Source organism: Hypanus sabinus, chromosome 26 (genome assembly GCF_030144855.1).
Source record: "Hypanus sabinus isolate sHypSab1 chromosome 26, sHypSab1.hap1, whole genome shotgun sequence".
In the NCBI taxonomy this organism is placed as follows: domain Eukaryota; kingdom Metazoa; phylum Chordata; class Chondrichthyes; order Myliobatiformes; family Dasyatidae; genus Hypanus; species Hypanus sabinus.
In genome coordinates, this window is record NC_082731.1 from 37044301 (window position 1) to 37104142 (window position 59842).

The window sequence follows — 59842 nt, forward strand, 5'->3', positions numbered from 1 at the left end:
GGATGTGCTCGCATTGGAGAGGGTCCAGAGGAGTTTCCACGAATGATCCTGGGAATGAATGAGTTAATGCATGAAGAGCATTGATTGACCACTGAAGCCTAGAAGAATGAGAGGGGATCTCATTGAAACCAAATATCGAACAGCCCAGATAGAGTGGATGAGGAGAGGAGGTTTCCAATAGTGGGCGAGTCTAGGACAAGGGGGCACAGCCTCAGAGTAGAAGGGCAGATGAGGAGGAAGTCTGTTTTCGCCAGAGGGAGGTGAATCTGTGGGATTCATTGCCACAGATGATTGTGGAGGCATTTGGGTATATTTAAAGCAGGGTGATCCGTCAGGGTGTCAAAGGTCACGGGGAGAAGGCAGAAGAACGGTGTTGAGAGGGAAAATAAAGCAGCCGTGATCAAACAGTAGAGTAGACCCGATCAACTGAATGGCCTAATTCCGTTTCTTTGTCTCATGGTCTTTTATTCAAACAAAAACCGGTCTTCAAAGTTCAAAGTAAATGTGTTATCAGAGTACATAAACAACCCCTGTCTTGCAGGCCTACTCAGTAAATCTACAGAATAATAACCATAACAAAACCAATGAAAGACCGCACCAACTGGGCCCTCGACCAGGGTGCAAAAGACAGCAAACTGTGCAAATACAAAAGGAAAGAAACCATAATAATTAATAAATAAGCAATAAATATCGAGACCGTGAGGTGAAGAGTGAGTCCATTGGTGGCCACCTCCTGATGTAGAATGTAAGACGTAATCAGTCTGATATTCAAAGGGCGGTTTAGCAAACAAACAGAGCATTGACCAGAGAGCACGGGAGATAAGGCTTAGAAAGTGGCATGACAATGAGACGCGAACACAAGACGATATGCGGGGACGCTGGAAACCCAGAGCAACGCACACAAAACGCTGGAGGAACTCAGCAGGTCAGGCAGCGTCCACGGAGATGAATAATCGATCAACGTTTCGGGCCGAGACCGTCATCAGGACTCGAAAGGAAGGGGGAGGAGTCTGAATAAGAAGGTGGAGGGAGGGGAGGAAGACGTACTAGGTGGTAGGTGATAGGTGAAACCGGGAGGAGGGGTGAGGTAAAGAGCTGGGAAGTTGATGGGTAAAAGAGATAAAGGGCTGGAGAAGGGGGAATGACAATGAGACGAAAGCACCGGCCAAATGTAAGACACCAGTTCAATAGCAAAGAAAGCCTAGCAGCATCTCTACTTTCTGCGAAGGCTGAGAAAAGTCCATCTCCCACCACCCCCCATCCTCATCACATTCTACAGGGGTTGTATTGAGAGCATCCTGAGCAGCTGTATCACTGCCCGGTTCGGAAATTGCACCATCCCGGGTCGCAAGACCCTGCAGCGGATAGTGAGGTCAGCTGCGAAGATTATCGGGGTCTCTCTTCCTGCTATCACGGACATTTACACCATACGCTGCACCCGCAAAGCAAACAGCATTATGAAGGACCTCACGCACCCCTCACACAAACTCTTCTCCCTCCTGCCGTCTGGCAAAAGGTCCTGAAGCATTCGGGCTCTCATGACCAGACTGTACAACAGTTTCTTTCCCCAAGCTATCAGACTCCTCAATACCGAGAGCCTGGACTGACATCTACATCATTTATTATTATTTTGTCATTTGTCCTCTACTGTGCCTATTGTCTTGTTTATTAATTATTGTACAGACCTGCACTGTTTTGTGCACTTTATGTAGTCCTGTGCAGGTCTGTAGTCTAGTGCAGTTTTTATGTTGTTTTATGTAGTCTAGTGTAGTCTTGTGCTGTCTCACATTGTCTAGTGTAGTTTTGTGTTGTTTCATGTAGCACCGGGGTCCTGGAGGAACGTTGTTTCGTTTTTACTATGTACTGGACCAGCAGTTTATGGTTGAACTTGACGGTGGGGTAGATTAATGGTCTGCATGAATCAGGGTCAGAGACCTTTGTGACTGAATGCATGACACCAGCCAGGTGGTCTTGTCCCTGAGTACATCAGACCTCATCGATGGTGCACGCGCTCTGCCCATCAATAATTGGGATCGTTGTGCAGCCGGAGAGTCAACCCTCACAACGCAGCGGTGTGGCGGTTAGCACAACACTGTGGAAGCGTATAGAAGTTTGGAATCCAATCCTGTCCTGCTCTGTAAGTAAGGTTGTACGTACCTTTTGGTGTCCACTTTGGTCTCCTCCGGGGGCTCTGGTTTCCTCCCACAGTCCAAAGATGTACCAGTTGGTAGGTTGTAAGCTGCCCTGTGATTAGGCTGGGGTTAAACTGGTGGGTTGCTAGGCAACGCGGCTCCAGGCGCCGCAAGGGCCTGTCCTGTGCTGAGTCTCGAAATATAAACCAATAATTAATACTGCGTACGTGTGACTGGGTTCTCAGAAGCTTTAGGACTCTCTGCTCGAAAAACTTTGTGCCAGAACAGATTCGAGAGTCAGTATTGTTTATTGTCACTCTTCAGCACACAAGTGAGCATGGGTTTCTGACACTCAGCGGGAGATAAGGTTTATAAACCGGCATGGCAATGAGACACAAACACAAGACGATATGCAGGTGCTGGAAATCCAAAGCAACACACACAAACTGCTGGAGGAGCTCAACAGGACAGGCAGCATCTCTGGAAATGAATAAACAGTTGATGTTTCGGGCTCAGACCCGTCGTCAGGACTGGAAAGGAAGGGGGAAGGAGACTTACCAGAATGTTACCTGGGTTTCAGCACCTGAGTTACAGAGAAAGGTTGAACAAGTTAGGTCTTTATTCTTTGGAGCGTAGAAAGTTGAGGGGGAACTTGATAGAGGTATTTAAAATTATGAGGGGGATAGACAGAGTTGACGTGGATAGGCTTTTTCCATTGAGAGTAGGGGAGATTCAAACAAGAGGACATGAGTTGAGAGTTAGAGGGCAAAAGTTTAGGGGTAACACAAGGGGGAACTTCTTTACTCAGAGAGTGGTAGCTGTGTGGAACGAGCTTCCAGTAGAAGTGGTAGAGGCAGGTTCGGTATTGTCATTTAAAGTAAAATTGGATAGGTATATGGACAGGAAAGCAATGGAGGGTTATGAGCTGAGTGCAGGTCGGTGGGACTAGGTGAGAGTAAGCGTTCGGCATGGACTAGAAGGGCTGAGATGGCCTGTTTCCGTGCTGTAATTGTTATACGGTTAATTCTGCAATCATTGGGCATTCGTGCTAGTGGACCAAGGACTTGTGACCGTGTGGAAGCTGGCGTGTAGTGGCCATTCCCATGTTAAATAAAGTAATCCACAGGCATCCTGCACCAGAAGCAAGTCAGCCTTGACCCCAGGGGTGCTTCTGAGAGATTGTTGCTTATCTCAAGATAAGAACAGGCCGAGATGGCCTGTTTCCGTGCTGTAATTGTTATATGGTTAAGTGTAAAGCAGATTGAAATTATTGTTCCTCTGGAAACGATGTAGCAAAAAAAACCAATAAGCATAAAAAACACAATAAATATGGCATAAAAGCAATCGTATAAAGCACAATGTATAATAACTGATATACATACACTCTGTGGCCTCTTTATTAGATTCACCCGCTTGTTTATGCAAATTAGCTAATCGCGTGGCAGCAACTCAATGCATTAAAGCATGTATGCATCAAGTCAAGTCACTTTTATTGTCATTTCGACCATAACTGCTGGTACAGTACATAGTAAAAATGAGATAGTTTTTCAGGACCATGAAACAATACAAAAAACTAGACTGTGGTGAACTACATATACCTGTCTGGACATGCCCCTCTGCTGACTGCTCCTGTGGCTCCTCCCACAGACCCCTGTATAAAGGCGATTGGAGGCACTGCTCCCCCCTCAGTCCCCAGGATGTTGTGTGGTGGTCTCTTGCTGCTGACGGTGCTTTCTTCCAGCTAATAAAAGCCTATCGCTCGCCTCACGTCTCCCAGAGTTATTGATGGTGCATCATAGACTGAACTACGTAAAAAAAACAAAGCTACACTAGACTACAGACCTACCCAGGACTGCATAAAGTGGACAAAACAGTGCAGGCATTACAATAAATAATAAACAGGACAATAGGGCAATGAGTTGGTGTCAGTCCAGGCTCTGGGTATTGAGGAGTCTGATGGCTTGGGGGAAGAAACTGTTACATAGTCTGGTCGTGAGAGCCCGAATGCTTCGGAGCCTTTTCCCAGACGGCAGGAGGGAGAAGAGTTTGTGTGAGCGGTGTGTGGGAGAGTCTCTTCAATCCACGGAAACCAGCCTGATGAGACTATAAGGCTTTAACTATATAGACTTTATCTATATAACCTACTGCTACCATATAACAACAGATTTCAAGACGTATGCTGGTGATATTAAACCCGATTCTGATTCGGATTTGAACCGGCTGCTTGGGGGGAGATGTGGGCGGCACGCTCCACCTTCACCCTCCGACCCCCCGGTCAGCACGTTGTCCATCTTTAAAGCAAAGGGGTCGATTAGTCAGGGCGTCAAAGGTTATGGGGAGAAGGCAGAGGAATGGGGTGGGGGGGGGGAATAATACATCAGCCATGGTCGAATGCCGGAACAGATACAAAGGGCCGAATGGCCTTGTCCTGTTCCTGTGTCTTATGGTTTTATCTCAGCGAGGATTTTAACCCAGTGATCACACTTTAATCTCCTGATTAACTCTGGCCATTTTAACACACACTTTAACCTCATCTGCTGAAAACAGTGAAGCAATTGTTCTATTAAACACCGTCTTTGTTCCAGTTTCTGATTATCTGGTAATGAAAGCGCGTGTTGTATTCACACCGAACGAACAATGTGTGTATCCTCCCCCGCAGCCCCCTCCCATGGAATTCATTGTAAACCTCCCTTTCAACGGGGAGTTTCCGCCGCACTGCCTCCTACCTCTCACACAGAGACAGACAGACACATACACAGACAGACACATACACAGAGACAGACACAGAGACAGACAGACAGACACATACACAGAGACAGACACAGGCAGACACACACAGAGACAGACACAGGCAGACACACACAGAGACAGACACATACACAGAGACAGACACAGGCAGACACACACAGAGACAGACAGACAGATACATACACAGAGACAGACACAGACACACACACACAGACAGTGAGACAGAGAGAGTGTGAGAGGGAGAGAAAGTGAGAAAGAGAGAGTGAGAATGTGAGTGAGAGTGTGGGAGTGAGAGAGTGAGAATGAGAGTGTGAGAATGAGAGTGAGAGAGTGAGAATGAGAGTGTGAGAGAGAGTGTGAGAATGAGAGGGAGAGAGTGAGAATGTGAGTGAGAGTGGGAGTGAGAGAGTGTGAGTGAGTATGGGAGTGAGAGTGAGAATGAGAGTGAGAGTGGGAGTGAGAGAGAGTGTGAGTATGGGAGTGAGAGTGAGAATGAGAGTGTGAGAGAGTGTGGGAGTGAGAGAGTATGACTGAGAGAGTGAGAATGAGAGTGTGAGAATGTGAGAGAGTGAGAATGAGAGTGAGAGAGAGTGAGAATGTGAGTGAGAGTGTGGGAGTGAGAGAGTGTGACAGAGAGTGAGATTGAGAGTATGAGAATGAGAGTGAGAGAGTGTGGGAGTGAGAGAGTGAGAATGAGAGTGTGGGAGTGAGAGAGTGAGAATGAGAGTGTGGGAGTGAGAGAGTGTGAGTGACAGAGTGAGTGAGAGAGAGTGAGAAAGAGAGTGAGAGGGAGAGAGAGTGAGAATGAGAGTGTGAGAGACAGAGTGAGAGAGAGAGAGTGAGAATGAGAGTGTGAGTGAGAGAGAGAGAGAGAGAGAGAGAGAGAGAGAGAGAGAGAGAGGGGGTCCGCCCCCTTTACGAACTCTGTCTGCACTTCTCCCTGCCTCAGCAACATTACTCGAGACCCCTCCCGCCCCGGATATCCTAACCCCCTCTCCCCGCCCCCCACGGGCAGAAGCCCGAAGGCGCGGACGGCCAAGGTCAAGGGCGGCCTCGGCCCCGCCGCGATCGGACTCCGAGTGTGATTAAAAGCGAGTTCGTGACCCCGCGCCTTCTCCGCAGCCGCAACACCGAGTTCGGTTACTGGGCACCCCCGGTGTACCGGGGGGGGGGTGACGAATGACCTGTCCGGCTGGCATACAGAGCTAAGTTTTTCACGCGATGATAATAAATCAATTTATTAACTCACACGTGCTCATGTACACACACAGAGACGCGCTCACATCTTGGCATCCCGAGTAAAACAAAACCCGAGAGCTGGAGGGACTCAGCCAGTCTGTGGGCGGGGAATCGAGTCGGCGACCCCTCCCTGCCAGAGCCCTGGGGCACATCAGCCACCACCGGGCCATGGGCCCTGCCCCTGCATCGGGAGATCTGCCCCCTCCCCCTCCACAGCACCCCACCCGGCCCGCCCCTGCCCCTGCCCCTGCCCCTGCCGGACGCTGTCTCTGCCCGCAGCGCGCGTGCACACGCGTCCAGGCGCGCGCACGACCCTGCAGCAGCGCGCAAAGCCTCCCTTCACAATAGACAAGAGCGGTCACATCAATAATACATTCCGACCATCAAATGATCTCCTTGTAGAACCATTTAAACCCGCTTTTAAAACGAGCCACTGTAATGAACACGCACTCTGAGGGGTTTTTTTTTGTTGAATCTCCGACGTGCTATGCAGTAATTTATCAGCCGTGAGGTGGATTAATAGAGAGAGAGAGAGGAGAGACGGGGGCCTTTTTGTGGGCAGAGTCGGTCTCGATTACATTCTGTAGACCGCTCTCCGTTTCCGTCACCTGTCCCCGGTGGCTGAGCCCAGCCCGGCGCCTCTGTTTAATAACCCTCGCCCCCCCCCCCTCCACTCAGCACCGGGTGCAAAGGATTTCAGAGGTAACGCGACCCGAATTTGACAAGAAGCAAGGCCACAGGGAACAGAGATCTAGACCCATCCCATTCTAACTGCAGAAATCCTGCCCGGTCCCCGCAGCTCAGCAGAAAAACAAGGGGCCGGCGGAGACTCGACCGCGGCGGTTTCAGGTGACACGGAAGGCGGAATATCCCTGGGTTCCGAAGACGGCGTTTGGGAGAGGCTCCCGGGTTGGTGCGGGGGGTGCCGACGGTCACTGCTTGCTTGGGGCATTTCGTTAAAAGCCCTCGTGCACACTCACCCTGTGCGGCGCCCGGTTCCCTCTGTCGCTCGGCGTTCGGAGAGAGGCGGAGCTTCGAGGCAAAGGGAAACACTAACCTGGTCTGTCATTCCGTCGGAAACCAGAAGCAGCGTCAGACCTGGTCCAAAACTCAATTCGACACCCACAAGCCATCTCAGATCCCTGTCACTCCATCAGACACCAGATACAACACTAGACCTGGTCCAAAACTCCACCAGACACCATAAACCATCTCAGATCCCTGTCACTCCATCAGACAACAGCCTGGTCCAAAACTCCACCAGACACCACAAACCGTCTCAGATCCCTGTCACTCCATCAGACAACAGCCTGGTCCAAAACTCCACCAGACACCACAAACCGTCTCAGATCCCTGTCACTCCATCAGACAACAGCCTGGTCCAAAACTCCACCAGACTCCACAAATCATCTCAGATCCCTGTCACTCCATCAGACAACAGCCTGGTCCAAAACTCCACCAGACACCATAAACCGTATCAGATCCCTGTCACTCCATCAGACAACAGCCTGGTCCAAAACTCCACCAGACTCCACAAATCATCTCAGATCCCTGTCACTCCATCAGACAACAGCCTGGTCCAAAACTCCACCAGACACCATAAACCGTATCAGATCCCTGTCACTCCATCAGACACCAGACACAGCACTAGACCTGGTCCAAAACCCCACCAGACATCACAACCCATCTGAGACCCCTGCTACACCATCAGACCTCATCCAAGTCTCCACCCAATACCACAAACTATCTCAGACCCCCATTACTCCTTTGGACACCAGAAACAGTGCCAGACCTGGTCCAAAACTTCACCAGACACCACAAACCATCTCAGACCCCTGTCACTCTGTCAGAAAACAGACTGGTCCAAAACTTCACAGACACCACAATCTATATCAGATTATTGATGCCATGTCAGATCATATCAATTAGTCAGACACTAAAAACACTCTTTGATGGCATCTGTCACAATAGAACAGGATCCTCAAATCTCTCTGCCACTCAAACCCGCACCAACATTGGTGATGTCATGGGCAATGAAGAGTGTTATCTAAGTTTGCAAGGGGATCCAGACCAACTCGCGAGGAAGACTGGAGAAAAGCAAATGGAGATGAACTTGGAAAGTGTGAGGTTTGTGTTTTGGGAAGGTAGACCAGTGTAGGATATACACAGTACGTGGGAGGACCCTGGAAAGTCTTGCAGAACACCATAGAAGTACATCATTCCCTGAAAGTGGGGCCACAGTGGACAGGGTGGTGAGGAAGGTATTTGGCACACTTGGATTCATTGGTAAGGGCTTCCAGTTCATCATTAAAGCAGTAAGACAGCAAACTCCTCACTTGGATAACACTATGCAGGGATGCTGAGGAAGCATGTGTGTGGGCTTGGGGGTATCTTTGTGATCCATATCTGTCCTGAAGAGTCTAGAGAGTCATACAACAGGGAAACAGGCCCTTTGGCCCAAACGCTAGTCAAGATTCCCATCCAAGTTAGTTTCATTTGCCTGTATTTCTCCCCCTTAATCTTTCCTATTGCTGTCCCTGTCCAAGTACCATGGTTTCCCAAGTTTTCCCAACCTTTTAAACTATAGGTTTCCAACCTTCCCCAACCTTTTAAACCATGGGTTCCCAACCTTTTAAACCATGAGTTCCCAACTTTTTCCAACCTGTTAAACCATGGGTTCCCAACCTTTTAAACCATGGGTTCCCAACCTTTTAAACCATGGGTTCCCAACCTTTTAAATCATGGTTTCCCAACCTTTCCCAACCTTTTAAACCATGAGTTCCCAACTTTTTCCAACCTGTTAAACCATAGGTTTCCAACCTTTCCCAATCTTTTGAACCATGAGTTCCCAACTTTTTCCAACCTGTTAAACCATGGGTTTCCTACCTTTCCCAACCTTTTAAACCATGAGTTCCCAACTTTTCACAACCTTTTAAACCATGGGTTCCCAACCTTTCCCAACGTTTTAATCCATGGGTTCCCAACTTTTCCCAACCTTTTAAACCATGGGTTCCCAACTTTTCCCAACCTTTCCTAACCTTTTAAACCATAGGTTTCCAACCTTTCCCAACCTTTTAATCCGTGGGTTCCCAACATTTCCCAATCTTTTAAACCATGGGTTCTTAACCTTTCCCAACCTTTTAAACCATTGGTTCCCTAGCTTTTCATGCCATGTGTCCTTAACCATCAACCGAGGGATCCGGGGACTCCAGTTTGGGAACTCCTGGTTGAAATGTTGTTAACAAATCTGCTTTTAACACTTGCTTTGGCAGTTCATTCCGTATATAGAATCAGAACCAGGTTCAATATGGCATGAAATGTGTTGTTTTGCAACAGCAGTACATTGTCATGATAAAAAAACTGTAAATTACAGTCTGTATGATACTGGGCAAAAGTCTTGGTTGTGTGTAAAAAAAATTCTGTAAAGCAAAGATGCTTTCATAAATAATGAAAAGATTCTAAATATCAAAAAGATTACTATAAAGAGTAGTAAACAGTAAAAAACAAGTAAATGTAATAAATATTTGGTGTGACTACCCTTGGCCTTTAAAACTGCATCAATTCTTTTAGATACACTGTCGAGCAGTTTTATAAGCAAATTGGCTGGCAGGTTGTTCCAGGCATCTTGGAGAACTTGCCACAGTTCTTCTGCAGACTTTGGCTGTCTCCCTTGCTTCTGTCTCTCTGAAAAAATTAGAGCCCTGTCTCTCTAATTTTTTGAGATCAGGGCTGTGTGAAGGCCATATCGTCTGAAACCAGATTTTAAAAAAAGCACTGTATATATCAAAAAATATACTGTGCAAAAGTCTTAGGCGCACATTTCTATTGCACAGTACTGCAGTAATTTTATGTATTGCACTGTACTGCTGCCACAAAAAAAACACAAATTTCATGACATATGTGAGTGATGATAAACCGGATTCTGATCTGGGTCTCTATTGTGGACTGAGAGTGGGAAGGGGGCAGGGAGAGGGGAATCGTAGTTGGGGAAAGGGGAAGGGAGAGGGAAGCACCAAAGAGACATTATGTAATGATCAATAAACCAATTGTTTGGAATCAAATGACCTTGCCTGGTGTCTCAGGGCTGAGTGCATGCACAGCACCCCCCACCCCCCACCACCCTGGCACTCCTTCTCTGCCACCTGTCCCACACCCCTCCTGCGGCATTCCACCTTTGCCATTCCCGGCATCCTTTTCTTCCACCAGATTTCCAAGCCCGCTCTCTGTTCCACGTTCATGGGTACAGGATTGTGCAAACAGAAAGGGGGAAAACTACTGATGTAGTGTTCATGGGTTCATTGTCCAATCAGAAATCTGATGGCGGAAGGGAAGAAGCTGTTCCCAAAATGTTGAGTGTGTGTCTTCAAGCTCCTGTACCTCCCCCCTGATGGTAACAATGAGAAGAGGGCATGTCCTGGGTGATGGGGGTCATTAATGGTGGATGCCACCTTTGTGGGGCCTTTTGAAGCTGTCCTTGATGCTGGGGGGGGGGGGTAATGCCCATGGTGGTGCTGATTGGCCTTACAATGTTCTGCAGCTTTTCCCAACACTGTGCAATGGACGCCCTCCCCAAACCAGACTGGGATGCAGCCAGTTTGAATATTCTCTGTATGATAAAATTGCCCTCATGTCTCTACTAACTCTCTCCCCTCTCACCTGAAACATTTGACCCTCTAGCTTTTGGTTCTTTACACTTGGTAAAAAGGACCCCATATTTACTCTCTTGATCTCCCTTATAATTTTTTGCTGGGTCGCCTCTCACTCGCCAACACTCCAATTAAAAGATCCCGACCTGCTCACCCTCTCTCCATAACCCAGTCTCTGGAAACACGATAATATCCTTATAAATCTCCTCCGTACTCTTCCTGGTCGATCGCAGGGGTTGGGGGGGGGGGGCAACATTGAACACAATACTTCAAATGCAACTCTTCAACATCAGGCAGCATAATGCAATCCCAATGCCCTGAGTGTGTCATGAGCCCTGGTGGCCACTGTTTTAGTTTAATCCTGTCAAGTTAATTGTGACTGGCACATTTTTTCCCGCATTCAATGATTAGTTAAAGGCGTCCCTAGGGGAGTTCTAGTGTGATATAGAGAATGATTTGTCTCGTGGTGGTGCCCAGCCCTCCAAGATGCTGATGGTTTCTGTCTCTTCGCGGGGATTCCGAAGAGACCTGGGTTGAGCCGGTCTGGTGAGGGCAAGGATGCCAGAAGCCTTCTTCACCAGCAGCTGAAGAAGACCTCGCCAATGGCGACGTCCCTCGGGCGGTTCACAAAAGTACTACTTTTACACATGACTCTGCGTGCGATCGGGCGCTTTGGACCCTCCGAGGGAGTCCGGCGAGGTTTTGAGAGGAGAGTGCGGCCTGGAGGTGGGCCGTAAGCCCGTGATCAACTCAGTTTCTGGCTGTTCTCTCCAATTAAAAGTGTAAAACTGCTGGAGGATGGAGCTGAAGTCTTGGTTTTGGGGGGAAGTGTTTAATCGACCTGCCTAGTGGATGGGACTCTGCAGTTTGTTATGTGTTTGTTTTCTGGTTACTGCTTTCTAATGCTATTTTGAGTGATCTTTTTTAAAACCGGGGTGGACTAGCTCTGCAGCCAATGCCAAACACAGCGCTAACTTGAAATGAACATTACTAAGCTGTTTCAATGTCTCTGTGGTTCGAGGTTTTGTATTGTGTGTGGTTTTTTTCCCTGCTCATTTTGCCACTTGCACGATTCGTTCTCGTTCTTGCGTGTTGGGTGTTTGAGGGTTTTTGAACGGGTTCCATGGTGCTTGTTTTGTGGGGAAGACTAATCTCAGGGCTGGATACTGCATACGTATCGTGATAATGAGTGTTCTTTGAATCTATCGACCCACTTTCAGGGTATCATGTACCCCTAAGTCTGTCTGTTCTCCAATGCTCCCCAGAGCCCTACCATTCATTGTAATTTGTAAAAACATGTATCAAGGTCTAGTTTAATTGTTCAACCATACACATGTATTCAGCTAAAAGAAACATTGTTCTCTGGGCCAAGTTGCAAAGCCCTGTATATAATCACCCACAGCTCATAGTTGCTATAGGGTCACAAAGCAATACTGAGTGGTGTGGCCTGATGGGATGTTGTCCTGGAGCCAAGGACAAGCACGCAGCAGTCTCTCATCTCCTGCTGGGTCAGCTGCAGACAAAGGCAATCCACCTTGTCTTCCAGGGAGCGAACACTGGAGGGCAGCACTGACAGGAGAGCCGGCCCCCAAACGCAGCACTGTGAGCCCTCCATGCCTCTGTTCCCTCCAACGTCACCTCCACTTCTGGGCGGCTGTAACTGCTAACGCCATGGCATGAGCTCCCAGTCTGCCCAACGACTGAGGCCAGGCAACTCCCTGCTGTCAGTATCATCAATAAACCAACATACATTTTTTTCCAAATTAAACTGCATTTGCCCCCACTTGGCCCTCTTACCCAGCTGATCAATATCTCTCTACATCCTGGTAACCAACTTGAGTCTTGATGCTACCATTTACAGCTTTACTGTTCTTTGGTAGTTTGGACATTCCTTAAGTACAGAACTTGTATTTACCACATCCCAAATAAAATGCCAATGTTACTTTTCAGTAACTGTCTGCAATGTGTCCATCATATAGCATGATATGACATGTATCTGTCTGCACCTTGGACGTGAGCAGCACGTATATTTTAGCATCTTAAGAGTTACACTAAATCAGTGAATCGGGCTTGCAGAATTTCACATTAACGATATCCAACAGGGTCTTGCAGTCACAAGAAAGGAGGCAAATGCTTGTAAGGTCGTGTGGGAGGGAAGGGTTCGACTGATCTTGGAGTTGGTTAAAGGGTCAGCACAACATTGTGGGCTGAAGGGCCTGTACTCTTTATTATTGAGCTCCACAACTCCAACCTCTGATACACCTTTCCAGCCTCTGTCTAGCTGATTGCTGACTGGTATTGGTACTGGGAATTGTTCAATATTGTCACATAGCGGTGGGTGGGGACGCATCTCTACCAAAGGAGGTGTGAGGAGCTCCTTCCCTCCGCTAGCCTGCAGGTCACCCTTGGGCAAGGTGTAGCACCTGCTCAGCCCCCAAACAGGGTCATGAGAAGCCATGGGAGCAGGTGGTGGGTGGTCGTACGAGCAGCCGGTGCAGATCACAAGTCCTGGTTATGCGACCACTGACACCAGGCAGACAATCTCTGAAGAGTATTGATAATGGCTGGGGGGGGGGGGGTCACCCATCTTGTAAAGACTCTGCCCAGAAGAAGGCAATGGCAAACCACTTTTGCAGAAAAATTTGCCAAGAACAATCACGGTCGTGGGAAAGACAATGATTGCCCATGCCAATATGTCGTGGCACATAATAAACGAACAAGGAGTTGTATTGCATGTAAACAGGCCTTTTGGCCAACTAGTCCATACTGCCCAATGTGCCTTCCCATGTCTCATTTGGCCCATAACCTTCTAACCTTTTCCTGTGCATGTTCCTATCTGTGTGTATTGGAGTATAAAAATATTATGGAGTATAAAAGTTGTATTATTTGCTGTGTAACCAAAACTATGTAGTCAGCTTGCTATGCATGTATCCACAATGAAATCCAAGGAATGTAGAAGACAATGGTGTGTTAAAGGTAGCTAAAGAGATGTAGTCAGCTTTGAAACTTGCTATTTGCTATGCATGTACTCAATTTAGCAGGAGAATGAAATATTAAGAAAGTTAATGAAAGGTAGCTAAGAGATGTAGATTAGAACATGATTAAGTCATGAAGTATTAAGAATGTAAACTTGCTATTTGCTAGAGAATGAAATCTTAGGAATGTAAAAGACATTGGTGTGTTAATGAGAGGTAGCTAAGAGATGTAGATTAGAACATGATTAAGTCAATGGGTCGTACATGTGGTACGTGTGAAACTGGACCAGGATTTTGCTATAAAAAATGCTGGGTCCGGGGATCGGTGGGCAATCAGCGACTAGCTCAATGATTGTCTCAGCTTTGATTTGCAAATTAAAGTTTAACCCTTCTTGAAGAATCTTCTGCGTCTCCTGGTCGTTTGTGGAGCACGAGAAACCATGACAAAATTGGCGACCGCGGCAGGACCGGAAAGAGACCTGCGGAAAGGAAACGGCAGATTGGGGACGCTTCCCAGTCCTCTAGGGACCCCCACAAAGCCAACAGAATTAAGGGTGCACCCAAACAAAAGGTAAGCGCTTTTTGCCACAATTTGGACTAAGAATTCTGTTGGCTTTGGGGAGGTCTTGGAGTCTCAGAAGTGTGGAACCACTGCCGAACGGTCTCTCCGGTCCAAAGAATCGGGCAGAATTGGGGGTTAACAGGAGGCTCAGAGGATTGATCAAGAACACTGCAGTGAGGGTAAGTACAAATAAGTTAATAAGAAGTTAAGTTAAGAAAAAGTCCACGTGGTGTTGGTAAATCCCTGTGGGTACCGCTTCGTATGAAACGAAGGGCTGAACGGGCAGGGAAAGGAAAATAGACTAGAATTAGAGTAGAAAATCCTTGTGGATTCCACCTAAGAGATAAGGGTCTGAATAGACGAGGTGCAAAGAGAAAGTTCTGTGGGTACCGCTCTGAATAGAGGTCTGCACAGGCAGAACAGAATAGGAAACAAGGACAGTCCAATATATAGTTTAAAGCGCTGGTAGATAGATGATAGACTAGGCATAGAATTAGAGTAAATAATATTATCCAGTAAACGAACTGTGAATCTCTGAAATACCTTAAAAAGAGAGAACAACATGACAGGTAAAGGAATGGCAGTAGAGATTCTGAGCAAAAAAATCCCGTTAATTAAATATGAGATCACAAAAACTTCAGAAAAATGGGAAAAAAGAACCAATAACCTGGTCACAAAGTGGCCAAGAGAAGGAACGTTTGATGTAAGCTTGTGTGAAGAAATGGAGGGACTAATTAAAAATTACAAACCAAAAGATAAATCTAAGAGGGCAAAAAAGAGAACGAGAAATAGAAGTGCTAAAACTCTTCAGAACGGAGGGAGAAAGGCTGAGGAGGACAGGTAGAATATGAATTACAAGCGAGGAAGACACTAAGGTGCTGGAGAAACAGCCTGTTAGAGGAGGGTACGGTGAGAAGCTGGCTTCAGCTCTGTAACCGGATGTGAAAGAAACAGAAAAACCCCCTCCCTATAATGAGGAAGGAACCCCTAAGCAGTGCCCCCTGCTGACGGGGACAGTAAACATGCAGGGAGAAGTCCAAGTTTGGGAAAACGAGGAGGGAAAAAACAATATGAGAAGGAAAAAGCGGCGATATGGAAGGAGATACAGGCAGAAAGGATAAAGGTGGAACAGGCAAAGAGAGAAATGAAAGAAGGGATTGAACGGATGAAATACTTGAGAGAGGAAAAGGAATATGAGGAGTATCGGTTATACCATAGAAATAAACAGACTAGAAAAGAAGGTGACTCATTGGAGGAGCAAGAGTTAAGTAGACAGAGAGAGGATGTGAGAATTTGTGGAGAAGAGGTAGGAGGCAGAAGCCCAGAAGAGCAGAAGGAGGCGGTAGGGGAGCGACTTGTGGAAGTAGAGAGAGAGCTAGATAAGTTACTGAGAGGGGATTGCCAGAAGAGATGCGAAAAATACTCCAGGGGCCAACCAAGTATTGAATCAAGACAGAAAGGAAGGACTCCACAAGGAGACCGAAGGAAGAAGAGGACCCCAGAGACATTTGTGTGGGAGGCTGTAAAGACATACCCTGAGACAGATGGGGAGTCAGGCGAGGAGGAGAGCCAGGGCAGGTGGGAAGAAGGAGGACGAATGATGCCGTTGTTAGTAAAAGGATCAGGACAAGTGCAGTATATCCCTTGTGGATCCCAGGACCTAGAAGGGCTGAAAAACACTCTGCCCAATCTACATGAAGGAGCAGGGAAATGGATTAGAGCCTTTGAAGAAGAAACGGCGGGACGATTATTGGCTATGGGAGATTTGAAGGCACTGTTGGTAAGGTTGATGGGAACCTCCGAATTTAATGAACTAATGGAAATGGCTGGTATAGTAAACTCGAACGACCCGAGAACTGATGGAGACGGGTTTGACAGAGTGAGGCAGAGGGTATGGCAGGCCCTCAGAAAGCTTTATCCACCCAAAGTGGACCCCAAAGCCTTAAAAGGGGATCCACTGGGAGACACTGAAAACCCAGCAGCCTACGTAGAAAACCAGTTGAAAAGATGGAGACTGGACAATGAGCAAGAGGTGGAAAATAGCTTATTTATCACCACACTGTTCCGACATAGCATTTTGGATGCAATGCCTCCACAAGTAAAATCCAAACTGGAGGAAGTGGTTGGGCTGACGTCAAAGACCCCACAAGAATTTAGAGACCACATAGTCCATGCAGCTGAGAAATACCGGAAAGACAAAGGTTGGCTGAGCAGCAGGAAGAGGTGCAAAGAAAGTTGATACAAATGCAGCTCGAAGACCTCAAAAAGAAGGAAAAAGAGAAAAACAAAAAGATGCTGCCAGCAGCCACCGGTCCGAGTACAGCCATCGAACTGGACAAAGCACTGCTATATGGAGGGGCCGATCATACTGTAAGACAAGGGCTGGAAAACCCCATGCCAATAATTGTCTTTGGAGGAGCCCTATCAGGAACAGACTAAATTCAAACAGCCCGGACAGGATTAGAAGTCCCAAGGAGGGGGACAGAGGAGCTATGGCAGGCATGGGCAAACTACGGCCCGCGGACCATATGCGGCCCGTTAAGCTTTTTAATCCGGCCCGCAGAACTTGATGAAATTATATTAATAAACCTTGTTAACGTTTTTTCCCCGCAATTCTGGCGTTTTCCCAACAGATGACGCACTCTATATACATTTGTGGCGACCCATTTCCTGGCACATCCGAACTGGCTCACAATTAGCCAGTGTTCCGGCTAAGGGAGATAGCCTGCGGGGATTTGCGAGCACAGAGCTTTGGAGCCTCTGCGCCACGGGGGGGCAGGTTGAGGGAGGCTTAAAAGTGAGGCTTGGGATTTCGAATAAAGTTTTTTTCTTCGACTGCAGTTACCGACTCCGTGTCGTAATTTTAGCGCTGCATGTAGCACACCGCTACACATTGACCTTTGTTGAGGTGCAGCGTATTACTCCACATTTACTCTTTGTTCGGCTCGACCTATTTGTGTGAACAGGCGTTCAGCGTCATGAACATCAACAAAGCCAGCCACAGATCCAAGTTAACTGACCAACACCTCAGATCCATCCTGAGAATCACCACAACAAAACTAAATCCAGACTTTGATGCGCTGGCTAAAAAGGGAGACCAACAACACTGTTCTCACTGAAATTTAATAAGTTTCTTCGTTGTGTTATGTAAAAAATGCATTTGAAAATATTTTTTTCAATAAGCCTTACATGTTACATGTCATTTCTGTTAAGTGATGGATATGAGTAGTGCGCAGGTGCACGTAAGTTCTCAAAATAAAAAATGCGCTCCTGATCAAATAACGCGCTCCGCATACTGGCGCGCTGTCACTGTTCTGTCTTTGTGCTGGTCGTTGTTGAGTTTTGGCACAGGGGACAATTGAATAAGAAGGAGCAGGACAAGTAGACCTGCATCTCCTACCGTTTTTGAAATAAAGACAGTCAGGAGGAGAGTGATGATGATAATATCTTGAAGGATAACAGAATTTTCAGTGCTTTAAAATAATAACTGTTACTATTTAAAAAAGCTGTATTTTATTCATTTAATTTTCAGTGTTTTAAAAGTCATTTCAATAAATGTCTAAATACCATGGGACTTCAAAGACAGATATTTTGTTGTAATGCATTTGTTCATTTTCAATTGAAATTAAAGCAAATGTTTTCTACATATCCCATGTTATTTTATTTTCTCTTATGAGGTGTATTACCAAAACACTCCGTCAATCTGCTCCTGGTCTGGCCCCCCTGTCAAATTTTAGAACCCTTTGTGGCCCACAAGTCAAAAAGTTTGCCCACCCCTGAGCTATGGGCAGAGGGGACCAGTGAGGAAACAGGGGGAAAGAGAGGTAGAGAGATTGTGCTGGGAATGTAATCAGCCAAGTCACATGAGAAGAGATTGTCCATTTACACTATGGCCTGACACACACCAGCAGGAACTGATAAGAAGGGATCTAAAGTTTAGCCAAGGACCAGCCCCACAGGCCCAAGCGGACCTGTGAACCCCTATGCGAGGTATTTGGGGTGCTCCGAGAACTCCAGTGGGAAGGGACATTACCCAATGATAATAAGGGTGGCAGACAAGAAGGTTTTTCATTTGTATGTATCCAACCGACAGGAGGGTTATGTCACAGCGGTTCTAACACAAGAGACAGGCACAGGAAAAGCAAAGCAGCCGATAGCATACTGCAGTACGAGACTAGATGAGGTGGCTCAGGGGTATCCACCCTGTTATCAGGGGTTGGCGGCGCTGTGCTATGCATATGAAAAGGCATCATCTGTAACCCTGGGCTATCCTGTGACTCTGTACACACACCACAAAGTAGCAGAATTGCTGGAAAGAGGGAAATTTGTGCTGATGCCAGCCAGGATAGCAGCGTATCAGATGCTATTGACATTTCCAGATATAACTATACAGAGATGCACTACCAGTAATATAGCCGATTTTGTCCCTTTGGGCTATGAAGGAGAACCCCATGATTGTGTAGGGAAGACAATGGCATTTGCCAAATTGAGATCAGATTTACGGTCAGAACCACTAGAGGATGCAGATAAAAAGGTTCTGTTCGTAGATGGCTCTTGTTATAGGGATTATGATGGAAATCATGCAGGGTTCTCAGTAGTACAGCAGGATCAGTCGAGCTATAAGATTATTAGGATGGAGTCCTGTCCTCGAACGTGTTCCGCCCAACTAGTGGAAATCAAAGCCCTGACAGCTGCGAGTGAAATGATGGAAGGTGAGAAAGTAGACATCTATACTGATTCGGCATATGCCCATGGAGTATGCCATTTGTTCGGGGCAGTGTGGAAGCAGAGAGGTTTTTAAAAAAGTAGTGGAGATCCCATACAACATTGTCAGCAAGTTCTAGACTTAATAAAAGCCACGATGAAACCTAAAGCATTGGCTATAGTAAAATGCCAGGCACATAAAAAGGGAAATGATGTAATAACAAAGGGAAATCAAGCTGCAGACGAGGCAGACAGAAAAGCGTCTGGGTGTACGTCAGCTGTCATTGCCCCCCCAGGTAAGCCGAACTCCAGAACCTGACGTAAAGGACCTAATTGAAATACAAGGTAAGGCAACTTTGGCAGAACAGACAATGTGGAGACGAAGGGGGGCCAAGCAGAACCCGGAAGGCCTGTGGAGCACGGAAGACGGTTTGTTGGTAGCGCCCACCCCTCTACTGACGATTCTGATTTCAGAAGCGCATGGGATTGACCATTGTGCAAGGGGGGAAGTGATAAAGAAAATAAAGGATGGTTTTTGGTCACCTTATTTACAGGCTTCAGTGGACTTTGTCTTGTCACAGTGCGAGGTATGCGCACAGAATAATGTTCGAAAGGGAATTACAACCCCAATAGGTCACATTCCCGCACCTGAAGGACCATTTAAACATCTAGTGATCGATTACATAGACATGATAAAGACAGTGAGAGGGAAAAGATACATGCTGGTAGTAATTGATCGATTTAGCAGATGGGTGGAGGCGATACCTTCAAGAGATCAAGGGGCAAAGACAGTGGTAAAATTTCTGACAAATGAAGTGATCCCAAGGTTTGGAATACCTACAGAAGTTAGCTCAGACAATAGCTCAGCTTTTATCCAGAAAGTGGTCAAACTGGTACAACAGGCGCTGAGGATAAAGCAAAAATTTGGATGTGTATACCACCCTCAGTCGCAGGGCATGGTAGAGAGAATTAATGGAACCCTGAAAGCCAAACTAAACAAAATTTGTGCAGACACTAAACTTAATTGGGTCGATGCTTTACCGTTAGCATTGATGGGTTACCGCATGCAAACTAATCGAATAGCATGCCTGACACCGCATGAGATTGCTGCAGGCTGGGAAGCTATCATACCTGTGATAGGGGTAAGCAAAAATGTTGAATGGATAAACTATATATACTATAATCAACAGAGATTCATCAACTACACTGATGATGCACTGGAGGCCTTAGGGCAACAGCTGGATGCAACTAGCAGGATAGCGTGGCAAAACAGACAGGTACTGGATTGGCTTTTGGCAGAAAAAGGGGGTGTGTGCGTAATGTTTGGAGAACAATGCTGCACTTCCATACAGAACAATACTAGCCCAGAAGGGTCTTTCACCCGAGCAATGAATAAATTAAAGAATCTGCGGACGGAGGTCAAACAGAATGCAGGATTTGAACATCCGTTCTTTGGTTAGAAAGTAGACTCGGAGGATGGGGAGCATGGCTGACTAAAATAGCAATAACTGTCAGTATCGTACAGTTGAGCTGTGTGGTTGTGCTGTGCTGTTTTCTTCTTGTTTCAAATCTCTTGTAGTGCGTGTTGCAACCACACAATTTCCGATGCTCGTGGCAATTACTGAAACAAGCTTAGTGGAGAAAGAAACACCGAAAATGTATCGTTACAGCCTACAACACCTGCAGGATGGACAAGAACAAAACGACAGTGGGGGAGGAGATTGTAAGGGCTTCTGAGTTTTTTTTTCCCTGTCTCAGGTACAAAGGGACAGGTTTTTTGGCTCAGCGGCCCAGGGTAACAGGGAGAGAATACTTTGAGATCTTGGCGCAGAAAATTATAGTTTAACCCGAGATTTGGAAATAAATGCTTGAGTTTATTGGGGCTTTTGTGTGCAGACTCTTAGTCTCTGGGTCTCAAAGGGGGGGATATATTGGAGTATAAAAGTTGTATTATTTGCTGTGTAACCAAAACTATGTAGTCAGCTTGCTATGCATGTATCCAAAATGAAATCCAAGGAATGTAGAAGACAATGGTGTGTTAAAGGTAGCTAAAAAGAAGTAGTCAGCTTTGAAACTTGCTATTTGCTATGCATGTACCCAATTTAGCAGGAGAATGTAATATTAAGAATGTTAATGAGAGGTAGCTAAGAGATGTAGATTAGAACATGATTAAGTCAATGGGACGTACGTGTGGTACGTGTGAAACTGGACCAGGATTTTGCTATAAAAAATGCTGTGTCCGAGGATCGGTGGGCAATCAGTGACTAGCTCAATGACTGTCTCAGCCTTGATTTGCAAATTAAAGTTTAACACTTCTTGAAGAATCTTCTGCACCTCCTGGTCATTTGTGGAGCACGAGAAACCATGACATGTGTCATTTGAACATGGTAATTGTACCCACATTAACCACTCCCTTTTATAACTTGTTCTACACATTCTCCACTGGAAAAACCTGCTTCGTGGCTGTGTCTTGTGAGGTGTGTGGCTTATTCTGACTGTTAAAGAGAAAGTCGCTTTGCTGTGATTAGTTAGTGTAGAAACTGCAGTTGCTTTTCACATTGGTTGGCTGCCTAGTGTGCAGTTTCATATGTCCTGGGTATTAGTATAACATATAACCATATAATAATTACGGCATGGAAACAGGCCATCTCGGCCCTTCTAGTCCATGCCTAATGCTTACTCTCTCCTAGTCCCACCGACCTGCACTCAGCCCATAACCCTCCATTCCTTTCCTGTCCATATACCTATTCTTTTTTTTTAAATGTCAATATCGAACCTGCCTCTACCACTTCTACTGGAAGCTCGTTCCACACAGCTACCACTCTGTGAGTAAAGAAGTTCCCCCTCACGTTGCCCCTAAACTTTTGCCCCTTAACTCTCAACTTGTGTCCTCTTGTTTGAATCTCCCCTACCCTCAATGGAAAAAGCCTATCCATGTCAACTCTATCTGTCCCCCTCATATTTTAAACACCTCTATCAAGTCCCCCCTCAACCTTCTATGCTCCAAAGAATAAAGACCTAACTTGTTCAACCTTTCTCTGTAAGTTAGGTGCTGGAACCCGGGTAACATTCTAGTAAATCTCCTCTGTACTCTCTCTATTTTGTTGACATCTTTCCTGTAATTCAGTGACCAGAACTGTACACTAGTTAATTAGTTATTATACTTATCAACATTGCTAAGTACGTTTTTAAATGTTGCTACTAATAAGAATTTCCCACTTGGGATTAATAAAGTAGTTATTATATAGAACGTGAGTGGGACGTTCTTCCTTGCATCCTTTAAGGCAAGAGGTGCACATGCCCATTGGAAAGGTATGTTCTGCACATGCTATCAACTAAGTATGTTTGTTGAAGTATCTATGTATTCAGCTTTGTAGCATCTATAACCTGGGGAGCATGAATGTTTGGTTGATTTATTTTTTACTGTTTGTAATGAAATGATTAATGTTCACTTGAATTCAGTGTTTTCTCTCTCTTGCCAGTCCCGAAAACCTGCTTCAGTGTTACGCAGTTCTGTTCAAACCTTGCCCACTGTAAACCCTAGAGCAGGGGTTTCCCAACCTTATTTGTATCATGGAGTCTGTGGACCATGGGTTCAGAACCCCTGCCCTGGAGTTTTAGACTCCCCTACCCCAGGGTATTCACGTGCTTACTGCAGATGTCCACGCCGCTCACAGCTTGGACTCAGCATTTTTCAACAGACACACAAGAGAAATGCACAAATCAACTTATCATTGAAGAGGATGAACGACCAATCACGCCAGGAAAAAGGCTGTGGCCACTGACCCTTATGATTTTATAATCCTCTAAAAGTTCAAAGTAGTTTATTATCAAAGTTCGTCTATGTCACCCTGCAAGTCATTTTATTGCAGGCATTCTCAACAGAACAGAGAAACACAATAGAATTAATGAAATGCTCTGCAGGAAGACTGACAAACAATCAGGATGCAAAAGACAAAGCTTGCAAAAAATAAACACAAATAATAATGAATAAATGAGTTGTAGAGTGAGTTCATAGCTTGTGGAATAAGGTTGGTGTTGGAGTGAAGTTATTCATACTGGTTCAGGATCTTGATGGTCCAGGGGTAAAGCCTTTTCCTGAACCTGGAGGTGTGGGACCTAAGGACTCTTTACCTCCCTCCTAAAGGCAGCAGCTAGAAGTGCACATGGCCAGGAGGGTGGGAGTCCTGAACGACTGATACTGCTTTCATGTGGCAGCACTTGTTGTGTTCAATGGTGGGGAAGGTCTTTCCTACAATGGACTGGGCTGTATCCCCTATTAATTACAGACATTTCCATTCACACCTATGCCCCAGGGACTGTAGCCCCAGCGGATAACCCCAGGCCCTTCACACCCAGAAGCATCTCTGTGAATCTTTTCTCTCCTTTCCCTTGCTTTCTAACACCCTTCCTACTGTATGGTGACCAGATGTGGAATTGCATACAATATGCTAAGTGTGATCTTACCAATGTGAGATGGCTAGGGGGTTGTGATTTGGATGCCAGAAGTGGATTTTAACAGAATTGAGGCTAGAATGACTACAGGGCACAGTGGCACCTTGATTTAATTTTTGTCATAGGAGTTGGCTAGAAAGAATTGGTCTACAAATCAGTGAATTTGAATGAATTGAAGACAATGTAAGAAGACGGATCAATTACCTTTGTTCTTGCCATGAGGTTGAAGGAATGGAGGCAGCCATTTTGAGAAGCTGCTCTGCATCCTCCATTTTGTGAACTGGACTTGCTTGGCTGGATCATAGTTTTAGAGTAGACACAAATGATGCTCCAGGTAATCTGCTGGATGAGAGATAATTTCCGAATAAGTTCTTTGCTCAGATATAACATGCAGGCTTGTGACTTTGGGGGTGGGGAGTCTGTATCTGCTCAGTGATTCAGGCTAGTTTGGTAACTCTTTCGACAGAACCAGTTGTTGCTTGAGGGAGAAGGGCAATAAATGGATGCTGGCTTGGACGAGAGCCAATAAGGTCAGTCAGATGACCCATGGCCAATAACACTGACATACAAAATTTGAACTGGAAAGGAATGAATATAAAAGGTACAGAAGTTCCTCTACAACCATCAGAGGCCAACCATTGCAAATGTGGAGCACACTATGGACTCGTGGAGAATGGAGTGGGGCCACGAGGAATGTGTGTGGCTAGCTGAGAATCCTTTTCCCCAGTGTTACATTTCGATTGTTTGACTGTTCATGGAGAGCCATGAAAACCATTAAGACAATAAAGGTACTTGTCAGTAATTACAGATTCTCTCTGTGCCTCCCTGATCATTATTACTAAGACGTAGAGCCTTGTAACTGAGGCATAGAGTAATACAGCAGAGGAACAGGTCATTTGGCCCAACTTGCCCACATTGGCTAACGTCCTCACCTAAGTTGTCACATTTCTCTGGGTTTGGCCTATATCCATCTGAAGCAAGAGTGTGAAGGGCTTCTGTTGGTCAGGGTTGTCCATGGATGGATCCTCGCTGTCTAGATCTGCAAGCCTGGGCAGTACGATGTGGAGAGCAGCTGTTGCCCGTGTAGCAAGCTCCCTCTCTCCACGCATCTGGTGAACCCAAAGGAACGGCAAAGACCGATACAGTTTGGTACCAGCAGCATCGCAGGAGCTGCCAGTCAGCGTTGAACTCAGTGTAGGACTGCCTTAAGGGCTCCAGCTCCAGACTTTTCCCTTGGAGTTTATTCTCAAAGCCTTCCCTATGAGTGGGTATAACCGCAAGGCAGCGGAGGTTTGACTAGCACTTTCCTTCTAGACGAGCTGCCAACCACGGCTGACGAGCCCCATCTGCCCGAAGCGACTGGTAACCCGCCTTTTCCCCTTCTCCTGTCAGTAGAAACTGTTCTGCCGGGCTTTGTAGCTAAGCCACATGTGAAGCTCAGGAGCTGTACTTGGTTATCAGAGGCTGTTTGGGGCACACGCCATTTAATAGGTAGTGGGAGCTTGTCCCCACTACCACTCCCGACTATAACAATCTTAAGGAATCCTGAAGCATGGAAGAGTTTTAATAGAAACAAGAGGTCATGCAGATACAGGAAACCATGAGTTCCCCACGCACACAACACGCGGGAGGAACTCAGCAAGCTAAGCAGCATCTTTGGGGGGGGGGGATACACACAAATAGTCAATGGTTAGGGCTGAGATGTCGAGTCTCATGCTAAAACATCAACTGTTTATTCCCCTCTGCAGAAAGAGTCGCTTAAATATCAAGTAACACACACAAAATGTTGGGGGAACCCAGCAGGTCGGGCAGCATCGATGGCAAAGAGTAAACAGTTGAGGTTTTGGGCCGAGTCCGTTCAGGACTGAGAAGGAAGGGGAAAGATGTCTGAATAAAACGTTGGGGGCAGGGTCGATTTCTCTTGTCTTTCCCCTTCCTTCCCAGTCTTGAAGCAGGGTCTTGGCCCCAAACGTCAACTGTTTATTCTTCTCCCTATAGATGCTGCCTGGCCTGCTGAGTTCCTTCAGCATTTTGCGTGTGGTGCTTTGGATTTCCAGCATCTGCAGACTTTCTGGTGTTTGTCTTTTAAATATTGTGTTTTAAATCTACCCCTCAGATTATCTCCCTTCATGTAGAAATCTCCTGCTCTCTGGTCACGTCTGCTGCTTAAAGTTCCTGGGAGTCAATATTTCTGACGATCTAACCTGGGCCCAACATATCAACGCAGCTACGGAGACAAGACAGTGGCTATACTTCATTTGGAGCTTGAGGAGATTTGTCAAGTCACCAAAGATAATCAAATTTCTACAGACGTATCGTGGAGAGCAATCTAACCGGCTGCATCACCGTCTGGTATGTGTGTGGGGGTGGAGAACCATTGCTCAGATCGGATTAAGCTGCAGAAAATTGTGAACTTAATCAGCTCCATCACGGGCACTAGCTTCCGTAGTGTCCAGGACATCTTCAAGGAGCGGCGCTGCAGAAAGGCAGCGTCCATCGTTGAGAAGGTCCTTCACCCAGGACATGCCCTCTTCTCCCTGTTACCATCAGGAAAGGGGTACAGGAGCTTGAAGACACACACCCAGCGATTCAGGAACAGCTCCTTCCCCTCTGCCATCAGGGAGGAGGTACAGGAGTCTGAAGACACACACTCAGCGATTCAGGAACAGCTTCTTCCCCTCTGCCATCAGGGAGGAGGTACAGGAGCCTGAAGACACACACTCAGCGATTCAGGAACAGCTTCTTCCCCTCTGCCATCAGGGAGGAGGTACAGGAGCCTGAAGACACACACTCAGCGATTCAGGAACAGCTTCTTCCCCTCTGCCATCAGGTAGGAGGTACAGGAGCCTGAAGACACACACTCAATGATTCAGGAACAGCTCTTTCCCCTCTGCCATCAGGGAGGAGGTACAGGAGCCCGAAGACACACACTCAATGATTCAGGAACAGCTCCTTTCCCTCTGCCATCAGGGAGGAGGTACAGGAGCCTGAAGACACACACTCAATGATTCAGGAACAGCTCCTTCCCCTCTGCCATCAGGTAGGAGGTACAGGAGCCTGAAGACACACACTCAACGATTCAGGAACAGCTCCTTTCCCTCTGCCATCAGGGAGGAGGTACAGGAGCCCGAAGACACACACTCAATGATTCAGGAACAGCTCCTTCCCCTCTGCCATCAGGGAGGAGGTACAGGAGCCTGAAGACACACACTCAATGATTCAGGGGCAGCCTCTTCCCCTCTGCCATCAGGGAGGAGGTACAGGAGCCTGAAGACACACACTCAGCGATTCAGGAACAGCTTCTTCCCCTCTGCCATCAGGGAGGAGGTACAGGAGCCTGAAGACACACACTCCGCGATTCAGGAACAACTGCTTCCCCTCCGCCATCAGGGAGGAGGTACAGGAGCCCGAAGACACACACTCAATGATTCAGGAACAGCTTCTTCCCCTCCGCCATCAGGGAGGAGGTACAGGAGCCCGAAGACACACACTCAATGATTCAGGAACAGCTTCTTCCCCTCTGCCATCAGGGAGGAGGTACAGGAGCCTGAAGGCACACACTCAGCGATTCAGGAACAGCTTCTTCCCCTCTGCCATCAGGGAGGAGGTATAGGAGCCCGAAGACACACACTCAGTGATTCAGGAACAGCTTCTTCCCCTCTGCCATCAGGGAGGAGGTAAAGGAGCCTGAAGACACACACTCAATGATTCAGGAACAGCTTCTTCCCCTCTGCCATCTGATTTCTGAATGGACACTGAACCCATGAACACTGCCTCACTATTTCAAAATGTTTTTCACTACTTATTTCTGTTTAGCTATAACTATTATATATTTACTGCAATTAGTTTTATTTGTCACTCCTATTGTCACTTATTTCACTGTACCGCTGCTGCAAAGTTAATAAATTTCACGACATGCGCCGCTGATGCCAAATCTGGTTCCAAACCTTTCTCACATAAAATCTGCCTAGTAATTACGAGCCAATGAGAAATTAGGAAGGGTCCGACTCGTGACCAATGGCGTCGGAGCGTGGGCGGGACTTGGGCGCAGCCCGGCCTCGCGTCACATGATCGGGCTGCCGGGTTTCAGGTACCGATCTGTCGGTCTGGGGGCGAGGATGGCGTCGCTCTCGCTGCTGTTTGTGTTTCTGTCCGGGCTCGGCTTGGAGCTGGCACTCGGAGGTGAGAGGCGGCGGGGAGGTGGGGCAGCTGCGGGCTCGCCCGGTTGAGGTCTGTGCCCAGGATTGTGAGAAGGAGCGAAAGCAAAGTTAGCCTACTTGCTGAAAGTTTCCAGGAAGGTGAAGAAGAGTTAACCCCCCCCCCCCCCACTGTCCGTGAGCTGTAACGAGTTAATGGGCTGGCGATTGGGGTGGTCGAGGGGAATATACAGCGCGGATTTGGCCCACCTGCGCTCCAAACTCCATTTATATCAATTCAGTTTGTTTCTCCCCACATTTTCAACCCTAAGATTCTGCCACTGACCGACGCGTTCGGGGCAATTAGCAGCGACCAGGTAATCCACTGACCCCTCCCCACCTCTTTGGGATGGGGGGAGGAAGCCCAACACGTTACGGGGGCGAACGGGCGAACTCCACACACACCGAACCCGGGTCTCCGGGGCTCCACAGGCTGTGCCTCTGGGTCTGCTGAGGGATACAGATTCTCCGGGGCAGCGGACAGGGGTGTGGGCAGCTCCTGTGGATGCGGGAGTGGGGGAAATGGGCCGGATTCCCGGGTCTCTTCGAAACCAGGTTCAATTTTTACAAATCAGCTCTTGGAAGTAAAGGCATAAAAAAAAAGTTGCTGTGTTGATCTAGTTCATTACTGGATGTTTGGACCGTCCGTGCCGAGTCAATCACGTGATCAGGTGGTCTTGAGTCTCGTGACCAATCTCTGTACGTATTTAGAAAGTTGGGGTCCAGCGGACCAATCAGAGTAGTGGGATCAGCTCCGCTAACTTTGCGGGTTCACTAGAAGTTTGTTTTCAAATAGTTTACCGGATTTTGTTTTAGTATGGTAAACGTACCAATGGGACCCCGGAGTATCTGTCAAACAGGTCACCCCTCAAATCATGGATGGACTTTTGGGAATGGGAGTGGGGGGCCGCCGGGAGAGCACGCTTTGTCTGGTATCGGCGCCCGGCGAGGCCGTCTCCCAGTGCACGACAGTCCATGTCCAACTCTACTGTCGTGACTAGGCCACACTCAGGGCGGAGGAGCAACACTTTGTATTCTGTCTGGGTAGCCTCCAACCTGATGGCATGAACATAGATTTCTCGAACTTCTGGTAACCCCATCCCCCAATCCCCATCCCCCTTTCCCCCTCTCATCTTATCTCCTTACCCGCCCATCACCTCCCTCTGGGCTCCTTCCTCCCCCTTTCTTCCATGGTCTTCTGTCCTCTCCTATCAGATTCTCCCTTCTCCAGCCCTTTATCTCTTTCACCAATCAACTCCCCAGCTCGTTACTTCACTCCTCCCAGTTTCACCAGTCACCTTGTGGTTCCCCTCCCCTCCAAACCTTCTAACTCGGACTCCTCATCGTTTTTTCCCCTCCAGCCCTGACGATGGGCCTTGGCCCAAATTGTTGACTGTTCACTCTTCTCCATAGACGCTGCCCGGCCTGCTGAGTTCCTCCGGCATTTTGTGTGTGTGTGTTGCTTGGCTTTCCAGCATCGGCAGATTTTCTCTTGTCACAAAACCCTGGAGGAGCTGAGCAGGACAGGCAGGAAATGGACGTCTGGCCGAGACCCTTCCTCGGGACTGGGAAGGGGGAAGGTGCCTGAGTGGGAAAGGTGGCGGAGCTTTCTGCAGTCGCCGGTTCTTTTTGTTTCACTGAGATGCCAGGAGAGTGCTCCCTGTACGAAGGTTTGGTCTCTTGGCTGAGACTGTGAGGTGAAGAGCTGGGGGTCTCTCGGACCCAGGCTTTGTTCCCGGCCCTTTCAATCACCTGCTTCATCGCTCTGTGGGGCCAGTCGTTGGCCCCGAACGTTATAGCCAATGAACTGCCCTTCAGAATGCGCAAGGTTAGGTTTGATGCAGGGTCTCGACCGGAAACGTCGACCCTTTATTCCCCTCCGTAGAGGCTGCCTGGCCTGCTGAGTCCTCCAGCCTGTTGCGAGCGTTGCTCGAGATTTCCAGCACCCGCTGAGTCGCTTGTGTTCGGAATTTACAAGGTGCTGTAGGAGCGCACGTTTATTGATGTAGTCAGGAAATCCCCTGCCCTGCCCCCTGGGGGTGGTGGCTTTACATGGCTTTTGGTCTGCAGCGTGTCCCCTCCCCTCCCCCCCCTCCTAACACCGGGCCTGGGACTCCCTTCGAAAAGCCTTTTCGACGTTGGGGAGCCCGGAGGCTGGTGTAGATTGAGGGGGAGGGGGGCGGTGGACATTGGGACGTGGTCTGTCACTTCCCCTCAGCTGCCCAGGGACGAGATCACGAGGGTCTGGGCTACGGACAAGGAACTGGGCTTGGTGCTATGCTGCCATACTCGCTGGCAGGTCTCAACTGGTCTGGCTTGAGATGCCGTCTTGCCTGCATGGACTTGTTGGGGATCCAGGGAGGTGGGGGTGGGGGGCGTAGCTGCTTCCTTCGTCCAATCCCCAGCACATCCTCCCCCCACCCCTCTTTAACAACTTCAGCATTTTGGAAACCAGACTTATTTCCTTACTGAACACAACAAAATGCTGGAGGTCAGGTCAGGATCCGTTTATGGGAAAGAGTAAACTGCCGACATTTTGGGCCGAGGCCCTTCCTCAGGACTGAGAGGGAAGGGGGAAGATGCCAGAATAAAAAAGTTTGGGGAGGGGTGAGACAGGCTAGCAGGATGGGTGAAGCCAGGTGGATGGGAACGGTCAAGGGCTGGAGAAGAGGGAATCTAATAGGAGATAATGTTATCCCACTTTTTAAGAAAGGAGGGAGGGAGAAAACGGAGAACTATCGACCTGTCTGCTTGACATTGGTGGTGGGGAAGATGCTAGAGTCCATTATTAAAGATGAAATAGTGGCATGTCTAGATAGCAGTGATAGGATTGGGCCGATCCAGCAAGGATTTACCAAGGGTAAATCATGCTTGACTAATCTGTTGGAGTTTTTCGAGGATGTAACCAGGAAGTTAGACGGGGGAGATTCAGTGGATGTAGTGTGCCTCGATTTTCAGAAGGCATTGGGGGGAAGACATTGACATGGATAGAAAACTGGTTGGCAGATAGAAAGCAAAGGGTAACGGTGAATGGGTGTTTCTCGGAATGGCAGGTGGTGACCAGTGGGGTGCCACAGGGCTCGGTATTGGGACTACAGCTGTTTATGATTTAAGTCAATGATTTAGATGAAGGCATTGAGAATAACATCAGCAAGTTTGCTGATGATACTAAGCTGGGTGGCAGTGTGACATGTGATGAGGATGTTAGGAGAATTCAGGGAGACTTGGATAGGCTGGGTGAGTGGGCAGATACTTGGCAGATGACATTTAATGTGAATAAGTGTGAGGTTATCCACTTTGGGATTAAGAACAGGAAGGCAGATTATTATCTGAACAGTGTAGAGTTAGTTAAGGGAGAAATACAAAGAGATCTAGGAGTCCTTGTTCATCAGTCATTGAAGGTGAACGAGCAAGTGCAGCAGGCAGTGAAAAAGGCTAATGGAATGTTGGCCTTTATTACAAAGGGAATTGAGTACAAGAGCAAGGAAATCCTCTTGCATTTGTACCGAGCCCTGGTGAGACCACATCTGGAGTATTGTGTACAGTTTTCGTCTCCAGGGTTAAGGAAGGACATCCTGGCTGTAGAGGAAGTGCAGCATAGATTCATGAGGTTAATTCCTGGGATGTCGGGACTGTCTTACGCAGAGAGATTGGAGAGATTGGGCTTGTACACGCTGGAATTAAGGAGATTGAGAGGGGCTCTGATTGAAACATATAAGATTATTGAGGGATTGCACAAGATAGAGGTAGGAAATATGTTCCAGATGCTGGGAGAGTCCAGTACCAGAGGGCATGGTTTGAGAATAAGCGGTAGGTCATTTAGGACAGAGTTAAGGAAAAACTTCTTCTCCCAGACAGTTGTGGGTGTCTGGAATGCACTGCCTCGGAAGATGGTGGAGGCCAATTCTCTGGATGCTTTCAAGAAGGAGCTAGATAGGTATAATGGATAGGGGAATCAAGGGATATGGGGACAAGGCAGGAACCGGGTATTGATAGGAATTGATCAGCCATGATCTCAAAATGGCGGTGCAGGCTCGAAGGGCTGAATGGTCTACTTCTGCGCCTATTGTCTATTGAGCGGAGAGTGGCCAATAGGAGAAAGGGAAGGAGGTGACCCGGGGGAGGTGAGAAGAGGTACAAGGGGGGAATAGAGGAAGAGTGGGGGGGGGGAGAATTTTCTTCACCAGAAAGTTGTGGTGGGGGGGGGGGGGTACCAGGTGAAATAGTCAAGTTTATTGTCATTTTGACCATATGCTGCTGGTACGGTACACAATAAAAATAAAACAACATTCCTCCAGGACCCTGGTGCCACATGAAACAACACAAAACTACACTAGACTATGTGAGACAGCAGACGGCTACACTAGACTACGTAAAACAACATAAAAACTGCACTAGACTACGTAAAACAACATAAAAACTGCACTAGACTATGTAAAACATAAAAACTGCACTAGACTATGTGAGACAGCACAAGGCTACACTAGACTACATAAACAACATAAAAACTGCACTAGACTACGTAAAACATAAAAACTGCACTAGACTACAGACCTGCACAGGACAACAGAAATACAAGGTGTTGCTCCTTCACCGTGAAGGTGGCCTCTTCTTCACACGAGAGAAGGTCATAGATTGACAAGCCCTCGGGAACCCCCCCCCAGTGGATGGTGAAGAGCTGCTCGACGAAGCGACCCCCCCCCCCCCCCCCCCAGTTTATGAAGCGTCTAGTCCCCTGTCTGTTTCCGTACTCCCTCTGGCCCTGTCTGAGGCTCTGTTGTGGCAGTGATTGCGGGCTGAACGGTCAGGCTGCAGAAATCCCGTGACAGTCAGCCTGGAGTTCCCAGAAATGACTCGGCTGCGGCGAAGAGTATACTCGTTCAGCTGCTGACTCGGCCGTTCCAGGGAATGGCTGAGTCAGCAACTCGGCTGTGGCGAAGAGTATACTCGTTCAGCTGCTGACTCGGCCGTTCCAGGAAATGACTGAGTCAGCATCCCAGTTGTGGCGAGTATATTGAAGGGAAGGGTTGGGGGGGGGTGGGGAGAGGAGTGGTAGGGCATTCCATAATCCGAGGAGCAGAAAGCTGATCCTGTTGATGTGAAATAGACACCCGGATCGTCCCAGGTGCCGGGGTCGGGGATGTCTCGGATCGGGTCCTGGTTTTCCGAAGGCTGAACGGCTGGAAGTCGTGGAATGTTTTTTTGGAGGGGGTCCTGAAGAAAGGATTTGGGGAGCTAGGTAGAAAGCTGAAGAGCAGGACTTCCAGGGTGGTAATCTCTGGATTGCTGCCTGTGCCACGGGTCAGTGAGGGTAAGAATAGAACGGTTTGGAAGGTGGCTGAAGAATTGGTATAGGGGGCAAGCTTTCTGATTTCTGGATCGTTGGGATCTCTTCTGTGCAAAAAGGAGGGGTTTGCACCTGAGCCCAAGGGGAACCAATATCCTTGAGGCTATGAGGAAGGGCGGGCAGATGACAGGGAAACATTGCAGACAGTGAGATGAGTTAAAGTGTAAACAGGGAGCCAGAATTGAGAAGGGCGAGCGAAGATGTTGTGATTGAATGCACGCAGTGTAGGGAATAGGGCGGATCTTGTAGCGCAGTTGGAGACTTGGGGGGTACACGGTTGCGGGCATCTCCGAGTCCTGGCTGAAAGGAGATCATAGTTGGGAGCTTAACATCCCATTGTATTGAAAGGACAGGCAGGTAGGCGGAGGGGGTGGGGTGGCCCTATGAAGATTGGAATCCAATCCTTTGAAAGGGGTTGCATCGTGGTCGGGTACGGAAACACCGATGCCCCAAGAGCGGAAGAGCCTACACAGTGGTACAGTACAGTCCATCGCTGACAAAGGAGCCCTCCCCACTGTTGAGCATTTCGGCAAGGAGCGTTACTGCAGGAAAGCAGCATCCAACGAGGCCCCCCCCACCACCCATCCAGGCTGTGCTCTCTGCTCACTGCTGCCATCGGGAAGGACTCAAATCCCACACCGCCAGGTTCAGGAACAGTTATCACCCTCCGAACTGGCGTGGGTAACTTCACTCGCCTCTGATTGCATGGCCTACAGACTCACTTTCAAGGATTCCACAACTCATGTTCTCTATTATTGATTTATTTTCTTTACTTGGACGGTTTGTCTTCAGGTTGTAGTTTCGTCAGCCTGTGTAGTTTTACCATTGCCTCTGTTGTATTTCTCTGCCCTACTGTGGATGCCTGCAAGAAAGTAACCTCACGGTGACTTGTATGTACGTTCGAGTGGTTCAATCTACCTGACTCTGCTTTGGACACTTTTAACTTGCACTGGACACTTATAACTTGATTTTAACCGACATGTGGCTGTTGTGTTTTACTATTTATTGTTGTGTTTACTATTTAGTGTTTGTTATGTTATGATTGCACTTGCCCCTGGGAAACACTGTCTCATTCTGCCCTGCAGAGCTGATGTACGGTTGGAATGACAATAAAGTTTTTGAATCTTTAATATCAGAGAATGGATACAGCATACACCCTGAAATTCTTGCTCTTCACAGGCATCCACAAAACAAAATGAACCCCATAGAATGAATGATAGGAACATCCAAATCTCCGAAGACACTCTCCCCTCCCATCACACAGCTAGCAGCAGAAGCACTAATCCCCCCCACCCTTCCTCCCGATAATAAATCTACTTTGAACCTTTGCTAAAAGTGCTCAGCAGGTCAGGCAGCATCTGTGGAGAGAGAAACGAGGTTAATTTTTCTCAGGGTTGATAAGTAGTCGGAATGACTTAAGTTGAATAAACCCAAATAAGGAACCTGACAAAGGATCTGAATTGTAATTCTGCCGCCTGACCGCCATATTCTTCCCAGCATTTTCTGTCAGATTTCCAGTGCGCTGAGTTTTTCATTAACCTCTGTCACTGCTGGCTTTCTAAGGGAGGAACATGTGGCTGATGAAGCAGAAGGTTCTGGAGTCCCGGGAGCAGAGAGCCCAGAAGTACCTGCTGGAGAGGTGGAAGTCCTTCGTAGCCGTGGGCAGCGGTGACCGTCTGGTGCCCAGCGAGGAGTTCTTCCAGCAGCCGCTAGATCACTTCAACAGGCGGAATAATGCCACTTACAAGCAGGTGGGTGCAGTCGGGACGTGCTCTGTGCTTCTGTTTTGCTGCTCGGCCCTGCTCCCGATTCCTGACACTGAAAGGAGCCACTCGGCTGAACTGGTCTCTGAGTTGCTCTGCCATTTTCCCCCAACTCAAAGAGGGCTGAGTTCTGCCCGCTTGCTCCAAGTGAAGGAACTCCTTGCTGAATTTCCTATCGGCTCTATCACTGGCCTTTCATTTCCACGGTCACTTCGAAAGTCAACTTTGAATACCAGCGTCTTGCTTTTTCACCGACTTGTGCGAACACCCACTCGTTCCTCAGGCGCACTTTATTTAATGTGGCCCCTGTCACCCACACTGTTCTGAAGTCTGAGCAGAGAAATTACATCTTTATACAGAATTCTCTAGTTGGATATGGACAGCTGATAACTTTGTATTTGTTCAAACACCCTATTTGCATTATCCATCACACTACAATAATACGGGTATAACAGTCAGAAGAATCTCCACATTAAAGTCCAGTAATATTTCAGAATTAAAGTAACTGACCAGTAGAAATTTAACTGACCTATAAGAGTCTTTGGTTGATCACTTACAAAAAAGCCAAATTAAATCCACTGTGATTCAATGTTGTAAAACAATAAATCATGAAAACTTGCAAGGAGGGTGAATACTTTTTATAGGGACTGTTTATAATTATGTATGTGCTATATTTATGTATGTACACATATACCAATATGCACACATACACACGTGCTTTAATTCAATTTTAATTTAATTTTTATTATTATGTAGTGAAATTATATAATGGATACTATAGAAAGAGTGCAGAGGAGATTTACGAGGATGTTGCCTGGATTGAGAATAGGTTGAGTGAACTCAGCCTTTTCACCTCGGAGCGACGGAGGATGAGAGGTGACCTGATAGAGGTGTACAAGATGATGAGAGGCATTGATCGAGTGGATGGTCAGAGGCTTTTTCCCAGGGCTGAAACGGCTGATTCAAGGGGGCATAGTTTTAAGATTAGGCATGTCGGGGGTAAGTTTTTCACACAGAGTGGTGAGTGCGTGGAATGGGCTGCCGGCGACGGTGGTGGAGGGGGATACGATAGGGTCTTTAAAGAGATTCTTAGATAGGGACATGGAGCTTAGAAAAATAGAGGGTGATGCACTAGGGAAATTCTAGGCAGCTTCTAGCGTAGGTTACATGGTCAGCACAACATTGTGGGCCGAAGGGCCTGTAACGTGCTGTAGATTTCTATGTTAAATGTACCGCTGCTGTATGACAACACATTTCTGACATCAGCCTGTGGTATTAAACCTGATTATGATCTCTCCGAGGCTTCACTTGCCAGGGCTGACTGCACCCCATCTGTAAACTATCCTTGCCTGGACAGTGTCTTAACCCTTGCCTTGCTGCTGGTAGTGCACTCCCATCCCAACAACTATTCGATCGTTTCTCTGTCCTGCTGGGAACGCCTGCAAGACAGCGAATCTCAGGGTAGTATACATTGATAATAAATCTACTTTGATCACCTATCAGGTCACTTTCTAAGTTTAAAGATGTTCTCTTCAGCTAGTTCCTGACGTCTGACTTGATAAATTGTTCCCGGGTGAGCTTTGTTTGTATACCCCTGCAGCCTCCTTAGCATCGCTTTGAACGGGGAACTGGAGGGGATGCCCGGCACACTTCTTGGGGGCCTATGTTGGACGTGCCCTTTAACCGCTGTACCTTTGCCCCGCAGAGATACTGGGTGAACACTGAGCTGTGGGAGCCAAAAGAGGGTCCGGTGTTCCTGTATATCGGTGGCGAGGGGGCCCTGACAGTCTTCTCTGTATTAGCAGGTACGGTTCTGCATGAGCAGGTGGGTCGGCAGGAGGATTTTCGTTGCCCCTCGCTATCGGACCACCTCATCAGCGCCACCCACTCATTTGTGCTAATCTTATACTAACCCTCTTCTATTTCCAGCAGTGTAGATGCATCTAGGGGTATTACTGCCCTCTGCAGGATATATAATTAGTTAGAGTTTCAAGAGACTCAAGTTCTTGCGTATACACTAGTCACACGTAGAAACAGAATTATAAACTTTTCCTGATGAAGGGTCCTGGCCCGAAACATCGACAGTGCTTTTCCCTATAGATGCTGTCTGGCCTGCTGTGTTCCACCAGCATTTTGTGTGTGTTGTTGTTAATGTCGACAGTGCTTCTCTCTATAGACGCTGCCTGGCCTGCTGTGTTCCACCAGCATTTTGTGTGTGTTGTTGTTAACGTTGACAGTGCTTCTCCCTATAGATGCTGCCTGGCCTGCTGTGTTCCACCAGCATTTTGTGTGTGTTGTTGTTAACGTTGACAGTGCTTCTCCCTATAGATGCTGCCTGGCCTGCTGTGTTCCACCAGCATTTTGTGTGTGTTGTTGTTAACGTTGACAGTGCTTCTCCCTATAGATGCTGCCTGGCCTGCTGTGTTCCACCAGCATTTTGTGTGTGTTGTTGTTAACGTTGACAGTGCTTCTCCCTATAGATGCTGCCTGGCCTGCTGTGTTCCACCAGCATTTTGTGTGTGTTGTTGTTAACGTTGACAGTGCTTCTCCCTGTAGATGCTGCCTGGCCTGCTGTGGTCCAACAGCATTTTGTGTGTGTTGTTGTTAACGTCGACAGTGCTTCTCCCTGTAGATGCTGCCTGGCCTGCTGTGTTCTACCAGCATTTTGTGTGTGTTGTTAACATCGACAGCGCTTCTCCCTGTAGATGCTGCCTGGCCTGCTGTGTTCCACCGGCATTTTGTGTGTGTTGCTATGAACTTTTCAGTCAGATGGTGGTTCTCTTGGTGGCCAAAGATTTAACGGAAAAACAAAATACATTTAAGTCAGACAGCCTCTTGAACACTATGCTTCTCTCAATTTGATATCGATTACAACTCAACAAAACATGCTGAACTGTCTCTGGACTACCATAGTCACATAATCCAGCAGGATGTCTTCCTATTACCTTTAATTAATAGTTTAGCCCACAATGCCCCAACCTAAGTCTGGTTAATTTCACCATATCTCTACGATTTAAAGAGTAAAGGTCTGAGACCTTTTTTAACCAGTGGGTGACAAGAAAAGAAATGCCTTCCCTTTAATTTACTAACCCTCTGTTCTTTTCTCTCTGCGCATTCAAAGGCTCAGTTTAATATCGGAGGATGTTTACAGTATACGACCTGAAATTCTTACTCTTCACAGACATCCACAAAACAAAAAAAACCCCAAAAAAAATGAACGGCAGAAAACATTAGAACCCCAAAGCCCCCCCCCCCACAAGCAGCGACAAAAGCATCAACCCCTGCCCTTCTCCACCCCCACTTGCTCCAACGAAAGCACCAACTACACCCCCCCACAACTATGCCAGCAGTAGCAAAGCCTTCAAAGAGATCATGATCTAGAGTCCATCAAAAACGAAAACTCGACATCTCAGACGGGCCGTGCCTCTCACTGGTGAGAGTTCCTAGTTCTGGCCCTGAATGGTGGCACTTCCCACCCGCCCCCTTTCGTTGCGCGGTCCCTGGTCTTCACTACGGAGTTGCTGGTCTCCCGGTGCAGATGTCTGGGTGGGGGGGCCGTCTCCTCCCTCCCCCGGCCACGCTGGCTGGGACTCGCCGTTCCCGCCTCCTGCCACGTTTCCTTTCCCGCAGGCGAGCACGTGGAGCTGGCGCGCAAGTACCGGGCGCTGCTGGTCTCGGCGGAGCACCGATTCTACGGAGCCAGCATCAACCCGGACGGACTGGCCGAGCAGAACCTCCAGTTCCTGAGCAGTCAGCAGGCGTGAGTCTGGCGGGACGCGCCGGGGCGTGGGATCGCGGCTTGTTCATTAACCCCCCCCCCCCCCCAGCTCCATTCTACTGCTTTCTCATAACCTTCGACACCCTCACTAATGAAGAATCTGTGTGTGTTCAAACTGCTCTCAGGCACCCTCTCTCCACAGCTTCTGCCCGTCCCCGTCTCGTTCCTCTTGCTCAAACAGGGTGCTTCCTATTTCTCTCGCCCCCCCCCCCCCCCGCAGGAAATGGCGCACTAAGCACAATGCCGCTGGTCTGTTTCCTGATCTTGTCTTTTTTAAAAATTTTCCTTTCCAATCCTGAAGCTGTCCACAAGCTCTGTGCTTCCCGACCCGCCACCACCGTCGCCCCGCCGTTGGCGGCCAGAGCCCCTGGAACCCTTCCCGAGCGGCCTCTGCCTCTCTCCTCTGCTGGAGGCCACCCGGTTTACCCGAACCACTGCTCTTGTGTCATCTTATTGTTGCAACTGAAGTTCCGGTCAGCTGGAAGCTGAGCTAGAGACTCGGTGTTGTGGCTTTGCTTTATTTTTTTTAATTTTGGGGCGTTATCCCGGATTTCCCTGACTCTGCTCCCTTCCCCGCGCAGGCTGGCTGACCTGGCCACCCTCCATGCCTTCATTTCGCAGAGGTACAATCTGACAAGACGCAACACTTGGATCTGCTTTGGGGGCTCCTATCCGGGCTCGCTCTCCGCGTGGTTCCGACTGAAGGTGAGGAGGACCGGGAATCAGGCCATTCGGCCCGTCGACTCTGCTCTGCCATTCCGTCATGGCCGACTTATTTACCCCCGCCTCGACCCCGCTCTCCTGTCTTCTCTCTATAACCTTGGACGCCCTGTTTAATCAGGGACCTGTCAACCCCCCACCTGAGATGTACCCGGTGACTTGGCCTGCACACCCGTCTGTGGCAAAGAATTCCCCATATTCGTCACCCCCCCCCCCCCCCCAAAGAAATCCAAAGGTTTCGAAGGTGCATTTGATGTCAGGGGAATGTATATGATATACGCCCTGAAATTCTTTTTCTTCACAACCATCTGCGAAAACAGAGCAGTGAAATGTTAGAACCTCAAATTGCCCGCCCCAGCTCCCCCCTCATATACATAAGCAACAATCCCCCCTCCCCCACCAGCAAAAGCATCGGCCCCCCCACCCACCGAGCACTCACTCATGCAGCAAAGCATCAATAAAGACCCAGACTAGCAGTACTCCAAAGACAACTCATTCACCCGGTATTCGAGATACCACAGGCTCTCTCCCCCTTTAATAAGGGAAAAGAGATGGTTGTTGACTTCAGGAGGGCACAGAGCGACCACTCCCCGCTGAACATTAATGGCTTCTCAGTAGAGATCGTTAAGAGCACCAAATTCCTTGGTGTTCACCTGGCGGAGAATCTCACCTGGTCCCTCAACACCAGCTCCATAGCAAAGAAAGCCCAGCAGTGTCTCGGCTTTCTGCGAAGGCTGCGGAAAGTCCATTTCCCACCCCCCATCCTCATCACATTCTACAGGGGTTGTACTGAGAGCATCCTGAGCAGCTGCATCACTGTCTGGTTCGGGAATTGCACCGTCTCGGATCGCAAGACCCTGCAGAGGATAGTGAGGTCAGCAGAGAAGATCATCGGGGTGTCTCTTCCCACCATCACGGACATTTACACTACACGCTGCATCCACAAAGGAAACAGCATTATGAAGGACCCCACACACCCCTCATACAATCTCTTCTCCCTCCTGCCGTCTGGGAAGAGGCCCCGAAGCATTCGGGCTCTCACGACCAGACTATCTAACAGTTTTTTCCCCCAAACTATTAGACTCCTCAATACCCAGAGCCTGGACTGACACCTTACTGCCCTATTGTCCTGTTTATTATTTATTGTAATGCCTGCACTGTTTGTGAGTTTCAGACCGAGATTGCTTCTGACGTGGTCACCCCTTGTGCAATCGCTCCGGGTAACTGACTGGGCTCCCTGCCACCCTCGGTGACGGGACGAGGGCTAAATAACTAGGTGTATGCTCTAACGCCCGAGGGCTGCCTGCCCGGTGCTGGGTGGGTCTGGGAGGTGGAAGAAACCCAAGGCTGCCCAACGAAAGCTTGGGGTCTTTGGGGGTGGGGGGGAGACTGGAGGGACGGGCGTGGCATCAGCTATTGCCTCAAGGGGGCTGGTGTGATTTATTTGTCTTTGCTCCCGTCTTTGCTCTAGTTCCCTCACCTGGTTTATGCTGCTATTGCCTCGTCTGCTCCTGTCCGGGCCCAGCTGGACTTCACCTCCTACAACAAGGTAAAAGAGCTCCCACAATCCCTTTCCCTGATCCGTCAGGGAATGAGAGGAGAGTTCCCACGATCCCTTCCCCTGATCCGTCAGGGAATGAGGGGGGAGTTCCCACGATCCCTTCCCCTGATCCGTCAGGGAATGAGGGGGGAGTTCCCACGATCCCTTCCCCTGATCCGTCAGGGAATGAGGGGGGAGTTCCCACGATCCCTTCCCCTGATCCGTCAGGGAATGAGGGGGGAGTTCCCACGATCCCTTCCCCTGATCCGTCAGGGAATGAGGGGGGAGTTCCCACGATCCCTTCCCCTGATCCGTCAGGGAATGAGGGGGGAGTTCCCACGATCCCTTCCCCTGATCCGTTAGGGAATGAGAGGAGAGTTCCCACGATCCCTTTCCCTGATCTGTTAGGGAATGAGAGGAGAGTTCCCACGATCCCTTCCCCTGATCCGTCAGGGAATGAGGGGGGAGTTCCCACGATCCCTTCCCCTGATCCGTCAGGGAATGAGGGGGGAGTTCCCACGATCCCTTCCCCTGATCCGTCAGGGAATGAGGGGGGAGTTCCCACGATCCCTTCCCCTGATCCGTCAGGGAATGAGGGGGGAGTTCCCACGATCCCTTCCCCTGATCCGTCAGGGAATGAGGGGGGAGTTCCCACGATCCCTTCCCCTGATCCGTCAGGGAATGAGGGGGGAGTTCCCACGATCCCTTCCCCTGATCCGTCAGGGAATGAGGGGGGAGTTCCCACGATCCCTTCCCCTGATCCGTTAGGGAATGAGAGGAGAGTTCCCACGATCCCTTTCCCTGATCTGTTAGGGAATGAGGGGGGAGTTCCCACGATCCCTTCCCCTGATCCGTCAGGGAATGAAGGGGGAAGAGTTCCCACGATCCCTTCCCCTGATCCGTCAGGGAATGAGGGGGGAGTTCCCACGATCCCTTCCCCTGATCCGTCAGGGAATGAGGGGGGAGTTCCCACGATCCCTTCCCCTGATCCGTCAGGGAATGAAGGGGGAAGAGTTCCCACGATCCCTTCCCCTGATCCGTCAGGGAATGAAGGGGGAAGAGTTCCCACGATCCCTTCCCCTGATCCGTCAGGGAATGAGGGGGGAGTTCCCACGATCCCTTCCCCTGATCCGTCAGGGAATGAAGGGGGAAGAGTTCCCACGATCCCTTCCCCTGATCCGTCAGGGAATGAAGGGAGAGTTCCCACGATCCCTTCCCCTGATCCGTCAGGGAATGAAGGGGGAGTTCCCACGATCCCTTCCCCTGATCCATCAGGGAATGAAGGGGGAAGAGTTCCCATGATCCCTTCCCCTGATCCGTCAGGGAATGAGGGGGGAGTTCCCACGATTCCTTCCCCTGATCAGTCAGGGAATGAGGGGGGAGTTCCCACGATCCCTTCCCCTGATCAGTCAGGGAATGAGGGGGGAGTTCCCACGATCCCTTCCCCTGATCCGTCAGGGAATGAGGGGGGAGTTCCCACGATCCCTTCCCCTGATCTGAATAGGAATGAGAGGAGACTTCCCATGATCCCTTCCGCTGATCCGTCAGGGAATGAGGGGGGAGTTCCCACGATCCCTTCCCCTGATCCGTCAGGGAATGAAGGGGGAAGAGTTCCCATGATCCCTTCCCCTGATCCGTCAGGGAATGAGGGGGGAGTTCCCACGATCCCTTCCCCTGATCAGTCAGGGAATGAGGGGGGAGTTCCCACGAACCCTTCCCCTGATCAGTCAGGGAATGAGGGGGGAGTTCCCACGAACCCTTCCCCTGATCCGTCAGGGAATGAGGGGGGAGTTCCCACGATCCCTTCCCCTGATCTGAATAGGGAATGAGAGGAGACTTCCCACGATCCCTTCCCCTGATCCGTCAGGGAATGAGGGGGGAGTTCCCACGAACCCTTCCCCTGATCCGTCAGGGAATGAAGGGGGAAGAGTTCCCACGATCCCTTCCCTGCGTCCGTCAGGGAATGAGGGGGGAGTTCCCACGATCCCTTCCCCTGATCCGTCAGGGAATGAGGGGGGAGTTCCCACGATCCCTTCCCTGCGTCCGTCAGGGAATGAGGGGGGAGTTCCCACGATCCCTTTCTCTGACCCGTCAGGGAATGAGGGGGGAGTTCCCACGATCCCTTCCCCCGATCCGTCAGGGAATGAGGGGGGAGTTCCCACGATCCCTTCCCCTGATCCGTCAGGGAATGAGGGGGGAGTTCCCACGATCCCTTCCCCTGATCCGTCAGGGAATGAAGGGGGAAGAGTTCCCACGATCCCTTCCCCTGATCCGTCAGGGAATGAAGGGAGAGTTCCCACGATCCCTTCCCCTGATCCGTCAGGGAATGAAGGGGGAGTTCCCACGATCCCTTCCCCTGATCCGTCAGGGAATGAGGGGGGAGTTCCCACGATCCCTTCCCCTGATCCATCAGGGAATGAGGGGGGAGTTCCCACGATCCCTTCCCCTGATCCGTCAGGGAATGAGGGGGGAGTTCCCACGATCCCTTCCCCTGATCCGTTAGGGAATGAGAGGAGAGTTCCCACGATCCCTTTCCTTGATCTGTTAGGGAATGAGGGGGGAGTTCCCACGATCCCTTCCCCTGATCCGTCAGGGAATGAAGGGGGAAGAGTTCCCACGATCCCTTCCCCTGATCCGTCAGGGAATGAGGGGGGAGTTCCCACGATCCCTTCCCCTGATCCGTCAGGGAATGAGGGGGGAGTTCCCACGATCCCTTCCCCTGATCCGTCAGGGAATGAAGGGGGAAGAGTTCCCACGATCCCTTCCCCTGATCCGTCAGGGAATGAAGGGGGAAGAGTTCCCACGATCCCTTCCCCTGATCCGTCAGGGAATGAGGGGGGAGTTCCCACGATCCCTTCCCCTGATCCGTCAGGGAATGAAGGGGGAAGAGTTCCCACGATCCCTTCCCCTGATCCATCAGGGAATGAAGGGGGAAGAGTTCCCATGATCCCTTCCCCTGATCCGTCAGGGAATGAGGGGGGAGTTCCCACGATTCCTTCCCCTGATCAGTCAGGGAATGAGGGGGGAGTTCCCACGATCCCTTCCCCTGATCAGTCAGGGAATGAGGGGGGAGTTCCCACGATCCCTTCCCCTGATCCGTCAGGGAATGAGGGGGGAGTTCCCACGATCCCTTCCCCTGATCTGAATAGGAATGAGAGGAGACTTCCCATGATCCCTTCCGCTGATCCGTCAGGGAATGAGGGGGGAGTTCCCACGATCCCTTCCCCTGATCCGTCAGGGAATGAAGGGGGAAGAGTTCCCATGATCCCTTCCCCTGATCCGTCAGGGAATGAGGGGGGAGTTCCCACGATCCCTTCCCCTGATCAGTCAGGGAATGAGGGGGGAGTTCCCACGAACCCTTCCCCTGATCAGTCAGGGAATGAGGGGGGAGTTCCCACGAACCCTTCCCCTGATCCGTCAGGGAATGAGGGGGGAGTTCCCACGATCCCTTCCCCTGATCTGAATAGGGAATGAGAGGAGACTTCCCACGATCCCTTCCCCTGATCCGTCAGGGAATGAGGGGGGAGTTCCCACGAACCCTTCCCCTGATCCGTCAGGGAATGAAGGGGGAAGAGTTCCCACGATCCCTTCCCTGCGTCCGTCAGGGAATGAGGGAGGAGTTCCCACGATCCCTTCCCCTGATCCGTCAGGGAATGAGGGGGGAGTTCCCACGATCCCTTCCCTGCGTCCGTCAGGGAATGAGGGGGGAGTTCCCACGATCCCTTTCTCTGACCCGTCAGGGAATGAGGGGGGAGTTCCCACGATCCCTTCCCCCGATCCGTCAGGGAATGAGGGGGGAGTTCCCACGATCCCTTCCCCTGATCCGTCAGGGAATGAGGGGGGAGTTCCCACGATCCCTTCCCCTGATCTGTCAGGGAATGAAGGGGGAAGAGTTCCCACGATCCCTTCCCCTGATCCGTCAGGGAATGAAGGGAGAGTTCCCACGATCCCTTCCCCTGATCCGTCAGGGAATGAAGGGGGAGTTCCCACGATCCCTTCCCCTGATCCGTCAGGGAATGAAGGGGGAGTTCCCACGATCCCTTCCCCTGATCCGTCAGGGAATGAAGGGGGAGTTCCCACGATCCCTTCCCCTGATCCGTCAGGGAATGAGGGGGGAGTTCCCACGATCCCTTCCCCTGATCTGAATAGGGAATGAGAGGAGACTTCCCACGATCCCTTCCCCTGATCCGTCAGGGAATGAGGGGGGAGTTCCCACGAACCCTTCCCCTGATCCGTCAGGGAATGAAGGGGGAAGAGTTCCCACGATCCCTTCCCTGCGTCCGTCAGGGAATGAAGGGAGAGTTCCCACGATCCCTTCCCCTGATCCGTCAGGGAATGAAGGGGGAGTTCCCACGATCCCTTCCCCTGATCCGTCAGGGAATGAAGGGGGAAGAGTTCCCATGATCCCTTCCCCTGATCCGTCAGGGAATGAAGGGGGAGTTCCCACGATCCCTTCCCCTGATCCGTCAGGGAATGAAGGGGGAGTTCCCACGATCCCTTCCCCTGATCCGTCAGGGAATGAAGGGGGAAGAGTTCCCATGATCCCTTCCCCTGATCCGTCAGGGAATGAAGGGGGAGTTCCCACGATCCCTTCCCCTGATCCGTCAGGGAATGAGGGGGGAGTTCCCACGATCCCTTCCCCTGATCTGAATAGGGAATGAGAGGAGACTTCCCACGATCCCTTCCCCTGATCCGTCAGGGAATGAGGGGGGAGTTCCCACGATCCCTTCCCCTGATCCGTCAGGGAATGAAGGGGGAAGAGTTCCCACGATCCCTTCCCTGCGTCCGTCAGGGAATGAGGGGGGAGTTCCCACGATCCCTTCCCCTGATCCGTCAGGGAATGAGGGGGGAGTTCCCACGATCCCTTCCCTGCGTCCGTCAGGGAATGAGGGGGGAGTTCCCACGATCCCTTTCTCTGACCCGTCAGGGAATGAGGGGGGAGTTCCCACGATCCCTTCCCCCGATCCGTCAGGGAATGAGGGGGGAGTTCCCACGATCCCTTCCCCTGATCCGTACGGGGATGAGGGAGGAGGGTTCCTCTGATCCGTACAGGGAATGGGGGGGGGGGAGTTCCCACGATCTCTTCCACTGATCCGTACGGGGATGAGGGAGGAGGGTTCCTCTGATCCGTACAGGGAATGAGGGGGGATTTCCCACGATCCCTTCCCCTGATCTGAATAGGGAATGGGGGGAGGGGGTGTTTTCGTTATCCGTTCAGGGGTGGGGGCTGATAACTCACCTCCCTCCATCTCGGTCACCGTCCCACGAGGGTGAGTGAGGTTTTGTGTAAGGCTGCCTCTGTGCCCCTATCAAATGCTCCCTGTACAGAGAGAGCTCTTCTTGTTCCGGTTGCATTTCAGACTCTTTGGGGAGGAGGGGAGGACATGATGGAGGAGGGGCTATGAGTTGGCTGAGGGAGCTTCTCCCTAGTCTGCCTCCTGAGATTGGACAAGGCAGCCAATGGCTGATCACAGCAGCAGGCCATCAAAGGGTCCCTCCAAACCAACTGTCTGCCCCCCACCTCCCTTAAAATGTTGCTACCCCTCCTGAATGTGTGGTGTCCATACAAGGAAACCCCTGAATGAGCGGGGTGCGTGGTGTGTGCCAGTCAGTTGGAAACCCAGAGGATTCAGCTGGTACAGCAGGATCCGGAGTATTTTGTCAGTACAGTCACCTTTGTGCCATTAATGTTGGTGTGTTTGATAAACAGTTTGTGCTGTCAGTATCGGTGTGTTTGAACAGAGAAAATTACAAAGGAGCCTGAGGATGCAGGCAAAAGAGTATTAAAAACAAAATGGGTTACATACAGTGTAACGGTCCCTCTGTCCTGTCCCATCACACATCCAGGGGTGTCTGTCTGGGTTTGGTACAGTAACACCTCTCTACTGTCCTATCACACACCCAGGGATGTCTGGGTTTCGTACAGTAATACCCTCTGCTGTCCCATCACACACCCAGGGATGTCTGGGTTTCGTACAGTAATACCCCCTGCTGTCCCATCACACACTGAGGGGTGTCTGGGTTTGGTACAGTAATACCCCCTGCTGTCCCATCACACACTGAGGGGTGTCTGGGTTTGGTACAGTAATACCCCCTGCTGTCCCATCACACACCCAGGGGTGTCTGGGTTTGGTACAGTAATACCCCTCTACTGTCCCATCACACACCCAGGGGTGTCTGGGTTTGATACAGTAACATTCCCTCTGTCCTGCCCCATCACACACCCGGGAGTGTCGGTCTGGGTTATACAGTAACATTCCCTCTGTCCCGTCCCATCACACACCCGGGAGTGTCGGTCTGGGTTATACAGTAACATTCCCTCTGTCCTGACCCATCACACACCTGGGAGTGTCGGTCTGGGTTATACAGTAACATTCCCTTGGTCCTGTCCCATCACACACCCGGGAGTGTCGGTCTGGGTTATACAGTAACATTCCCTCTGTCCCGTCCCATCACACACCCGGGAGTGTCGGTCTGGGTTATACAGTAACATTCCCTCTGTCCTGCCCCATCACACACCCGGGAGTGTCGGTCTGGGTTTGATACAGTAACATTCCCTCTGTCCTGCCCCATCACACACCCGGGAGTGTCGGTCTGGGTTATACAGTAACATTCCCTCTGTCCTGACCCATCACACACCCGGGAGTGTCGGTCTGGGTTATACAGTAACATTCCCTCTGTCCTGTCCCATCACACACCCGGGAGTGTCGGTCTGGGTTATACAGTAACATTCCCTCGGTCCTGCCCCATCACACACCCGGGAGTGTCGGTCTGGGTTATACAGTAACATTCCCTCTGTCCTGCCCCATCACACACCCGGGAGTGTCGGTCTGGGTTATACAGTAACATTCCCTCTGTCCCGCCCCATCACACACCCGGGAGTGTCGGTCTGGGTTATACAGTAACATTCCCTCTGTCCTGCCCCATCACACACCCAGGGGTGTCTGGGTTTGATACAGTAACATTCCCTCGGTCCTGCCCCATCACACACCCGGGAGTGTCGGTCTGGGTTATACAGTAACATTCCCTCTGTCCTGCCCCATCACACACCTGGGAGTGTCGGTCTGGGTTATACAGTAACATTCCCTCTGTCCTGTCCCATCACACACCCGGGAGTGTCGGTCTGGGTTATACAGTAACAATGCCTCTGTCCTGCCCCATCACACACCCGGGAGTGTCGGTCTGGGTTATACAGTAACAATGCCTCTGTCCTGCCCCATCACACACCCGGGAGTGTCGGTCTGGGTTATACAGTAACAATGCCTCTGCGCTGTGGAATCAGGATCTGTGGGTGGCGTGCTGGACTCTGTTGTGTTAATCCTGCTCCTCTTCTGCAGGTGGTGTCTCAGAGTCTGTCTAACCCGGTGGTCGGAGGCTCTCTGAAGGTACGAATAGGGTCGGGCGCTTTGGATTTGCGCGTCATCGGGAGTGCAGTGTGCGCCGCGGTTAGCGCGGTGCTCTACAGCATGGGCGTCGGCGGTCAATCCTGGCGTCCTCTGTTAGGGGTTTGTTCGTCCCACCCGTGACCGCGTGGGTTTCCTCCGGGTGCTCTGGTTTTCTCCCCCAGTCCGAAGACGTACCGGTTGGTAGGTTAAATCGTCCCGTGATTAGGCTCGGGTTAAATTCAGGGGATGTTGGCTCGAAGATCCACACTGTGTCTGTAAACTAGTAAATCAATTGCCCGTGCCTGCTGCCTTCCCTTCCCCTCCCTTCACCCACCTGCCCCCTTCGAGTTCCACTGATTCACTCCTCACAGAGGTAGAATCCAGGATTGTGTCAGAGGGAGTGGAGACTGACATACAAGCACCCACTTTCGTTCAGACTCCTTCCCTGAAACCGATTATCAGATCCCAACTGGTTTGGGCTCTGGAGACCCCACCCTGGCTGCCCGATCTTGGGGCTGCCCCTCCCACACCAGGGCTGCTCTTCCCCCTGGCTTTCTGGGTCTGTCTGAGGCCCTGGGGTTTAAAACTATTGAGTATGGAAATGAGTGGCGCGGGGGGGTGGGGGTGGAGATACGTCTCTACCAAAGGAGGTTTAAGGCATCCCTTCCCTCCGCTGGCCTGCAGGTCACCCTTGGGGCAAGGTATAGCCCCTCCCCGCCCCAAATTAGGGTCACGTGGAGCCATGGGAGCAGCTGGTGCAGATCACAAGTCCTGGTTATGCGACCGCTGACGCCAGAGAGACAATCTCTGAAGAGTATTGATAATGTCTAGGGTCACCCGTCTTGTAAAGACACTGCCCCAGAAGGTGACAATGGCAAACCACTTCTGTAGAAAAATTTGCTGAGAATGTGTCATGTGACACGGCACGTAATGATGACGTCACACAACATGGCGCATAATGATGATGGAGAAAAGGCTCCTCAGCCCCTGGTTTCCAGGCTGACCATTCTACCTGCTTGTACTAGCCCCATTTGCTGCTGTGGGTTGGTAGTCTTCTGTGAATTGCCAATTCAAGTGCTCAGGCAGGTGAACTTTAAAAGCTGGGTTGGGAGGATTTTGGCATTCACCAGTCCCATGCATTCCCCTCTCCACCCCAGATCTCCTGTTTTCTTCCTGTCATCTCGGCCGTCTGTCCCCGGGTACCTCCACCACGGGGTAAGCTGCTTGCTGTCCCTCCTGAATCACTGGGGAAATGGCTGTGCTGTGTGTGTAGTCTCGGTGCCGGACACCCCGGATGCGATCCTGAGGCCGCGAGCTCGCACCTTCTCCCTGTGACGCTGTGGGTTTCCACCCACGTCCCAGACTGTCGGGTTAGCGGCCTGCTATAATTGCCCCTAATGGAGGGGTGGAATCCTGGGTGGATGGGACTAACCCAGCATACACTCGTTGGACTGAAGGGCCCATTTGTGCGCTGGCTCCTTCGAGGGCTGGTTCTCACTGCCTCCTTTCCCTTGGCAGTGCCGGCACGCTGTGGCTCAGGCCTTCTCCCAGCTGGACCGCGCCCTGACGCAGGGCGAGGCGGCGAGGCTGCAGTCTGACTTCCAGTCCTGCCAGAGGCTGGACGGCACCGGCGACTTCTACGAGCTGGCCAGCAACCTGGCCGACATCGTCATGGGGATGGTCCAGTACAACCGGGAGCAGTCGGGCTTCGACATCGGCGGCCTGTGTCATGTGATGACCCACGAGGCGCTGGGCTCGCCCTACCACAGGCTGGTGGCGCTTAACCAGGTAACCGTGGCCGGGAACGGGGTCTGGGTCGCTGCCCAGCGCGGGGGCGTTGGTGGGGGGAGCTGCTCGAACGAGAATCGGAATTATTGTCACTGACGCCGTGAAGTTTGTTTCGTGGCAGCAGTAAACCCACGAGTAACAATAGTCATTCACGTACCACGTGGCCAAGTGGTTAAGGCATTGGTCTAGTGATCTGAAGGTCACTGGTTTAAGCCTCAGCTGAGGCAGCGCGTTGTGGCAGCTTGGGCAACTGCTGGTCTCCCTTACAACCCTGCCCAGGCCTGGAAACTTTCCAAGGCACAAATCCATGATCTCTCGAGACTAATGAATGCCTACGTGATGGTGGCAGTGACCCTGCTGCCCTCTGCAGAGGCTTCATTCACACACACACACACACACACACACACACACACACACACACACACACACACACACACACACACCCCCTCCCCGTCCCCGTCTCCCTCCCCCTCCCCCCCTCCCCCCCTCCCCCCCTCCCCCCCTCTCCCCCCCCTCCCCCTCCCCCTCCCCCTCCCCCCCCCCCCCCCCCATGACCATGTGGGTTTCCTCGGGCTGTCCAAAGGGGTGGGTTCTAGGCAGAAACGACTCTGCCAATGCCGGAAACGCTGAGCCTCGCGCGCTCTCTCGCACGATGCTGGAGGTGCTCAGCAGTATCTGTGGAGTCCTTTGGAAAGGTTTTGGCATTACACAAGTGTATTGAAAAACTTGCAGCAGCATCATAAAAGCAGTGCTCTCAAGACAAAATGATAAACCAGACGTAAATATATATTTTTTTACAAGGAAGGACTCTGATTAGAACAAAAGGTCATTTTAGTCCAAATCATAAACGTTAGATTTCAGCAGATGCTGGGAATCTTCAGCAGCCCACACGGAGCTGGAGGAACTCAGAAGGTCGGGGAGCATCTATGGAGGGGAATGAACAGTCGATGCTCTGAGCCGAAACCCTTCATCAGGGCAGTTTATTCCCCTCTGTCCGCTGCTTGTTACATCGCTGGTGTTTGGGGCAGGAAAGATCCTCCATCTCTGGCGGTGTTCAGGGCTTCCTTCATCGTGTCAGTAGCTTCCGGTCGGTTTTCACCACTGTCAGTCAGGCAAGTCCCGGGTGGAGACTCAGGAATACAGTCACACTCAGATGTAGAAGGATTCTCCATTGTCGTTTCCGTAACAATTTTGTTTGACTAGTCAGTGTTGTGAACCCCCTGAACCTGGAGGACCGGTGGGCCACTCTGAGTCTGACCTCTACCCTTTGACCTGTTTGGCATAGGTGACCCTACCCAGAGCCAAATTACAAGTCCCTGACTCCAGCCAACATGGCTCTCCCGAGTTAGTGAGGCACGTAAGCCTCCAAACCCTACGACTAGGGTGTGCTCCTTTTGGAGGAGCGTTTTGTGTGTGTTGGTTATTTTGATGTTTTACCGTGGTCGATGTGAAAGTGAGTTGGAAGTTCAATTATCATTGAACCATACATGAATGTAGCCGAGCGACAATGTCTTCCTCCTGGGGCCAAGGTGCAAAACACTTTACCAACGGCACTCAGCGCATAGCACAGGTGGTGCAGGTGGTTATGACAGTCAACAAGACAAAAAAAAAATTTCCCAGGTCCCTGAGTGGCATGGCTGTAGAATTGATGGTTAAAGCAGCACACTGGAGGAACTCAGCAGTTCAGGCAGCATCCGTGGAAACGAGCAGTCAACGTTTTGGGATGAGACCCTTCATCAGAAGGAGGGGGCAGGGGCCCTATAAAGAAGGTGGGGGGAGGGTGAAAAACCAATCAGAGGAAAGATCGAGGGGTGGGGGAGGGGAAGCAGGGTGGGGTTAGGCAGGAAAGGTGAAGAAGGAATGTAAAGGGAAAGCGCTATGGGTAGTAGTAGAAGGTGGAACCATGAGGGAGGTGATAGGCAGCTGGAGGAGGAGGCAGAGTGAAAGTGGGGAGGGAATTACTGGAAGTTGGAGAATGTTCATGCCAAGTTGATGGTTAAGTTGTTGTGGTTTCCAGCTTGTTTTTCCACTGAGCGAACACTGGAGGGCAGCACTGTGCAAACCAGTCAAGGCGGACAGGGACTGGGTAGGGTTGAGGTGGGAGGGCCACTCCCTCTGCGGCTTCCGGCCTGACTTGCTTCTCGTTGCAGGTCTACCTGAAGCTGATGGCTCAGAACTGCACGGACAACTCTCACCAGAAGGCTCTGGAGCTTCTGCGCAGCACCGTGGTGAAGCCCTTTGGCGGTGGGGAGAGGCAGTGGTACTACCAGACCTGCTCCGAGTTCGGCTACTGTGAGTCCTTGCTGCTGGCCTTCCTCTCTGCGGCCCGTGTCGAGCCCGGCGATCCCATTCGGAAAAATCCGAACGGGATTATTCTTCTAGAATAACTTCAAAGCTGTAACAGAAGCAGTTGAGCAGAGGGTACTGCAGCACAACTTATCTCATGCCCCATGCTGCACAGAACATCGTATATCATTTGTGAAAGAAGGCTCCAAGTCAAGGGTGTACAGCGCAGGCCCAAGATCAAGCATACTTTCTTCAGCCAGTGATTGGTGTGTCAAGGCCAACCTGGATGGGAAAGGCAGTTTCCCGGAGCAAATAGTTTTCACCACATTGAGTCCAGATATAATCGTCTGGTCTGACACCAGTAGAGAAGTGGTTATTGGTGAACTCACAGTCCCCTGGGAAGACAATACCGATGACGCCCATGAGCGCAAGTTAACCAAGAATGCAGAATTAATATCAGAGGGTGGAAGGTTTCATGCTATCCATTCGAAGTAGGTTTATTGTGTTCACTTTCCAGAAGTGGCTGCATGACCTTGGCTTCACTAGAAGAGAGATCAAGTCGACCAGCAGGGCTGTAGCTGAGGCAGCAGAGGCAGGATCATCATTGGTGTGGACTAAGTACGTCCAGAGGGGCAGATAGTCGGGCAGTGTATCCATCTTTTGCAAACCCTTCAGTAGCTGTATAGATACCTGAAGAGAAGACTATCTGTTGGATGGAAGCGACTCTGATAGAGGCAGATGCCAAGTTGTTAAGCTCATCAGTGGGAGGTGGTGCTGGCCCACCACCTCGAGGGAGTCTTGGTCACAAGTGGGCCGAAACTCCTGAGGACAGGTGACAGATCAACTGATGATCCCACTGGCGATAGCACAGGACAGTTAACATCCTAGTCCACGTGTATTTTCAATTCTAATTCTGCTAGAATAACTCCTGCTGTGGAAGGAGCTAACCTCCCGCCTGACTCGGCCCCTGCCAGGCTGTGGTGTGCCATTGACATCCTTCGTCTCCGAGGGGCTGATGTCGGGCACAGCCCCCATGAAATACTGCGGCTCCCCCAATGGGGAGAGTGTTGGTAGCCCCAGGCCCCGCTTGGCACGTGGGGGAAGAGCACAGCAAGTTCACAGCTCCAGAGACCCAGGTTCAATGCTGAGCTCTGTTAAATGGCTGTACGAAGTTTGCAGGTTCTCCCCGAGTCCCAGAACACGTGTGGGTTGGTGGGTTAATTGGCTGGTTGTTGGTGCAATCTGTGAGGGCATTGATGGGAGTGTGTGTGTGTGTGGAGGGGGAGAGAATAAAATGGGGTTTGTGTAAATGGGTGGTGGGCACGGATTCGATGGAGCGAAGGGCCTCTCTGTGCGACCCTGGTTGAGTCTTCCTCCTCTGACGGTCCCTGATTGCACTGATTACTCACTCAGTCTCGAGTGTTGAGTTTGTGGCATTTTACTGGTGGTGTCACTGTCATCGCTCCGAACCTTGGGGGTTCTTCCAGGGGTTGAGAATGGCGAACAGCCTTAATTCTTAACGGCCGTTGATTTTAAACTAAACTAAAACTAAGCACAGAGCTGAATGAAAAGCAAAGATAAAAAGATGGTGCCTCTGAAAAATCCATTTCCGTTTAGAATCAAGTTAAGAAAAATTAACCCAATCACTGGTTGCACAATTGCATCATGTGGATAATGGACTTAGCCAATGAAAAATGAGGAAGGTGATAAACTGCTATACCACCTTCTGCCAGTAGGTGGTGACAAAGCACTGCATACTGTGAAAAATGAGTTAGTTCAAAAGGTGCAAATTATGGTTAATCTCTGACTTTAATAAAAGTATAAATGATTAATTTAATATCTTATAAAGTATTTAAAGTGGTTTCCAATTGCTATTAAGCAAAAGGTGCTGTGGGGACACTTCTCCCTCTCTTCTGCCGACTCACTCCTGCTGTTTCTTGTTTCAACCTCGCCCCCTCCTCCCCAGACCAAACCTGCGAGGACAAAAGCTGCCCCCTCTCCCGCTGGCTGACGCTGCCGTCTCAGGTGGACATCTGTGCCCAGGTGTTTGGCATCGCTGCCAGCAGTGTGCAGGGCGCAGTCTCCTTCACCAACGAGTACTACGGAGCTGACAAGCCCAAGTCCAGCCGTATTGTATTTGTCAACGGTAGGTGGTGGTGAGGTGGTTGAGGGTTGGGTGGGGGGGTTCGCTGCTGGCACCCTCCACCCTGTGGGCAGGGTCAGGGTTACCTGACGGTCCTGTCTCCTTGTCTCCAGTGGGCTGGGTATCACAGAGGTGACCTGTTAAAAGTGTAATTTGCGAAGAATTCCTGAGCCTATGTGTGTGGTGGGCTTGGGTAATCTCAAGTCAAAATGTGAAACATCTGTTTTGGTCCGGTAACAAAATAATTGAACCAATGCTTTTAACAAAAGGGGACATTTGTCTCTAACTTGTCTTCAGAGAGGACTTTTCAGACTTTACAAGATATTTGGAATTAAATGTCGCGAGATGTTGTTTTGCAGCAGTACAGAGCGATGCATTAAACTTACTAATTTACAAGGATATACGGTAGATTTGGGTTAACTGGGTCAGTACATTTTGTCCCATTTAGGTGGCTGTCCCAATTAGGTGGCTGTCCCAATTAGGTGGCTGTCCCAATTAGGTGGCTGTCCCAATTACGTAGTTGTCCCAATTACGTAGTTGTCCCAATTAGGTGGAAGTTTCAAAGAAATAGTTAAACAAGTATAAAAGAAAAAGACTAACTGCTGTTTAACTGAGGAATAAGTTATGTATTTAAATGAAAAACAAATTAAACTATTGAAACTGCTACCGTACTATGAAGCTTCGTTACTGACGGAGGAATTAATCCAGTGTACGCTGCCGTGCTCTTTTGACCACAAATGAACAAAATGAGTGCAGGCACTGCTGTAGGCGATGGACTGCCTCCGTACAGAGTTTCAGACAATTGGCCATTGAATACTGGCCTTGGAGTCCGAGAACAACCCAGCAGAGAAACGGGCCCTTCAGCCCTACTGGTCCGTGCTGTCCTCAGCAACCACCCCCCCCCCCCAGCTGCCCATGGCCTGAAACCCTCCAAAACTGTTCCTACCATGTATCTGTATCTATCTATCCAAACTGCATAAATATTGCAGTTGTCTCCCCCTCTCCATGCACCTGATGAGCCCAAAGGAACGGCAGAGACCGATGCGTTTTGGTTACCAGCAGCATCGCAGGAGTTGTCAGTCAGCGTGAGCTCAACGTAGGACTGGCTTAGGGACTCCAGCTCCGGATTTTCCCCCGGGGTTTAATCCTGAAGCCTTCCCCATGAGTGGGTACGGCCCCAAGGGACCAGAGGTTTGGGATCAGAGTTTTCCTTCTCCTCGATGAGCTGCCAACTGCTGACGAGCCCCATCTGCCCAAAGCGACTGGTTTTAAGGCGCCAGTAACCCGACTTTTCCCCTTCTCCTGTCAGTAGAAACGGTCCTGCTGGGCTCAGTATCTGAGCCACACGTGAAGACCAGGAGCTGGACTTGGTTGTCAGAGGGTATTTGAGATGCATGCCATTGGGGGTATTTAATAGGCAGTGGGAGCTTGTCCCCATTACCAATAACAACCTTAAGAAACTACCATAGGTGACAATCTTCTATGTAAAGGTGTTTTCAATCTGTTAAAACTTTTCCCTCTTCTCTATGCCCTCAAACTTTCTGGACTTCCCAACCTTGGGGGAGAAAGATTATGGCCAACCATTTTATCCAGGCCCCTCATGATTCGGAGCTTTTACGAGATCACCTCTCATTTTCCTATTCTCCCAGGAATAAAGATCCAGCGCTGGCAACCTGTCCCTATAAACTCATGCCCTCCCCCCAAGCTCAGGCCACATCCTCAAAAATCTCTCCTGCCCCCTCTGCACCTTGACAAAGTCTTTCCTAAAGGAGTGTGTCCAGAATTGTACACAATTCTCCACAATGTTTGGCCTCTCCAGCGACTTTCATCACTGGCACATAACTTCTCTACAACTGCCCGGACTGATGAAGGCCGATGCTAAGCGCTGCCTTTACCACCCTGCCCGTCGCGCGGCCGCTTTCCGCAAACTGCACTCGCACTCCGTGAACCCTCTGGTCAGCAGATCTGATTTCCGCCATTGAAAAACGCCCAGGGGCACGGCTGGCCCAGGGTGTTGCTGACACCTTGTGGCGGGTCTGGATATTGCAGTAGCTGGGTGCCAACGAAGATTTCTGGCCACTGAAGCTTCCAAAAGTGCTGTGTTGTCACCAATAATAAAATAAGATAATTAAATTAACTGGGCCCAGAGTGCGCACACTCCTATGAATCAGGCACATTTTACTTCTGCCTCTTCTCCTTGCCTCGGTGCCTCTCTAGGGAGAGGTGGGGAGCCCAGACACACGAGCTCAGCCCCCCCCACCTCACCCACACCCCTACCTGCTTCCTGTGGGTTGCAAAGTAGTGAAGGTGGGTGGAGCGGAGGGCGGTTGAATTCCTGACCAATGGTTCCTCAAATTTGTAATGACCAGTGTGCGCAAAAAATCTTGTGCTGTGCAATTTCTTTTGCCCAGTGACATGTGCGCACTGAGTAATTTCTTCAATAAAAACGGTATAAATAAGCCAGTCCTGAAATCTGCAGACAAATCATTTGCAAACCCTGCGTTGCCAACACTGTCCGCATCAGAAACCGGAAAAGGAAAAGCGATTGTGTACGATTGCGAAATGTACTTAACGAGGTAGAGGGTGACGACCTTTTGAGCACTCGTAGCAAAAGATGTGTGTGCTCACACACACCTTAGAGGGAACATTGGTGAAGGCACAGTTGGATCTGACTATTTAATTCTTAGATTTTACTGTTTAATTGTTGTTCAGCTTAATGATTCATTGTCTGGCTATATTTCATATAATTGTATACAACTAACAGTTTAACATGCATCCCTAGTGGTTATACGAAGTATGATTCTGTAAGCTGCTTTGTTCTACATTATTTGAATGAGTCAACTCTTATCTATAAATTTGAGTGGGTATAATGCAGTGTGGCTTCGTCTGTATTGACCTTCGCTTTCCTAGGCCGCTATCACTGACTGCTTCAATTATGAAGCAGTAATTATTGTGCTGCTTTCCTGACTTCTGAAAGATTAAAACATCAGAATCTAGCAGCTCTGAGTGGGGTCTGGGGGCAGGGCGAGTCTGTGGGCTGACTATCGGTCTTTCGGGGTGGGGAGAAGAATTCCAGTGGATGTTGGGTTGAGGGCTGTGAGTGGGGGCCTTTGTTGGTTGTCGGCAGGTCTGGGGTGGGCTTCTGCCTGCTGGGCTCCTCCCCTAACGGCGCTGCTCTCTGTACCAAGGTGACATCGACCCCTGGCACGCTTTGAGCGTTCTGAAGAACCAGTCTCACTCGGAGCTGGCGGTCCTCATCAACGGCACTGCTCACTGCGCCAACATGCACCCCCCCAAACAGGACGACCCTCTCTCCCTGCAGCAGGCCCGAAAGGTAAGACTCGCTGGGGAGGGGTTATGGGGGGTGGGGGAGCCGCCTCCTCCACGCTTTCGTCCTCTGCCTCCTTCACAACCCCCCCCCCCCCGAGAGGGCGGAGATGTCTGCACTCTTGTTGCTAATGGCCGCGGGTTGTGTTTGAGGGTCCCAGGGTTGGGGGGGGAAACGAGACCACACACCTGACCCCAAACCGAACGACTTGCAGACCCTGGGGAGTCACCATTCCAGACTGGAGAGGGCGCACTGTGGCATTAACACCTTGGACACCGGGCCGGGCGGCGAAAATCCGCAAATCCCGTTTGATTTGTTGCAATTGTGCGTTGGTCCCTCTTTTCGAACAGAGAATCGATGATCAAATCGGAGTGTGGTTGGCCAGTAGTCGCTCGAATCCGTGGTAACCGGGACCCAGGATGCTTTTCACGAGGAGGGAGGTCATCCTATCCTCCACGTCAGACTGTTCGGGAGTCTAACTTCAGAAATCATAGGATCCTGTTCTACAGATCTAAGCTACCTGGTGCCCCTGCACTCCGTCCATACCTCATCCAACACACCCAGCAGCTGACCATTCAAGGACTTTTTCGTGAGTTTTGCCCCAAAGTGCTTTGTTTGGGCTGTGTCCAGTGGAACGACCACCACTGCCCCCTACTGGTGACTGTCTCCAGGTGCAGGCACCAACCCGGATCACCGTTATCCAGTTACAACACACCAAAACGTTTTTTAAAAAGACTATTTTTTACAAACTGCATCACAGCTTCAAAGGCTGTAAAAAATTTTTAAATGAAGATGTGATTAAAACTGAATTGTTTGTAATTATTTAAATAAAGCATTTCCTTGGTAACCACTCTGGGTTTTGAATTGTGCAGTTTCTATGTGGATGCTTATTTTAAAAATTTGATTTGTATATTTAAAAGATATGTCAGATTAGGTTTGGAAAAACTTTGTGGGATCTGGGCAAGACCTGCTTTTTTTTTTGTCTGTTCTGGGGAAGGTGTCGGCCATTTGCGTTCTTGACCCGGGGTAACGTCAGTAGAATGCCAGTAACCCGGGTTCAGTTCCCGCCGCTGTCTGTGAGGAGTTTGTACATTCTCTTCGTGACCGCGTGGGTTTCTCCCGGCAGTTCTGGTTCCCTCCCACGTGGGGGGGGGGGGGGGGAGGAGGTTAATTGACATGGGTGTAATTGTCATTAGGCCTGTTACTGAGGCTCCTGTACCTTCTGCACTAGCAAAGACCATGGCCTGTGAAGTTGGGGGTGGGGGTCCCTGATGATGGATGCTGCTTTCCTACTACATGTCCGGGTTTTGTTATGGTGTGCCTGCAGTGTGATTTTTGAACCCACAAATTCTGCTAGCCTGAGCTTCGTACTACTTCCTCCTCTTGCGGTTTCCTTCAAGCATTTTGTTTAATTTTTTTTTCTGAGGGCCAGGTCGCGAGCTCCTCGTGCAAGATTCAAACCTGCGACTGGTGCTGATGCCACTACACCGGCCAGCTTAAAGGTTTTACAAGCTCTATCAGTAACCCAGAAGGTCACATTAAAAAGATTTGTGCACTGGAATACAAAGTCTATTTTTCACAACTTCCAGTACTCCACGTCTCCCAGAAACCTTTTAAAGTGTAGCTATTCTTGGCACGTAGCTGCTGCATTCTGGGACCCTGGAGGCCAGGGGGCGCAACCGGCTCCCACAACGGGGAACGTGGTGACCACTAATCGAAGTCACATTAGCTGAAAGCACAGTAGTGTTCTAGGTGGAAGTTGTGGCAAAGCGAGGGTTAAGATGACATCCAGGCAAGGGTAGTTTTCAGAGTGTGTGAAGTCAGCTCAGGCTCACTAGGCTGTTGAAGAGCATGGCTTCTCTCAGGAAACTATGAGGACCAGTCATTTCACATACCAAGACAAGCTGAGAATGCAAATGAAGAATTCCGGGGTGATACCCTATTGGGCAGTTGCATTACTAATTCTGAAGTTACACTGCCCTTAACATGTAGATTCTATTGGCTATTAATACCTGTATTGTCGTGGTGGGGCGACCGGGTGGAGGTGTGAGGTGCTCCTTCCCTCCGCTAGTCAAGGTGTGGCACCTGCTTAGCCCCTGAGCGGGGT

At 49.9% G+C, this 59842-nt stretch overlaps 2 protein-coding genes across 6 annotated transcripts in view; one reads left to right on the plus strand and one right to left on the minus strand.

Annotated features, from left to right (window-relative positions):
• The window catches only part of LOC132381452 (uncharacterized), a 56093-nt gene extending 32314 nt beyond the window's left edge, over nucleotides 1–23779 (minus strand). The window contains exons 1-2 of one of the 5 annotated variants that reach the window (XM_059950869.1): nucleotides 7100–7135; nucleotides 2158–2325 (exon numbers count right to left, since the gene is read on the minus strand). Coding sequence is in view for 1 of the 5 variants with exons in the window: in XM_059950871.1 (XP_059806854.1) it covers nucleotides 23666–23764 (99 nt within the window). In the remaining 4 variants the exon portion in view is untranslated. Of the gene's footprint in view, nucleotides 1–2157; nucleotides 5708–7099; nucleotides 7147–23665 lie in introns of those variants that run through there. The other 4 variants (XM_059950871.1, XM_059950868.1, XM_059950867.1 and 1 more) reach the window with 4 other exon arrangements.
• A 3722-nt stretch (nucleotides 23780–27501) lies between these two features.
• On the plus strand, nucleotides 27502–58585 carry LOC132381453 (thymus-specific serine protease). The gene is made up of 12 exons (XM_059950872.1): nucleotides 27502–27643; nucleotides 34568–34755; nucleotides 36473–36572; nucleotides 38398–38527; nucleotides 39127–39250; nucleotides 40737–40814; nucleotides 48143–48190; nucleotides 49709–49978; nucleotides 52129–52270; nucleotides 54231–54410; nucleotides 57596–57741; nucleotides 58086–58585. The coding sequence occupies exons 1-12, from the start codon at nucleotides 27529–27531 to the stop codon at nucleotides 58140–58142; spliced, it is 1578 nt and encodes a 525-aa protein (XP_059806855.1). The 5' UTR covers nucleotides 27502–27528; the 3' UTR covers nucleotides 58143–58585.
• The last annotated feature ends 1257 nt before the right edge of the window (nucleotides 58586–59842 follow it).

Coding starts and splice junctions, on each gene's coding strand:
- LOC132381453 (XM_059950872.1), top strand. CDS start 27,529: ATGATCGGGCTGCCGGGTTTCAGGTACCGATCTGTCGGTCTGGGGGCG. Junction 36,573..38,397: donor AGTCTTCTCTGTATTAGCAG/GTACGGTTCTGC, acceptor CCTTTCCCGCAG/GCGAGCACGTGGAGCTGGCG. Junction 52,271..54,230: donor CTGCTCCGAGTTCGGCTACT/GTGAGTCCTTGC, acceptor CCTCCTCCCCAG/ACCAAACCTGCGAGGACAAA.